Here is a 72,089-nt window from a genome sequence, read left to right as displayed (position 1 = left end):
TGTACAGATGCCTGGGTTTTGGCCAAAGGATTGGCTGAATAAGCAGGGACTTGGGAAAAGAAAATAGAAACTTTGTAAAAGAACATGTGAGGAAGAAACATGTTTTCATAGCTTTCTGAATAAATAAAAACACGCAAGTATCTTTGTCTCCTGTGAATGCTCACCAAGGACTGACCTTCAGAAGACAATTCTAATATACAAGTGGGTAGGATAACCCATTGTGTGCATACCAGTTGCCTCTTTCACTATCCACTCCCTTCATAGCTCAATGGGTGCATGTACATAGTGGTCATGGTGGCAGAGATGGAGGATGTACATGACATCTACAGCATGAACTTCCAACCACCAAAGTTACCCTGGGCATGACCATGCCTGAGTGTCAAATCTTACAGCAGCAGAAGCAACCTGAAGTTCCATATGGCATCATTCCTTGGCACAATCAGCCTGGGTGCAGGTTGATTACACTGGATTCCTTCCATCATTGGAGGATGGTGATTTGTTCTTACTGCCGTATAGACACATCCTTTGGATATGGATTTGCATTCCCTGCATGTAATGTTTCTGCCAAAACTATGATTAAGACCTTAGAGAATTTTTTAACCACATTCATAGCATTTCACACAGCATTGCTTCTGATCACCAAAATTACTTCATACCAAATCAAGTGCCATAAAGGGCTCAAGCTCATGGAATTTACTGGTCTTACCATATTTCCCACCCCTTTGAAGCAATTAGTCTCCTAAATGGTGGAATGACCTTCTGCAGGATTAGTTATAGTACAACACAGGTAGCAATACTCCCAGAATTGAAACAAAGGGCCTCACTTCTCAGGAAGGCCCTAGATGCTCTGAATCAGCATCCATGATATGTTGTTGAACTCCCATACCTAGGCTTCTAATCAAAGGGTAGAAATGGGTGAAGCACCACACATTTTTTCAAAATATTTTATTTATTTATTTGACAGATAGAGATCACAAGTAGGCAGAGAGGCAGGCAGAGAGAGAGAGAGGAGGAGGCAGGTTCCCTGCTGAGCAGAGAGCCCATGTGGGGCTCGATCCCAGGACACTGGGACCATGACCTCAGCTGAAGGCAGAGGCTTTAACCCATTGAGCCACCCAGGCGCCCCTGCACCACACATTCTTAACCCTAGGGACCCACTATCAAGTTTTTTGCTTCCTATTCCCTTTTACTTATGCTCTTCTTGTTTCAAAGTCTTCATTCCAATGCGAGAAATGTTTCCAGCAGGAGACACAACAATTCTATTGAACAGAGTGTTAAGACTGCCGCCTGACCACTTTGGATAGCTCATGTCTTTGAATCTAAAGGCAAAGGAGTAAGTTGTACTGGCTGGGGTGACTGATCCTGGCAACCAAGGGGAAATTGGACTACTACTGCATAATGGAAATAAGGAAGAGTACATCTAAAATACAGGAGATCCATACGACTACATTTAGTATCACCATACTCTGGGATCAATGTCAAAGGAAAACTAAAACAACGCAATCCAGGCATTACTACTAATGACCCAGACATTTGAGGAATGAAGGTTTGTGTCACCCCATCAGCTAAAGAAACACAACCAGCTCTCCTGCTTACTGAAGGCACATTGAATACAGAATGAATAATAGAAGAAAGTAATTATAAATTAATCATGGGACTGTTACAAAAATGAAGATGGTAATTATTTTATTTACTCTTTATATTATGAATATGTTTATGTTTGTGCATATATATATATAAGAAAATTTTTTTTTCTCTTTCTTATTACCTTAGCATGAAACTGAAGATATATTGAATTTGTGCCATAGCTTTTTTGTATTTTTATTTTCCATCATTGTTTTTAGCTAACTAAACATCAAGGGGAAAGTACAAATCACCCAGAAGTTTTTCCTTGCCTTCTTGTGGAGGTTTTAGTGCATTTTCATTTGCATGCAGGACAGTCGTACGATGTTAGGTGGAATTATAACCATTTATAGTCTTTATTTGGAGATTAGGTATGATTTTTGTATATTACACACACACAGACACAGACGCACATACTGTGTGGATAACCAATGGACTGGTTAATTTTATCTGTTAACTTCTCTAGAGGACAGGACGCTCAGATATTGGTTTGACTATTGCTTTTGGTGATGACAAAGATTTTTCTGGATGATATTAACTTTTGTATTGGGAGAGTGAATAAAGTAGATTGCTCTTACTAAAGTGGTTCCTCATTCAACCAAATGAAGGCCTGAAAATTATAAAAGACTAACCTTCCATGAGTCTGAGGGGATTCTCCTGCCTGAGAGCCTGCAAACTGAACCATTAGCTCTTCCTGTCCGATGGCTTCCAGTCTGACACAGTAACTCTTCCTGATGCGCAGAGCTCCTGCCATGGACCTGAACTGGGACATCCGCTCTTACAGGCTTTTAACAGTTTCTGGTGTTTAGACTCAAAATGGGACATTTACTCTGCAGATTTTGCACTCTTCAGCTTCCATCTAAACAAAACCAAATTCTTTGTAACAGATCATTGTGTGTATGTGTCTCTGTGTGTGTGTGTGGGTGGGTGTGTGTGTGTGTGTATTCTGAAAGATGTCACATCTTCATGGATCAGGAGACTCAATATTGTTTAGAAGTCAGTAATAGATGAAACAATACAGTTTTAATGCAACCCATATCAAAACTCCAATGGCAATTTTTGAGCATATAAAAAAATCAGCTGACAGTTTCATATGGAATCTCAAGAGATCTTTAGTCAAATGGGAAAAAAAATTGAAAAGAAAATGTTGTGGGTCACACATCTCCTGATTTTAAAGCTTATCATAATGTTATAGTAATGATAACAGTATGGTAATGGCATTAAGCCAGGCACCCAGAAAAATGGAATAGATTGGCGATCCCAGAAACAAAACATCACTTGTATGGTCACCTGACTTTCTACAAGGGTGTCAACATCGTCTAATAGGAAAAGGATGTTTTTTTCAACAAATAGTTTGGAAAAACTAGAGATTCATATGCAAAAGAATAAAGGTAGGGCTTAACTTACACCATATACAAAATAAACTCAAAATGGACCAAAATCTAAGTGTAAGAGCTAAAACTGTAAAATATTTGGAAGAAAATATAAATGAATAAAACCTTAAAGACATTATGTTAGGAAATAATTTCTTGCATATGACACAAAATAAAAAGCTTACAGAAGAAACAAATGAATTGAATAAGCTCAAAGTTAAAAGCTTCTATGAATCAAAGGCCATAATCCATAGAATCACAAGTCAATTCATGGAATTCCTAAACCTCAATAACAACAAAACTCTTGAATAAAGATTTATAAAAAATATGTATATACAAATGGGCAATGAGCAGATGAGAAAGTACCCAACATCACTAAAGATGTATGTGTATACTGCTTATAAGAATGTAAAAATAGTGCGGCCACTGTGTAAGATAGTATGACATTCCAGAAAGTTAACAATACAATGATTGAGTGATCTCTAATTTCCACCTCCAGGTATATAACAAAAGCATTGGAAGTGAGGATTGGAAGAAATATGTGCACCCTCATGTCCCTATCAGCAATAGTCATATTAGCAAAAATAGGTAAGCCACCCAAGTGTCCATCAACATATAAACAAACAAAATGTGGTACACATACAGTGAAATATTATTCAGCATAGAAAAGGAAGGTTCCTGAGTCATGCTACAACAGAAATACACTTTGGTGACATATTAGGTGAAATAAGCCATTTATGTTTAAAAAACTTCATATTTTATAACAGGTTTATATTAACAGGGAAATGGTGAAAAAGAGATTTCCCACATGCTCTGTGCTCAGTTTCCATCTTACATAGAAGAATACATTAGTTCACAAGCAATTAACTTCATGGGAACACATTATTTTTAACTAACAACCATATTTTATTCAGATTACTTTCACTAATGGCATTTTTCTTCTCCAGAATCCCATCCAGCATACCACATTAAATTCAGTTGACAGATCTTCTTTGGCACCTCCAGACAGTGAGTTTCTCTAGATATTCTCTTATTTATTTCAAGTACAATTAACATACAGCATTTTAATACTTTGATGTATGTACAATAATGATGTGACATTGCTATAGCTAATGCAGTGCACATCACAAGAATTCTGCTCCACTGTTCTTGTTTTTGATGAACTTGACTGTTTTGAGCAGAACTAGTGAGACATTTTATATAAAAGTTTTCACTTGGGATTTGTTTGATATTTTACTCAAGATCAGACAGGGTTATGGGTTATTAGGAGAAAGATCACAGAGGCCAAGTTCCATTTGCATCAGATCATGCCAGTGGGTACATACTTTCAATGTGACTCATCATTGTTGATGTTAACCTTGATCTCTAACATGACTCCTTCCATCCCACTCTACAGTGAGCCTTTTGGAAGGAACTCATTTGTGTGCACTCTACAAATAAGAAACAGAATTAGCCTATATTCCTTTGAGAGCAGAGTAACACCAGTATCATTAGGGAATCTTTTATTATGGGAGATTTGTCTAGTTTCCCCTATTGATTACTTACTTACTTAAGCTTTTAATATCATTATGAACTTGTGGATTATTTAAACTATGAGTTACATTTCAATTCAGTGTCATTTATTTTGTTCCTCAATTTTTTCCAGCTTTTGTCACCAGGGGTTCTTCCCATTGTTCTTGTGTCCCTTTGCCATATTCTCATCGCAGTGTGTGTGTGTGTGTGTGTGTGTGTGTGTGCGCGTTATCACTTCCTTACCTTCCATCACTCCAAGATGCTCCAGTTCATCTTGTACATTCCCTGCCCCAGACCTAGAATCAGCCATTTACTTAAGAAATTCTGTTCATTTTCTTGGATAATGGCATCAAGAACCATGTCTTGGCCACTAGGTCACTAGATAATCACTGTTTTTTTATTATTATTATTTTTTATTCTAGCCAAAAGACGTCCTTTATGGCCCAAATATTCACCTTTAATTTCAAGAAGAGATCACCTTTTTCCCATAACCTGTTAATACATATTTAGGATTGAGTTCTTTACTACTTTTAGTTCAGGATTCTTAATTAAAAAGGAAGGGTGAAAAAAAAAAAAGAAAAAAAAAAGAAGGGAGATTTCAGGGAATTACCTTCCCCAGACTCTGATATTTTGTACCATTCATATTTAAATACTACTGCAAGAAAGGCAAAAGGAAAGCATTTCTCAGTCAACATTGCATGTGAGATTTGATTTCAGAAAGTGTGGGATGCATCCACGACCAGCTTCTTCAGGCATGCAAGTTGAGAACCTGAGCTTCAGTGACATCAAATGAGATCAGACAGAATTTTAGAAACACTTTTCTTTTCTAATTCTCATTTGAGCATAGAGTAGCCAGATTTCCTTGAGAAGAAAGAAGGAGAACTGCACATCCTAACCTCATAAACTCTTACCAACGCTGCTAAGATTAGTGTTAGGAATTAACATAATTGTGTATCTAACTCACAGAAAATTAATCAGATCAATGCCACAGTGTGCAACTAACACAACAAAGACATTTGTGGGAGAATAGAAAGTTTAGGGGTTTTTCTAGACATAGATTGCAATGGAAACTGAGAAGACCGAATGATAGAAATGCCCAGCATCTCCTGGTGGAGAGATAAACAAATAGTAATAATATCTACTTCAGTGTCCAAGGAAGTGTTCCATGGAGATAATGATTTTACTTGGGATGGAGCAGGCTTCCCTTTTCAGTGGTAAGTGAGTATTGGATTGGACTGAAAACTGTTGGATGGTCTCAATAGGAAACTCTCATAAATATTTCTTGTGCTTTATTAATCCTTATTAATAAATATGTACTTTTTTCCTAGAAGATAAATGTAGCAGTAAACAGAATAAAACTGTCTCTCTTATGTTGCTCCCTTTGAATGTAATCCTTTCTTATATCTGTTATGTGAACTATACAAATGTCGCAGTCTGTATCTCTATTATATAGATAGATGAAAAGGTCTGGATGGATAGAGGATGATAGATAGATGGTTGATAGATGGATAGATAAATGATCAATACAGCATATATCAATAAGTAATTGGGTGGATAGAAAGATTTTTTTTTTATAATACTTAACTGTTAGTAACCACAGACAAAGTTTTATTCCTGTTTGCCAAAGAGTTGGACAAAGAGCATATCTGGCAAACTCCTAAGAGTGCAGGGAAATCATACTGATTGGCAGTGTGGTTGGGACATGATATGGTTAAGAGCCATGAGTCCAGAACTGTCTCTACAGTGACTCACATCCTGACATCGACATTTAAATCTTATGCTGGTCCTAGGAATATTGCTGTCCCTGAAGCCTATGTCAGAAGACAGTTGTTACAAACCACTAATATACCAAGATGATTAATAAGCCATCTACTAAGAGAAGGTATTTAAAGGCTTCATTTTTAATGCTGCATCATTATGATGTATTTTCAACAACCATAGAGGATATTTTTAAAATGGTAAATTATCCTTTATATAGTATAATATAAAAAATGTAAAATGTTTATGATAGAAACTGAATTTAAAACTCTAAACAACTAGAAATTATTGTGAGTTAAAGTACAGGAAATAAACAGATAACAGATAACAGATAAAAATAAATTTCATAATGGACTGGACCAAATGACTGAATGTTCACAGCTAAAATATATTTGTTTCTCTCTTGTTCTCTCTCTCTCTCTCATCTCTCTCTCTCTTTTAGGTGTCATTATGGAAAACACTATCAAAAGTTTCTACATCATTTCTTGATTGTTCAGAATACTTACTGGAAGATACTTCATAACTGAACTACAAGGCTCCAATAGTGTGAAAGAGCATTATGTAAATCATGTAGGAGTTTTCTCTATTTGGCAACATCCTGTCCTAATAGATCCTTGCTGTAAACTAAAGGGAGACCTTCACTTCAGAATGATACCATCTCATACCAATTCCCCAGATTAATGTTTATTATGCCTGAAGAATCACATATATTTTTTATTATTGACATATTTCATTCTTTCTGTAAGCACTCAGGTGAATAGATTGTGAGTAAATAGTATGATTCCCACCTTATTCAGAAGAAAACAACACAGAAGGTAAGGGATTCAATACTGGAATTTGACACATCCATGATCATATGGTTTGATCTCCAAATGGAGTAGTCATTTCGTAATATTTTTTTATCTGTAGATTATTTCTAACCTTCCATTTCTCTGCTTTGCCTGAAATCATGCAACAAAATAGCAGCGTAACTGAGTTCATACTGTTAGGATTGACCCAAAATCCCATGAGACAGAAAATGGTATTTGTAATCTTCTTCATTTTTTATGTGGGAACCGTGGTAGGGAATTTCCTGATTATTGTCACCATCAAGTATAGCCCTACACTTGGGAACCCTATGTACTTTTTCCTATTTTACTTGTCCCTTGCTGATTCCTGTTTCTCAACATCCATAGCCCCCAGACTACTTGTGGATTCACTCTCCGCAAAAAAAGTCATAACGTACAATAAGTGCATGACTCAAGTCTTTGCCCTACATTTATTTGGCTGTATGGATATCTTTGTGCTCATCCTCATGGCTGCTGATCGTTATGTGGCCATCTGCAAGCCCTTACATTACCCAACCATCATGAGACGACAGGTCTGCACCATCCTTATTATTCTTGCATGGATAGGGTCTTTTATCCATTCTATAGCCCAGATTATCCTGGCCTTGAGACTGCCTTTCTGTGGACCCAATCTGATTGATCATTACTGCTGTGATTTGCAACCCTTGCTGAAACTTGCTTGCATGGACACCTATAGGATCAACCTACTGTTGGTGTCTAACAGTGGAGCCATTTGCTCCAGTAGTTTTGTGATTCTGATGATCTCATACATTGTCATCTTACATTCCTTGAGAAATCACAGTGCAGAAGGGAGGAAAAAAGCTCTCTCAACTTGCACTTCTCACATCACAGTAGTAATCTTAACCTTTGGTCCATGTATATTCATATATACACGCCCCCCAACCACTTTCCCCATGGACAAGATGGTGGCTGTATTTTACACTATTGGGACCCCTTTTCTCAACCCAATCATCTACACACTGAGGAATGCAGAAATTAAAAATGCCATGAGAAAGCTCTGGCATATCAAAATTGCCTCAGAAAGCAAAAGATGAATTGAGGACTTTGGTTGATTACACATATCAAATATAATAGTGTATATCTTGACTTGCTGGATGCACTCTAAAAAAGGCAGCTGATTTCCTTACTTTTCTCTGTACTTCTGTCCTCACACTTCCTCATAATGGCAGCCTGGTTCTTACTTTACCTGAGAGCTCAACTCTGACACTATGGATTATGAAATACTTCTCACATCTTAGTCTACACTCTGGTTTGGTAGAGAGAAATATATTTAAGCAATCACAACTGTTCAAACAATAAACAGCTGGAAAGAAAAAGGAAGAAAGAAAGAAAGAAAGAAAGAAAGAAAGAAAGAAAGAAAAAAGAAAGAAAGAACGAACGGACTTGTTTTCTATGGCTTTTAATTTTCATAAAGCACATATCAATTAAGGAATCCTTCTTTCCTTTGATCACATTCAGAGCAAAGGAACTAACTGTGAGTCAAGAAGTTCTTTTCATTATATCATTAGTTCATCTTGAAAAAAGTTTCATCCTAATGAACCAAAGGCCAAAAGGCAATATATATATATGTAATTTTTTCTTACATAATTACTTTAATGTTTAAAGTATTTAGTATATTAGTATAACATACTAATGTTATACTATTAGTATAACAGAGGCATTATGAATAGGATTTTCTAAATGTAGTATTACAAAGGAATTATGATATTCAGATAATTTCTATGAATGTTAAATAGGGGCTACAGCAAGAGACTTCTACAACTCTAAGAGGGAAAGAAGTAAAACTGTTTATGCTGTTCCAGACTAAATAAGAATTTACAATAGACCATAGATACAACATATTTTCCAAGACTGAAGTACAGAAAGGTAGAAATGACCTTGAAGGAAAATAATGTATATAATTCTATCTAAAATTGGGTTGCATCAATGGAATAAAAGAACGTGTGGGAGGCATTCAGAAATACTCAGTATCCTTGTATCTAGTTAATGGAGTGTGAGAGAACTTACTTTTGCAGCAAGAAGCCATTTTCTTTCTCTGTTGGTGCTTTATTAATGAAGGGGTAGTGTGTATTGTCAAGTTAGAATTGCTAATAGAATTTGATGCTCATAGTGAGCAGAGCAGATTCACAGCCATGCCTTGAATAGATGCATACCAGGGGTTGTATCATGAATTTCTAAAATTCATTCATTTCAGAGAATACAAAAAACTAACTCAAAGGGTTACATGAATGCCAAAAGTTACAGCAGCATCATCTCCAATAACCAAATTGTGGAAATAGCTACAGTGTCCATCAAATGATTAATTGGAAAATATATGCTATATTTAGGTATATGGTGAGTTTTTATATATATCTATATATAAATAGATGATAGATAGATAGATATAATGGGATGTGACTTAATTATCAACAAGAATGGGAAGTGAGATCTTGTCATTTCCTGTGAAAAGGATGGAGCTAGAAAGTAGTATGCAAAGTGAAAGCAGTCAGTCAGAGAAAGATAAATACCATATGATTTCACTCATCTGAAAATTAAGAAACAAAACAAATGAGTATAGGAGAAAACAGAATGAGGGTGTCAAATCAACAAACAGATTCTTAAATATAGAGAACAAACTGATGGTTATGAGGGTAGGTGGGTAGAGGACAGGTTAGAGATGTGATGGGAATATAATCGTACACTCACTGAATTGTACACTTGTAATACCTGTTACAGTGTATATTAGGAAACTGACATTTAAACAAAAACTTAAATACATGTATCATACATATATACATACATAATAAATAAATAAAATTCATTTATATCAGTGTATTCAAGTGTACCAGATCCTTAGTAACTGCTTTAAGATTCCATTTCAGTTTTAATGCCGTTCCCCATTATTTACTTGGAAAACCTTTTCAATACCCATAGTTTCCTCCTGTCAAAGATTGTTTTAAAATAAATACATTAAAATATGTTTTCAGTGTTCTCCGTACTTTTTGCATTTGGGAATATTACCAAGCTTACTGACTGCACTAGTGTCCTAAAGTTGACATGTTAACATACAAAAATTATATACAAATTTCAATTTTACAACTGGTTTTTTCATATATATACAATGTGTAAAGATCACCACAACCTAATTAGCACATCTGACTTTTTTATATAGTTACCAGTGTGTGTGTGTGTGTGTGTGTGTGTGTGTAAAAAGATTTCATTTAACATCAATCCTTTCTGCAATTTCAAGTATGCATTATGATGTTGTTAGAAATAATGACCATGCTATATATTAGATGTCTGGAACTTATTTGTTCTATGTAGCTGAGTCCTTGCACTCTTGGGCCAATATCTCTCCATTTCCCCCAATCCTTGTCCCCTGATAACCACTGTTATACTCTCTGCCTCTGTGAATTCAACTATATCATTTCCACATTTAAGTGAGTTCATGTAGTATTTCTCTTTCTGTGTCCCATTGTTTCACGTAACAGCAAGTCATTCAGCTCCATCTAGGTTATGGCAAACGACAGAATTTTCCTCTATTTAAAGTCTGAATAATATATGTCTCACATTTCCTATATTGATTCATCAGACAGGGCTAAATATATAAATAACAATTTGTTATTGGCTATGGGAGTATATACATTTATTAAAATGTCAAACCATATACTTATCAGTCAGTCAGGGTTGTACCCTCATCTTGGCTACTGTGAATAATGTTGCAATGAAACTGGGAACACAGATCACCCTTCACATTCATGACTTCTGATTCTTTGGATATCTACCCAATGGAGGGATTGAAGGATGGTCGTTCTCCTTTTACTTCTTGGAGGAAACTTTATATTCTTTTCCATAATGACTGTATAAATTTACACAACATTCAATAATATACACAGGATCCCTTTACTCTACATCCTCATTAACATTTCATATCTCTTGTGTTCTCGATAATAGTCAGTATAACAGATGTGAAGTGATATGTCATTATGATTTTGATGTGCATTTTCCTGAGAATAAGTGTTGTTGAGCACCTTTTGTTGTACTTGTTGGCCATTTGTGTATCTTTGGGAAAAGGTCTATTCAGTCCCTCTGCCTATTTGGTAATCAGAAGAGATGAAGGAGATCTCCATTGCTTCTGCTCAGTTTTCCTATGAACCTGAAACTGCTCTAAAAACAGTCAACTATTAAAAAGACACTAAGAAGAAGACAAAAATTTAGTATTAGGCAAACTCCATCTATTCCGTTAGCTCAGAAAAATATAGAAAAGAAATAAAACAAGTTATAAAGGGGAAAGAAAAATAAACTAGAATTATATGAACTTATTCCACCAAATTGAATAATCACATTAAAGGCAAATACACTGCACTAGAAAGAAAGAAGTTGACAGAATAGACAGAATAATATTCAGCTAAGAAATGTAAAGGAATAATGATATACACGTCAGCATGATAAATCCTTTAAGAAAGAGACCATACTCTATGAGTGATAGATGTGTAGTTGAATTTGCATAAAGCTATAGAATAGCCAATACTAAGACAGAGTGACATAAATAAGGACAATAGTTGCATCTGAGGGACTTAACTGGAAAGGAGCATGACAGAATTTTCAGAGTTAATGAAAGTATTCTAGATCTTGAATTTGTTATTGGCTATGGGAGTATATACATTTATTAAAATGTCAAACCATATACTCAAAAGGTCTGCAATTCATTATATGTATTATTTGTCTCAGAGAAAAAAAAATTATTACTAAAAAACACAAACAAAAATTAAACAAAAGCTTTCCAATATATGTAAAAAAAAATTCCATATCAAGTCTAGTGCAAAAAGGCAGAGCAGTGCCTTAGATTTCACCAAAATGAAAAACTTATGTACTGAAAAATATATCATCAATGATGTATTAAGCCAACCCATATATTGGGAGAAAATACTCACAAATCATGTATCCGAAAAGGAACTTGTTTTCAGATATATTAAGTTGTATAAAGAACTTAATAATACCAATTAATTATTTTTTAAAAATCTTATAAACTGGTAATATATGACAAAAACCATATCTCCACAAAAATATACAAATAGCTAAAGAGCATGAAAAGATGTTTAATACTTTTAGACAACAGGAAACACAAACCTCACCCATAATGAGATAAACTTTCCACCCACTAGGATGTCTAGAATAAAAAAAGCATCAAGACAAAAATAAAACAAAAAACAGTATCTAGTTTTAGTGAGGTAGTAGAGAAACTGGGGTTCTCATAAGTTGTTGGTGATAATGTTAAATGGTGCAACCACCTTGGAAAACAGTGTGACAGCTCCTAAAAGGGTTAAGAAAGAAAACATATTGTATAATTATTTTTTACGAAATATTAGAGAAGCTAATCTATAGTGAAAGGAAGTAGATTTGGGGGCCCGTTGGTGGCTCAGACTGTTCAGTCTTGGACCGTTGATTTCAACTCAGATCATGATCTCAATGTCCTGGATTGAGCCTTACATTGGGCTCTGCATTCAACATAGAATATGCTTAAGAGACTCACATTTTCCTGCTCCCTGCTGCTGATGTTCTGGAATTCAATCTCTAATTCTCTTAAAAACAAAACAAAACAAAAACAGAGTGAGTGAGAGAGAGAGATAAAGAGAAAAAGAAAGAAAAAGGAAAAGGAAAAGAAAAAAAAACAAAAACAAAAACAAAAAAACCCAGAAAGTAGGTTACACTTGACTGGGACTGCTGGTGAATAAGTGACTAAATCAGGTATAAAGTTTCTTTTTTTAATTATATTTAATTTATTTTACTTTTTTATATTTTTATTATGTTAGTCACCATATAGTGTATCATTAGATTTTGATGTAGGGTTCCATGATTCATTGAGTTAACACGCAGGGAAATTTGTTTTTAGACTGTCAAAGATGTTGCAAAATCAGATAATGATGATTCACAGCCTTCTATACCAAAAAATATTACATTATGTATTTTAAATAAGGGAATTGTATTGTATGAGGAGTATATATCAATAAAGTTGTTAAAATCAACAATCAATGTACACATCTGATCACCCACATCTTGGCTACTGTGGGTAGCAAATCAATAAAGTTGTTAAAATCAGATAAATGTTTAATCTAACAGTCATTTGTACAGAATAAAAGTCCATACAGCAAAAATTATTAAAAATCTATTTCCCATGAACAGAAAATAAGTAAGTATTCTATTGAAATTACTCTATCAGAGGAGTCAAAATGGTGGAGAAGGAGCAGGCTAAGATGACATCAGGTAGCAGATCAGCAAGATAGTTTATGAAACCATTCCAAGCACTTACAATTCCAACAGGAGACCAAAGAAAAGAAGAGCAGCAATTCTAGAAACAGAAAACTGAACAATTTCTAAAAGGTAGGACCTGCAGAGAAGTGAATCCAAAGCGACGGAAGATAGACCACAGCAGAAGGGGCAGGCTCCCAGCAAGTGGTGGAGCAACGGAGAACAAAATCAAAAGTCTGCTCCACTGAGGGACATTGCTCCAGAGGCTAAGCCAGGGTGAAGCCCATTCGGGGTCAGCATGGTCTCAGGTCCCATGGGGTTACAGAAGGATCGGGGTGTCTGAGTGTCACAGAGCTCCCAGGTATTAGAGTGGGGAAGCCAGCTACAGAGACGGAGCCGATGAGTGAGCTATCAACTCGGGGTTACCTTAAACTGTGATCTGTGGCACTGTCAGGCCACTGCTCTGTGAGCAGAGACCTCACAAGATCTGGGGATGACCCCCTGGAAGAGCACAGGGATCTAATGGGTTTGGAGATTCTAGGAGAGTCTGTATGCCAGAGACAGAGAACTTGATCACAGGCTGGGTGAGCTGGGAGTGTGGCCAGAGGCCAGGGAGACAGGAGTGATTGAGCACTTTTCTCCCAGGGTGCACTGCGGAGTGGGGCCCGAACTCTCAGCTCCTCCAGGCCAGAGACTGGGAGGCCACCATTTTCATTTTCATTCCTGTACTCCAGAGCTTTACAGAAAGCGTTCAGGGAACAAAAGCTCCCGAAAGCGAACCTGAGCAGATTACTTAGCCAGGCCCCAGGCAAGGGCAGTGCAATTCTGCCTTAGGCAAAGGCACTTGAGAACCACTACAGCAGGCCCCTCCCCCAGAAGATCAGTTGCAAGAAATCCAGTAAGACCAAGTTCACTTACTAAGGAGAACAGTGGAATTCCAGAGGAGGAGAAAGCAAAGCATGGAAATCATGGCTTTCTTCCCATGATTCTTTAGTCTTGCAGAGTTAATTATTTTTTTTAAAGATTTTATTTATTTATTTGACAGACAGAGATCACAAGTAGGCAGAGAGACAGGCAGAGAGAGAGCGGGGGAAGCAGGCTCCCTGCCAAGCAGAGAGCCTGATGTTGGGCTCAATCCCAGGACCTTGGGATCATGACCTGAGCCAAAGGCAGAGGCTTTAACCCGCTGAGCCACCCAGGCACCCCTAATTAATTATTTTTAACTTTATTTTTTTCTTATGCTAATTTTTAAACTTTTACTCTTTCCTCTTTTAATGATTTTTAACTAGTTGATCTTAACAATACATTTCATTTAAAAAAATCTTTTTGAACCTTCATTATTATAGACATATTTTATCCATCATTGTATCTAAGTTTATTTTTTATATACACAGAGTTTTTTTTTCTTCTACAAAAATCTGGCATACAACTTCTTCTAATACATCAAAATATACCCTAAATCTAGCACAAGGCTTGGTCCTAGTCTCCATCCTGAGCAAATTCTCTCCAATTTCTTTTTCTTTATTCTCCCAACCAACTTATCAACTCCTTCTTTAGAAATTAAAAAAAAAAATCATTTTTATGCTCATATCCCATCCCTTCATCATGTTTACCCTTATTTTGTGTGTATATATGAATATATATATTTTTTTTTTCCATTCTTTAAAATTTTGGGAGGTACATTCTTCTAACACACCAAAATGCTCCCAAAATTAAGTGGACAACTGTATTCTATTCACCAGTCTAATATTTATATTTTCTTTTTTATATTTTTCTTTAATTTTCATTTTGTTTTATTTTATTTTTTTCTGAACTTCCTTTTACCCTTTCTTCTCCCCACAATTTGGGGTCTCTTCTGATTTGGTTAAAGCACATTTTCATGGGGTCTTTTAGTATTTTATTTGCTCCTTCATATATTCTTATCTGGATAAAATGACAAGGTGGAAAAACTCACCACAAAAAAAGTAAAAAAAAAAAAAAAAAGAAAAAGAGGCAGTATTGAAGGCTAGGACTTAATCAATAGAACATTGGCAATATGTCAGATCTAGAATTCAGAATGACAATTCTCAAGTTGCTAGCTGGGCTCAAAAAAGGCATGGAAGATATTGGAGAAATCCTGTTTGGAGAAATAAAAACCCTTTCTGGAGAAATAAAAGAACAAAAATCTAAGCAAGTTGAAATTTTTAAAAAAAGCTATTAATGAGGTGCAATAAAAAATGGAGGCTCTCACTGCTAGGATAAATGAGGCAGAAGAAAGAATTAGTGATATATAAGAACAAATGACAGAGAATAAAGAAGCAGAGCAAAAGAGAGACAACCAACTACTGGACCACGTGGGGAAAATTTGAGAGATAATTGATACCATAAGATGAAACAACATTAGAATAACTGGGATTCCAGAAGAAGAAGAAAGAGAGAGGGGAGCAGAAGGTATATTGGAGAGAATTATTGTAGAGAATTTCCTTAATATGGCAAAGGAAACAAGCATCGACATCCAGGAGGCACAAAGAAGCCCCTCAAAATCAATAAGAATAGGTCCATACCCTGTCATCTAACAGTAAAATGTACAAGTCTTAGTGACAAAGAGAAAATTCTGAAAGCAGCCCAGGACAAGAAGTCTATAACACACAATGGTAAAAATATTAGACTGGCAGCAGACTTATCCACAGATACCTGGCAGGCCAGAAAGAACTGGCATCATATATTCAGAGCACTAAACGAGAAAAACATGCAGCCAAGAATACTATATCCAGCTAGGCTATCATTGAAAATAGAAGGAAAGGTAAAAAGCTTCCAGGACAAACAAAAACTGAAAGAATTTGTAAACACCAAATCAACTCTACAGGAAATATTGAAAGGGGTCCTCTAAGCAAAGAGAGAGCCTAAAAGTAGTAGATCAGAAAGGAACAGAGACAATATACAGTAATAGTCACCTTAGTCAATACATTGGTATCAAATTCATATCTCTCAATAGTTACCCTAAGAGTAAATGGGCTAAACGTCCCAATCAAAAGACACAGGGTATCAGAATGCATAAAAAAACGAAACCCATAAATATGCTGTCTACAAGAAACTCATTTTAGACCCAAAGACACCTCCAGATTTAAAGTGAGAGAGTGGAAAACAATTTACCTTTGCTAATGGACATCAGAAGAAAGCTGGTGTGGCAATCCTTATATCAGATCAATTAGATTTTAAGGGAAAGACTATAATAAGAGATAAGGAAGGACACTATATCATACTCAAAGGGTCTGTCCAGCAAGAAGATCTAACAATTTTAAATATCTATGGCCCTAACATGGGAGCAGCTAACTATATAAACCAATTAATAATAAAATCAAAGAAACACATCAACAATAATACAATAATAATATTTAACACTCGCCTCACTGAAATGGACAGATCATCCAAGCAATACAATAATAGTATTATTTAACACTCTCCTCACTGAAATGGACAAATCATCCAAGCAAAAGATAAATAAGGAAATAAAGGCCTTAAAGGATATGCTGGACCAGACGGACATCACAGATATGTTCAGAACATTCCATCTCAAAGCAACAGAATACACAGTCTTCTCTAGTGCCCATGGAACATTCTCCAGAATAGATCACATTCTGGGTCATAAATCAGGTCTCAAGAAGTTTCAAAAGATTGGGATCATTTTCTGCATATTTTCAGACCACAATGCTCTGAAGCAAGAACCAAACACAAGAGGAAATTTGGAAAGAACCCAAATACATGGAGACTAAACAGCATCCTTCTAAAGAATGAATGGGTCAACAAGGAAATTAGAGAAGAATTGAAAAAATAATGGAAACAAACGATACTGAAAACATAATTGTTCAAATCTGTGGGACACAACAAAGGCAGTCCTGAGATGAAAATATACAGCAATACAAGCCTTTCTCAAGAAACAAGAAAGGTCTTAAATACACAACCTAACCCTACACCTAAAGGAGCTGGAGAAAAAACAACAAAAAAAAAAAGCCTAAACCCAGCAGGAGAAGAAAAATCATAAAGATCAAAGCAGAAACCAGTGAAATAGAAACCAAAAAACAATAAAACAAATCAATGCAACTAGGAGCTGGTTCTTTGAAAGAATTAATGAGATTGATAAGCCCCTGGGCAGACTTATCAAAAAGAAAAAAGAAAGGGCCTAAATAAATAAAATTATGAATGAAAGGGGAGAGATCACAACCAACGCCAAAGAAATGCAAACAATTATAAGAACATATTATGAGCAACTATATGCCAGCAAATTTGACAATCTGGAAGAAATGCATGCATTCCTAGAGACATATAAACTACCAAAACTGAACAGGAAGAAATAGAAAACCTGAACAGACCCATGACCAGTAAGTAGTTTGAAACAGTCATCAAAAATCTCAAAATAAACAAGAGGCCAGGGCTAGATGGCTTCCCAGGGGAATTCTACAATTAAAGAAGAAATAATTCCTATTCTCCTGAAACTGTTCCAAAAAATAGAAATGGAAGGAAAACTTCCAAACTCACTTTATGAGGCCAACATCACCTTGATCCACAAACCAGACAAGGGTCCCATCAAAAAAGAGAATTACAGACCAATATCCTTGATGAACACAGATACGAAAATTCTCGCAAAAGTACTAGCCAATAGGATTCAACAGTACATTAAAAGGATTATTCACTACTACCAAGTGGGATTTATTCCAGAGCTGCAAGGTTGGTTCAACATCCACAAATCAATCAATGTGATACAAAACAATAATAAAAGAAAGAAAAGAACCACAAGATACTCTCCATAGATGCTGAAAAAGCATTTGACAAAGTATAGCATCCCTTCCTGATCAAAACTCTTCAAAGTGTAGGGATAGAGGGCACATACCTCAATATTATCAAAGCCATCTGTGAAAAACCCACCGCAAATATCATTCTCAATGGAGAAAAACTGAAAGCTTTTCTGCTAAGGTCCGGAACATGGCAGGGATGTCCGTTATCACCACTGCTATTCAACATAGTACTAGAAGTCCTAGCCTCAGCAATCAGACAACAAAAGGAAATTAAAGGCATCCAAATCGGCAAAGAAGAAGTCAAACTATCACTCTTCTCAGATGATATGATACTATATGTGGAAAACCCAAAAGACTCCACTCCAAAACTGCTAGAAATAGTACAGGAATTCAGTAAAGTGTCAGGATATAAAATCAATGCACAGAAATCAGTCGCATTTCTCTACACCAACAACAAGTCAGAAGAAAGAGAAATTAAGGAGTCCATCCCATTTACAATTGCACCCAAAACTATAAGATACCTAGGAATAAACCTAACCAAAGAGACTAAGAATCTATACACAGAAAACTATAAAGTACTCATGAAAGAAATTGAGGAAGACACAAAGAAATGGAAAAATGTTCCATGCTCCTGGATTGGAAGAATAAATATTGTGAAAATGTCTTTGCTACCTAAAGCAATCTACACATGTAATGCAATTCCTATCAAAGTACCATCCATTTTTTTCAAAGAAATGGAACAAATAATCCTAAAATTTATATGGAACTAGAAAAGACCTCGAATAGCCAAAGGAATATTGAAAAAGAAAGCCAAAGTTGGTGGCATTCACAATTGCGGACTTCAAGCTCTATTACAAAGCTGTCATCATCAAGACAGCATGGTACTGGCACAAAAGCAGACACATAGATCAATGGAACAGATTAGAGAGCCCAGAAATAGACCCTCAACTCTATGGTCAACTAATCTTCGACAAAGCAGGAAAGAACGTCCAATGGAAAAAAGACAGCCTCTTCAATAAATGGTGTTGGGAAAATTGGACAGCCACATGCAGAAAAATGAAATTGGATCATTTCCTTACACCACACACGAAAATAGACTCAAAATGGATGAAGGACCTCAATGTGAGAAAGGAATCCATCAAAACCCTTGAGGAGAACACAGGCAAAAACCTCTTCGACCTCAGCCGCAGCAACATCTTCCTAGGAACATCGCCCAAGGCAAGGGAAGCAAGGGCAAAAATGAACTATTGGGATTTTATCAAGACCAAAAGCTTTTGCACAGCAAAGGAAACAGTTCACAAAACCAAAAGACAACTGACAGAATGGGAGAAGATATTTGCAAACGACATATCAGATAAAGGGCTAGCGTCCAGAATCTATAAAGAACTTAGCAAACTCAATACCCAAAGAACAAATAATCCAATCAAGAAATGGGCAGAAGACATGAACAGACATTTCTGCAAAGAAGACATCCAGATGGCCAACAGACACATGAAAAAGTGCTCCATATCACTCGGCATCCGGGAAATACAGATCAAAACCACAATGAGATACCACCTCACACCAGTCAGAATGGCTAAAATTAACAAGTCAGGAAATGACCGATGCTGGCGAGGATGCAGAGAAAGGGGAACCCTCCTACACTGTTGGCGGGAATGCAAGCTGGTGCAACCACTCTGGAAAACAGCATGGAGGTTCCTCAAAATGTTGAAAATAGGACTACCCATGACACAGGGATTGCACTACTGGGAATTTACCCTAAAGATACAAATGTAGTGATCCGAAGGGGCACATGCACCCAAATGTTTACAGCAGCAAATGTCCACAATAGCCAAACAATGGAAAGAACCTAGATGTCCATCAACAGATGAATGGATGATGAAAATGTGGTCTATATATATAATGGAATACTATGCACCCATCAAAAGAAATGAAATCTTGCCATTTGCGATGACATGGTTGGAACTAGAGGGTATTACGCTTAGTGAAATAAGTCAATCAGAGAAAGACAATTATCATATGATCTCCCTGATATGAAGAAGTTGAGGGACAACATGGAGCATATTGGGGGTAGGAAAAGAAAAAATGAAACAAGATGGGATTGGGAGGGAGACGAAGCATGAGACTCTTAATCTCACAAAACAAAATGATAGTTGCCAGGGGGAAGGGGGTAGGGAGAGGGTTGGTGTTTATGGACATTTGGGAAGGTATGTGATGTGAAGTGTGTAAACCTGGCGATTCACAGACCTGTACACCTGGGGCTAATAATACATCATATATTAATTTAAAAATAAAAATAAATAAATTACTGTATCACAGTGACTTGGAACTCTATCTTGATTAAAATTGTAAATGATCAAGATCATATTTGAAAATTTAGTTTGTATCATTCATACAGAATGGCTCATAGAAATTTTATTATTGGGAAATAAATAGTATGTGACATATGAAAAGGCCATCAGTTTCTAATCTGCAAAATGGTGCCATATAAACGACACCCAGGACATCTGCTTCAGCATCCAAGTGCAGAGCACAGTGCTGTCCCATAAAGGCAAAATTTTTATGTGTTGTTAGAGTAGTCCATGTTCCGGGTATTGGGGAGCATAGGACGAAGCCCCCACTAGAGCTGAGAGGTGTGAGTGAGGAACAAATTTTTGAGTCAGGAGAGCCTGACTGGTCCAGCTCCAACTAAACAGCCCCAAAGGTCTGCCTTCATAAAAATTAGGTATTGTTCGCCTTTTGAGCATTGCCATTTATTACCACATGGATGGATCATTATGGGAATTACGCTAAATAAGTCAAATAGGAAGACAAATACTATATGATCTGATTAGCATGGGGGATCTTAAATAATAATTGTTTTTTAAAATGAAATTATAAATAGACCATATTGGTAGTTGCCACAGTGGAGGATAGGAAGGGTGGATGAGATAGGTGAAGGTGGTCAAAGGAAGAAATTTCCAGTTATAAAGTAAACAAATATTACTTGATGGGAAAGTAATAATGTACTGGAGACTGTAGTTAATAATACTATATTCTTTATCTCAAAATTACAGAGTAGCTCTTGAAAATTTTCATCATAAGAAAAACATGTAACTATGTGTTGTGATGGGTGCTAACTAGATTTATTGTGGTGATCATTTTGAAATATATTCCTTATCAATTTTTAGGTTGTACACCTAAATCCTCCAATACTGTTATATGATGATTATATATTACCAAAAAAAGTGGAGTCTATCTCTTTATGCTTTTATCTGGGTTAAACTCGTGACACAACTCACATGTAACCTTTAGCCACAAGAACAGAAGATGGTAAAGGTGATGTTGTGTAATCCCTAAAGACTGGCTTGAGAGGTCTTGAAACTTTTGTTTTGTGAAACAACCACTGCCCTGAAACAACAGTGGTGTGGTAGTGCCCAATCTACACTCCCGAAGAAACTGTGAGAACCAGCATACCTGAGCCAATTACCAGATGTATATACAAGGCCATCTTGGACCATGCACTTCATTCAGATTCCATTCATAACACTGAGCATGTTCCCAGGTGAAAGCAGAAAGAACACCCAGCTGAATCCAACCTACATTGCAGAAGCATAATCAAATAAATTGCTTTTACTTTAAGATTTAAGGTTTTGGTTTGCAATTTAAAACTAGTAATTGGGGGTCAGTTTGGGGTGGCAATTGGGTATCTCAGTCAGATAAGCATCTGCCTTAGGCTCAGGTCATGATCTCGGGGTCCCAGAATCAAGCTCCTTCTAGGGCTCTCCACTTTGCAGGGAGTCTGCTTCTCCCTTTCATACTCACTCTGCACACAAACGCACACACTCTCTCTGTCAAATAAATAAATAACAATCTTAAAAAAAAAGAAAAAGAAAACAAAACTGTTAATTTGGAAATTCAATTTTGTGGTTCTAAGCCACTTATTTTTTGCTTAGTGTTATTTCCTGGTATATAACTGTAGGTAATTAACACACATACTACGTTCACACAAAGATGAAAGTAGAAGATAAACATTGTGAAGTTTCAGGGAACAGTCACATGATCAGACAGTTATTAGGCCTGGGGATGCAGAGATTCCCTCAATAAAAAAAAAAAAAAAAGTAGTGTTTTCAATTCATATCTCCTACCAGTAGGAAAGAAACACAGAATTTCATGAGCCTCTAAATTTGGGAAGTAACATATACTATATCTGAGAGCACTGTTTAAAATCTTTTTCTTTTTTTTATGTTAACTGTAAAGATGACTAGTTTTCAGGAGGATCCATTGACAAAGGCAAAGAAGGAAAGGGTCAAATCCCTTTGCTGTGAAGGTGAACATCACTTGACCAATCAAGCAAATGAGAGCTAACATCTAAGTGTGAGACAGATCAAGCATGACACTTAGATTTTTTTTTTTTAATGTCACCCATATTCCTCCACTTCTCTTGCTTATAGCAAGAGAAGATTTAGCAATGTCCTGCATTTCATCATGATACTCTTCTCCATCTTTGGTCATTCATGGGCCTGACTTGACAAGACTTTGGCTCATATTCATGGGGGCACTTCTGAAATCCTACCAAGAATTATTCCCTATTGCTGCTGAGGTAGTAGACGCTGTGTGACATGACTGGGACCTAATATGCACGAGGCTTTCCCATCAAGTTTGCTTCCTGCTTGGAATGCCCCTGCTGCTAATTTGGACTCTATATTTTTCTACAACTCTAGAGAGTCCAGTGACATGGCGACATGACAGTGCAAATGGCCCACTTTGGGACTGAACTTTGGCCAGTGGGAAAGAAACTCAATGGCTAATTTTCCCCTTTTGTGGCTTTTTACAGATTGGAAAAGGAATGTATAGTCTCTCATAAAAGTTCTGGTGAGATCAAGAAGTCAGCTGTGTAAGTGGTGAAACTAGTCCAGGCATAGGCAGTTTATAGGCTCCTTCCAGGAATAGAAAGAGGTAAGAGTCTGGCATTTTGGGCATTGTATGAAAAAGGAAGAAATATGTTTGATGAGAATACAAAGGGAATAGAAAGAAAAGAAAGAATGGGAAGAATGAAAGAAATGAGTAAGAATAGGAGAGGTATGAGAAAGGATATTAGTGGTCAAGAGTCAAGTTAATGGCTTACACTCAAAAAGTAGAAGTATGGAAGCCCTGCATTACAGTTTCTCCCAGGTATAAACTAGAAATCAATTTCCCAGCAATTTCCCCAGAAATCAGCAAAGAGTCAGTCAAAAAGAAAAGCATTTTCTTGATTAGATGTGTGATGTAGAGAATTTATTTTCTGTCTCTGGACTTTGTTTCCTCATTTAATGTGAATGAATTGACTAAAAATGGAGGTAACATGATCAAAATATGTATACCTCAATTTATTTTTTTTTAAGATTTTTTAATTTATTTGACAGAGATCACAAGTAGGCAGAGGCAGGCAGAGAGAGAGGAAGGGAAGCAGGCTCCCTGTTGAGCAGAGAGCCAGATGTGGGGCTTGATCCCATGACCCCTGGGATCACGACCTGAGCCGAAGGCAGAGGCTTTAACCCACTGAGCCACTCAGGAGGCCCCATACCTCAATTTCTCTAAATATTTATGCCAAACAGTAGTAAGTACCCATTTTTATTTTCCAACTACTGGGATTCTTTCTTTATTTTGAATCATAAATAAATGTTGTTCCTTGATATGTTTGTCTTTCAGATAATTTCATTGTCTCTTCAAAACTGGGTGTGCTAGAATTATTCCGTGGAAAAAATTAATAATGTAACAATTCGTATTCTGGGGTCTTTTTCATTACCTAGCTGTAAGAAGTTTGTTTCTTGGTGGTTTCTTTCTTTTACAAGGTCATTCTCTAGGAAACCTCATCATGATGAGTGTTTACATGAGAAAATTTTTCAAGGTTCTCATGTATTTCTTCCTCAAACTCTTGTCTTTTGGGTATATTTGTTACTCTTCAGTTACAGCTCCCAATAATTTTGTTGACCTATTAGCCAAGAGTAAAACTATCTCCTATGTGGGGTGGATGCTGAAACTCTTTGCGGTTCATTTCTTTGGTTGCATGGAGATCCTCATCCTTACTGTAATGACCTATGATTGTTATGTGGCTATATGTAAACCCTAAATATGTATACGATCATCATGGACTGGGACAATGCAATAAAACATTGTTGGGGACCTGGATAGGTGGGTTCTTACACTCCATTATTCAAGTGGCTCTGGTAGTGCAGTTACCCTTTTATGGACCCAATGAGATCAATCACTATTTTTGTGATGTCCACCCTGTGCTGAAACTTGCCTGCACAGACAGATATGTTGTCAGTGTTGTGGTGACAGCCAACAGTGGTATCATTGCACTGGGGAGCTTTGTAATCTTGATAATTTCCTATACCATCCTCCTGGTGTCCCTGAGAAAACATTCAGCAGAAGGCAGGCACAAAGCAGTCTCCACTTGTGGCTCCCACATTACTGTGGTCATCATCTTTCTTGGCCACTGTGCTATCCTGTATATGCATTGATATTACCTTTTCAGAGGATAAGATGGTGGCTGTATTTTACACCATTTTTACCCCCATATTAAATTCCCTGATATATGTTGCTGAGAAAAGAAGTCAAGAATGTGCTGAAAAGACTGTGACACAAGGTTTTCTCAGAAGCTAATGCTAAATAGTTGGAGTAACAATTTAACCAGGATGATCCTAAATTTTCTCCTCTGCTCAACAAAGTCAGTAATAACAACTTCACAAGGTTATTAGAGAACAAAAGAAAGACTAGCACTTTCTACCCACCTGAGGTATTATTTATCATTATTATTATATTTCTCTAATATTTCATAAGTAGATAAATTTTCTGAATGATCTAGGCCAGAGGTATCTTTTAAACACAGAAGCTCAGGACAATGCTACTGAGCACACTTATTTTCTCCTCACCATTTTGTTCTTTCTGTCATTTTTCTTAAATTGAGTTTACTATGAAGTATTTAAGGCAGTTTTCTAGTTTTAGAACTCTGATAGAAACATACTGAACACTCTAATGTATATGTTGCATTCAGAAAAGGATACAGGAAAAATAACAGAGATCTAACTATAGTACTCTGATCTAAGTCCTCCAGAACACAGTGGAAACTAAACCTAGCAAGGCTGGAAAGGGAGAGGAGGTGTGTGCAGCATGTGAAAGAGAGAAAATAGGTTTAAAATACAAAAGACCTGTTCTCTTCCTCTATTCTTGGGAGAAAGCTAAGATCCCCATTGTGATGCTAACACCCCATTCATATACTTCTGCTAACTGACTAATCTTGCTTTCTCTATAGCCAGGGGTCCCCAATTAACATAAAATGACTAAAAGGAAAAACTAAAGAAACTGAATGAAAACAAAGACAACTGTGATGAGTAGGCCACTTGATTCAATCAATAGGGCAAACAAAATGGTGAAATGCACAGCTGGGAAACTGTATTTCCTCCAGTGTTTGAACCAAGCAGCTTTACTGAATACAGTGAGCCATTTGTCACACCTTTCTTTCACTTCACACACTCCGAGTTTGTTTTCTTTCTTTCTTTCTATCTTTCTTTCTTTCTTTCTTTCTTTCTTTTTTCTTTTCTTTTCTTTTCTTTTCTTTCTTTCTTTCTTTCTTTCTTTCTTTCTTCTTTTCTTTCTTTCTTTCTTTCTTTGTTTTTAAAGATTTTATTTATTTATTTGAGAGAGAGAATGCACTGAGGAGGGGCAGAAGGAGAGAGAGAGACTGAGAACTAGACTCCCCACTGAACAGGAAGCTTGATGCAGGGCTGGATCCCAGGACCTGGAGATCATGACCCTAGCTGAAGGCAGATGCTTAACCAACTGAACCACCCAGGTACCCCTGAGCTTTATTTTTCTATAACAAATGAACACACCTCGGATTATCTCTCACATCATTTCATTGTCTTTTGCACAAATCTGATTATTCAAGACTGCTTATATCTAAGTAAGTGTTTATGGTAGAGGGTGTGTGTTTGTGTGTATATATGTGTGTGTATAGATTACATTAAGAACTGCATATAGTGCTTTAAAAATTATCTCAGATGTTGCATTCACAGAGTTAAAGATAAGAAAGACCAAAGGCACCACCATATCTGGATTAGAAGTTATAATTAAGAAACACTGGCCCCAGGATGCCTGGGTGGTTCAGTCCATTAAGCATCTGCCTTCAGCTCAGATCATCATACCAGGGTCCAGGGATCAATCCCTGCACCAGCCTCCCAGATAGGTGGGAAGCCTGCTTCTCCTTCTCCTCTCTGCTCTTGCTCTCTCTTGCTCTCTCTGTCTCTCCTTCTCTCAAATAAATAAAATATTGAAAGAAGGAAGGGAAAGAAGGAAGAAAGACAGACACTGGCCGTGGATCCACACCACAGATCATGTTTATTTTCCCAGCTTGGAATCTCAGTGGACTTCCATTTGCTCATTTTTTAGTGATGACTAGATCAGTGTCTCTCCAACTTGTTAGATCATGGGAGTCCTTGGGAGAGACAATTGAACAGATAACAATATATGTGCTGAAAGTGTTTAATCTGTTAGGCCATGGTTAAGGGGTATTCAAAAATCTATATTTTTAACAAGATCATCTCGTAATTGTTATATACTCAATGGCACATCTGAGCACTTAGTTTGGAAACAGCAGGACTGAATGATACTTGATGTTCTTAAAGCACAAGAGGCCTATAACTCAATGAAATCCTAGGAGCCATACCTTTGAATATATGTCCTTGTCTGTTCTACAAACTTGTGCAAAGGGAGTTAAATTTAAATAAGTTTAAAAAACATTGAAATACATGAATATTATCCATTTGTAACTTTCCTCCACAACACTCTTTCATTCATGTTTTTGTGTTAATGGCTTGAATACCATGGACTGTTAGTTTCATTAAAGGTCTGAGGTCCCTAAAAAGGTAAAAGTCAATGAATTTATTGTGCTCAAAGACCAAGAAGTGGAGCATATGAAATAGTATTGAAGTTTCTATGAATGACATTATACATTTATTTTTGTTCACAAAAGGTCCTTAGTGTCAATCTCAGTCAGAGATGTTCAGAGAGTTTACTCTTAGATCTTTAGAAAGAAACAACCAATAATCATTAGATCCAGACTTTCCCCAGTTTCAATAGGGTTCAGTCTGGCTTATACCATTCTATTTCATTGACATATGGTGACAACATTACCCACCAACCACTGAAGTTTTATAGTTTTTGTAGTGTTACAACCTTGCTGTTACAAGATGACAGATAGGACTTTCATTAGAGCCTTCACTGATGATAAAAAATGGCAATCATTTCCATTTCTAGATGAATAAATTAGTTTCTTTCATAGTGGAAAACAATAAAAATAAGTCTCTATGTCTTCCTATCAGTTATTATACTTCTGGGGAGTAGCAAAAACATTTTTAAGCATGTTTTCTTATACTGATCAATTTAATATGTAAAAAAGTCATATGTCATTCCTAATATAAGAGACAGTTTGATAACCGCACATAGCAACAATCCACAAAATATTTCCTCCATAATGTCAGAACAATACTAGGATGTTCAATCTCACTATTTATATTCAACATTTTGATACAGGTTTCTGCCAGATAAATTAAGTTAAAAAATAAATAAAGGCATCATTTTAAGAACGGAAGAATTAAAACTATATTCACAAAAGACTTGACCTCATATATAGAAAATCCTAAAGAATATCTATCTATATAGATATATATCTATATCTATATAGATATAGATATATATCTATATATATCTATATCTATATAGATATATCTATATATATCTATATAGATATATATCTATATAGATATCCCCGCATTGGGCTTTCTGCTCAGCAGGGAGTCTGCTTCCCCCTCTCTCTGCCTACTTGTGATCTCTCTCTCTCTGTCAAATAAATAGATAAAATCTTAAAAAAAAAGAAGACACATAAACCATCAAAGAATATATGAAAAGATGCTCAACATCATTTGCTGTACCTGAAATATAAATCAAAACCACAACTAAGTATCACCTCACTCATGTGCAAACTGTTATCATAAAACAAAAACAAGAGATAACAAATGTTAGCAAGAATATGGACAAAATGAAACATTTATACACTGTTGGTGGGAATGTAAAATGACATGGGCATTATGGATAACAATGTGCTAAGACTTCAAAAAATAAAATGAACTAGCATATCTATAAGATCTAGGAATTCTACTTCTGGGTATATTTGGAAGACTTAAAATCAGTATCTTGGGAGCACTTGACTGCCTCATCAGTAGAACATGTTGCTCTTGCTCTCAGGGCCATGAGCTAAAGCCATGCATTGGGCATGGAGTCTACCTAAAAATAATAATAATAATAATAATAATAAAGTTTTAAAATCAGTATCTTGAAGAGACATCTGCACACCCATGGTTATTTCTAGTATTTTTTATGACAGCCAATATATGAGGAAAAATTAATGTGCTCAACAGATAAATGAATAAAGAAGATAAATATTATTTAGCCTTAAAAAGAAGGAAATCCTGCCATTTGCAGTAGCATGGTAAATCTGGAAAGCATTATGCTAAGTAAAATAATCCAGAAAGCGAAACACAAATACTGTATGTTATGACTTTTATGTAAAATTGGGGAGCGGGGAAAGAACAGTTAGAGAACTTATTCTAGCTAAGTAAAAGATTTATATTAAGTTCCCAGTAATAACACCGTGTGGTATTGCTGTAAGGTTAAAATACAGATCATTGAAACAATAGATGTCCATAAATAGACCTAAATGTGTGTTTGCTTAACAAAAATGTCAAGATAATTCAATGGGGTAAAGAATAGACTTTTTTTCAACTAAGTGTGCTGAGTCAACTGGATATCCATTTGAGAAGTAAATGAACCTCAACTTCTATCTAACACATACACAAAAATTAACTCAAAATGGGTCAGAGACCAAGTTGTTAAACCTATAAAAATACTAGAAAGAGTATTTTTAACCTTGGGGTAGGTCAATATTTATTATATATCACATGATAAGCATAAACTAGGAGAAAATCTGAAAATTGAAACTTCTTAATATTTTACTCTTTTGCTCATTGGATATCATCTTTATTTCTTTAAGATCTTATTTATTTATTTGACAGAAAGAGACAGATAGAGAGGGAACACAAGTAGAGGGAGTGGGAGAGGGAGAAGAGGGAGAAGTAGGCTCCCGCTGAGCAGGGAGCCAGACTTGGGGCTTGATTCCAAGACCCTGAGATCAGGACCTGACCTAAAGTCAGACACTTAACAACTGAAACAACCAGGCATGTCAGAAGTCATCATTTAATGACATATATATATATGTATATATAATTTTTTACACATAATATTTTATAAATATAATATATTATATATTTTAAATATATATATTTAAATATATAATTTTATATATAATATTATATATAATATATAATTAAATATATACATATATGTATATATATTTTATATAATTTTATATATATAAAATATTATATGTAATATATTATATATATAATTAAATATATATATATATGTATATATATAATTTTTTTCCTCCTGGCTCATGCATTGTCTTTTTATTTAAAAATGATGACTTCTGGAGTGCCTGGGTGTCTCAGTTGTTAAGTGAGATATAAGTATGTATAACACACACACACACGTGTGTATGTATGTATATGTGTGTGTATACACATACGTATTTCATTGTCCAAGGATTTGAAAAGAAATTTCTAAAAACAGATATACAAATGCTGGATCATAGGGTGTTTCTATTTTTTCACATTTTGAGGAACCTTCCTACTGTTTTCTAGAGTGGCTATATCACTTCACATTCTCACCAACAGTGCAACAGGGTTCCCCTTCTCCACATGTTCACCAACATCTCCTGCTTTTTGTATCTTTGATGTTAGCCATTCTGGAAAGTTTTTACTATAGTTTTTATTTGTATTTCCCTGATGATCAGTGATGTTGAACATCTTTTCATGTGTCTGTTAGCCATCTATATGTCTTCTTTGGAAAAGTGTCTATTCAAGTCTTCTGTCCCTTTTTTAATTGGATTATCTGTTATCCAGTGTTGAGTTCCATAAGGTATATGTGTGTGTGTGTGTGTGTGTGTGTGTGTGTGTGTGTATAAAGGATGCTACCCAACATTCCAGAAATTTCACTATTAAGTATTTGCTCAAAGAACACAAAAATACAAAAAATTCATCTACCTTAAAGTTTATAGCAGCCAAAAAACAATAGCCGAATTGGAATCAGCTGAAGTGTCCATGAACTGAAGAGTGGATAAAGAAGATGTGATATATATACATATACATATACATATACATATATGTATATGTATGTGTGTGTATATATATACACACACACACCACACACTGGAATAGTATTCAGCCATCAAAGAGAATGGAATCTTGCTATTTGCAACAATATGGATGGGGCTAGAGAGTTAACTGAAATGCTAACTGAAATAAGTCAGTCATGGTCCTCTCAATTGATGCAGAAAAAGCATTTGACAAAATCCAGCATCCATTCCTGATTAAAACGCTTCAAAGTATAGGGATAGCGGGAACATTCCTGAACTTCATAAAATCTAACTATGAAAGACCCACAGCAAATATCATCCTCAATGGGAAAAAGCTTGCAGCCTTCCCGTTGAGATCAGGAACACGACAAGGATGCCCACTCTCACCACTCTTGTTCAACATAGTATTAGAAGTCCTAGCAACAGCAATCAGACAACAAAGAGAAATAAAAGGTATCCAAATTGGCAATGAAGAAGTCAAACTCTCTCTCTTTGCAGATGACATGATTCTTTATATGGAAAACCCAAAAGACTCCACCCCCAAACTACTAGAACTCATACAGCAATTCAGTAATGTGGCAGGATACAAAGTCAATGTACAGAAATTAGTGGCTTTCTTATACACTAACAATGAAAATACAGAAAGGGAAATTAGAGAATCAATTCCATTTACACTAGCACCAAGAACCATAAGATACCTGGGAATAAACCTAACCAAAGAGGTAAAGGAACTGTACTCAAGGAACTACAGAACACTCATGAAAGAAATTGAAGAAGACACAAAATGATGGAAGACCATTTCATGCTCTTGGATTGAAAGAATACATTGTTAAAATGTCTATACTGTCTAGAGCAATCTATACTTTTAATGCCATTCTGATCAAAATTCCACTGGTATTTTTCAAAGAGCTGGATCAATAATCCAAAAATTTGTATGGAATCAGAAGAAACCCAGAATCGCTAAGGAAATGTTGAAAAACAAAAATAAAACTGGGGGCATCACGTTACCTGATTTCAAGCTTTACTACAAAGCCGTGATCACGAAGACAGCATGGTACTGGCATAAAAACAGACACATAGACCAGTGGAACCGAGTAGAGAGCCCAGATATGGACCCTCAACTCTATGGTCAATTAATCTTTGACAAAACAGGAAAAAATATACAGTGGAAAAAAGTCTCTTCAATAAATGGTGCTGGGAAAACTGGACAGCTATATGTAGAAGAATGAAACTCGACCATTCTCTTACACCGTACACAAAGATAAACTCAAAATGGATAAAAGATCTCAACGTGAGACAGGAATCCATCAGAATCCTAGAGGAGAACATAGGCAGTAACCTCTTCAATATCAGCCACAGCAACTTCTTTCAAGATATGTTTCCAAAGGCAAAAGAAACAAAAGCCAAAATAAACTTTTGGGACTTCATCAAGATCAAAAGCCTCTGCACAGCAAAGGAAACAGTCAAAAAAACAAAGAGGCAACACACGGAATGGGAGAAGATATTTGCAAATGACAGTACAGACAAAAGATTGATATCCAGGATCTATAAAGAACTCCTGAAACTCAACACACACAAAACAGACAATCATATAAAAAAATGGGCAGAAGATATGAACAGACACTTCTCTAATGAAGACATCCAAATGGCTATCAGACACATGAAAAAATGTTCATCATCACCAGCCATCAGGGAGATTCAAATTAAAACCACATTGAGATACCACCTTACACCACTTAAAATGGCCAAAATTAGCAAGACAGGAAACGACATGTGTTGGAGAGGATCTGGAGAAAGGGGTACCCTCTTACACTGTTGGTGGGAATGCAAGTTGGTGCAGCCACTTTGGAGAACAGTGTGGAGATTCCTCAAGAAATTAAACATAGAGCTTCCATATGACCCTGCAGTTGCACTACTGGGTATTTACCCCAAATATACAGATGTAGTGAAAAGAAGGGCCATCTGTACCCCAATGTTTATAGCAGCAATGGCCACAGTCACCAAACTGTGGAAAGAACCAAGATGCCTTTCAACAGATGACTGAATAAGGAAGATGTGGTCCATATACACTATGGAGTAATATGCCTCCATCAGAAAGGATGAATACCCAACTTTTGTAGCAACATGGACAGGACTGGAAGAGATTATGCTGAGTGAAATAAATCTAGCAGAGAAAATCAATTATCATATGGTTTCACTTATTTGTGGAGCATAACAAATAGCATGGAGGACAAGGGGAGATGGAAAGGAGAAGGGAGTTGAGGGAAATTGGAAGGGGACGTGAACCATGATAGACTATGGACTCTGAAAAACAATCTGAGGGTTTAGAAGGGGTGAGGGGTGGGAGGTTGGGGGATCCAGGTGGTGGGTATTGGAGAGGGCACGGATTGCATGGAGCACTGGGTGTGGTGCAAAAATAATGAATACTGTTACACTAAAAAAATTAAAAATTAAAAAAATAAAATAAAAAAATAAAACTGGGGAAAAAAAAGAAATAAGTCAGTCACAGAGAGACAAATAACATATGATATCCTTCATATGTGGAATTTAAGAAATAAAACAAGCCATTATGGTGGGGGGGTTGGGAATAGAGAGAGTGATAGAGAGGCAAACCAAGAAACAGACTCTTAACTGTAGAGAACAAGGTGTTGCTTACTGGAAGGGAGATGAGTGGGTGGATGGGTTTTATAAGTGATGAGGATTATGGAGACCACTTGTGATGAGCACCGGATGTTATAAAGAAGTGTTCAATCACCATATTATATGCCTGAAACTAATATTACCCTGTATGTTAACTAACTGGAATTTAAATAAAAATTCTAAAAATATATACAAATGGCAAACAATAACTAGAAAAAATGCTCAATACCCTTAATCATCAGGGAGAGCAAATTAAAACCACAATAATTTATTACCACATAATGCCATGAATGACTAAAAGAAAAATAACAATACCAAGTGACAAGAGTGTGGAACAACTTCTGTGGTTAAAATTACATATTTCTGCTTGCATTTTGATATCTCCCCAATTTTAATGTTGCCTAGTATTCCTTGCTGACCAGACCATGAGATCCAGAGATTACTAATTGGGAGTCTATTAGAGTTACTGATAGAACCTGATAAACAGTTTTTGGAGTCAAGAACTTTAATGGCTGCCATTCCATTGATTTTAAGCCCTCAGTGCTCTAGCTCTGATGCAATCAATAGCAGGCTTCCAGAAAAGTTTTAATATTGTTAAGGAGGTAGAAGTTCTCTCTAGGACCTAAGTCAACAACTTAAGTACATTATAGGTTCCCACATTGAAATTATGCCATTTTCCTATTCACATGATGTTTAACTTCCTTTGGAACCAATGTTCGCAAAAAGAAAGGGGATTTTTGCATATTTCAGTTCCAAGTACAGGGAAAAAAAAAAAAAACTCCCTATTCAAAATTGGATGTTTCTCAAACATGTCTCTTCAGAATACTTGCTTCTAAAACAAAACCTTTCCACCAAAGAAGATAATTCCAGAGAGAAAAAGCAGCAGCTATAAGCCTAGGTCCTTGAACCTTTTTGGAAACCTCTTTAAATACCTATGCAGTACCAGGTTAAAAATGATGTGGGGTGTTTACATTTCCAGAGCAAGATTCATTATGCTAGAAATGACCCATTTGAAAGCATTTCCTCCACATTTCTTGTCTCTTGCCTATGGGACCAGAGATATCTGGAGATCACTTCTCCATAGTGTATTAGAAGAATTCATTCTAAATTCAAATACCAGGTTTTCTATGAAGAATTTTGAGGCTTTAGGCTAGAAGGAAAGTTTTAGACTGATAGAAACACTTTCTCAAGAACTGCTGATTGATTATTGAATTACGGAAATAGTCTGAGTGTGTTATATATTTCATATTGAACATTTCCTACCCAAGAAGAGTTCAGTTTGCAGATGGAATTATTTCTGAAAACCCATAGACATCGTTTAGATCATCTAAGTCTATAAGGTAAGTTTTTCAGTAGCATTGAAGCATTTTAAAGATTGGTATGTTCTATATGTAGTAATTGATATGTTTCAACATTTTTCAAATACAGTACTATTTTATCCACACACCAGTTCTTAAAAAGATAATTGGTAAATGTCATTAACCTAATTTGGAAGATGAATATGTTGAGGCTCATAGAGATAACACAATTTGTAGGACCCAGCTCTGACAGCACATGCTTTCTTTTGGCATGAAACAACTCCTTTCACATTCAAAACTTATCATGAGTCTGAAAATCCAATGTAAATACACTTCACACATAGAAAAGACATAAATATCAGTAATAAATAACATAAATCATCAGTCATAAATCATCTAACAATGACCAGGGACAGTCCTTCCTGAGGTTAACTGCTATGGTTAATGTCTCTGTGGCTTCTTGAAAAGTAAAATTGGGGAGATGACTCTTCCTCACCTTAACACATGATTTAATGTTTTTCTGTATTTCACTCAAAATACCAATTCTTCCTACATCCTAGGTTCATACACAGTCACAGAAATAGGTGAAAGTTCTTATGTGCCCACAATAATGTGGTGGGTATGTGAATATATGTTTCCTCAATCGATTCTCATAACACTTAGGATATGGATATGATCATTCTCCCTTTATAGAGAGGCAGCAAAGATTTAAGTTGCCAAGAACTATAACATGGATAAAATAAGTGGCAAGTTCAATAGCAAGATTCCAATCTAGTCCCTCTGAGTTTTAAACCAATACACTACACTTAACCACTGTGGTAGTCATTTGCAACATTGTGTAGAAAAATCTGGGGACCCATTGTTTATAAAGGGGTTGGGAAGGGAGAAAATGGAACTGTGTTAGAAGTCAAGGTAAAAGTTCAATTCAATGAAACTAGCACCGATTTTTATTAATATTTAGGGATTCCAGTGTGTCTGTATGTTCATGAAATTTCCTCATCTATAATTTTCTGAAATCACATTAAAGTCATTATAATTATGATGGCCATGTCAAAAGCAGATTACTGGTTTAACATTGCTTATTATTACATAATAATGTAGGGCAAGGATTAAAAATTGGGGGGAAAATTTAACAAATACAATGTGATCTAATATTGGATCTGTCTTTTATTATCTGCTTAATCTTGGGCAGGCTCCTTAACTTCTTCTCTATGTTTGTATTTTCTCTTATGTAAAGAAGAACAAAATAATAGTGGTAATTATTTCACAGGTTTGTACAGAGGATTAAATAGCCATATTTCTGTAAAAACAGAACATAACAAGTAACTAGTAAATTTTAGTTGATACTATCGTTATTATTACTATTAACACCAATCTCTGCAATTATTACTTCATTTGCAAAATGGGTGAAATAATACTAACTACACAGGTAACTCTCATGCCATACACATAACAATCAATCATTAAAGACATATTTATCAGCTATTAAAATGTTATTAGATTTGACAACATGTATTACTAATTATTTTATAGTAGCTCCTGGAGACTTTTATTACATTCTCGTAAGAAACTATGTGTTATACTTTTTGTCAACTATTATAAATAATCTGATACTGGGCTTTCTGTCACTGGCTTGCATTCCCTTGCTGAACCTTAGGTGACTTCATCAAGGCACACAAAGTTCTTCACCAAACTTGCATGCAAGAAGAGTCATGTTTCATCCAACTCCTGTTCATCCTTCCATTAATATTCTCAATTACCTTCTATGGGTCCCTATTTCTAAGGATAAAGGAACAATTCCTAGCTGTATACGCATAGCCTTGACATCCATTTCCACACACTCTTTTCAAACTTAGCTACCAGTATCACCACTTAAAGATAAAAGATAGTTATCAGAAAATGATGTGTGCACAGAGGATCTTCAAGAATTCAGAACTCCTTTCTATCTCAAAAACCTTATGAGAATCCACACCTCCATAGAATCTAGATATTTACTATTTATGAGATGAAAAAAATTCAATAAAGTCAAGGTTACCTTAATCAAAAGGGATTTCTTTTTCAGATAATGTAATTAATCATAATATGAAATGATGGAGAATAAGAACAATGTGACAGAATTTGTTCTACTGGGGCTCACAGAGAATCCAAAGATTCAGAAAATCATATTTGCTGTGGTTTTGGTTATCTACATCATCTCTTTGTTAGGAAATGTGCTCACCGTGGTCACTATCACTGCCAGCCCATTATCAGGGTCCCCCATGTACTTTTTCCTGGCCTATCTCTCCTTCATTGATGCCTGCTACTCTTCTGTCAATACCCCTACACTGATCATAGAATCACTCCGTGAAAAGAAGACCATCCCATTCAACGAATGTATTATCCAAATATTTGGAGAACACTTTTTTGGAGGTGCTGATGTCATCCTACTTACTGTGATGGCCTATGACTGCTATATGGCCATCTGCAAGCCATTGCATTACATGACCATCATGAATCGGCGGGTGTGTGGCCTGCTAATAGTAGTGGTGTGGGTGGGAGGCTTTCTACATGCAACCATACAAATCTTCTTTATCATCCCTTTACCCTTCTGTGGCCCTAACATCATAGATCACTTTATGTGTGATCTGAACCCTTTGCTCAATCTTGCCTGCACTGATACCCACACTCTAGGGCTCTTCGTTGCTGCCAACAGTGGTTTCATCTGTCTGTTAAACTTTCTCCTCTTGATGGTCTCCTATGTGGTCATTCTGCGCTCCCTAAGGAACCACAGCTTGGAGGCGAGGCGCAAAGCCCTCTCCACCTGTGTCTCCCATATCACAGTAGTTATCATATTCTTTGTGCCCTGCATATTTGTGTACATGAGACCTGCAGCTACTTTATCTATTGATAAAGCAGTTGCTTTGTTCTATACTACAATAACGCCCATGTTAAATCCTTTAATCTATACCTTGAGAAATGACCAGATGAAAAATGCCATTAGGAAATTGTGTAGTAAGAAATCTATTTTAGGTAACAAATAAATGTGCCTGTACCTCCATATTGATTCAACTCAAGCAAAGATCAGAAGGACATTTTGGATGATCTTGACAAGGGATACCCATAAAATGGAAGAAAAAAAAAAAAAAGCAACTGCTATGGATCAAAGATTTTGCATTGAAAAGAACAGAAATGAGTTCAAGAAAAGGAAAAATAACACTGACCCAGGATCGCTCTTTGCATATTTGGACAATTCTATGAAATTGGGGCTTTGTTTTACTAGCTTCATGTATATGTATAGATTCCTAAGCTGTCATCATAATTTAATAATTCAAAATATATTGGTATTGAGCAGCAATCTCTATAACAATCAAAAGAGGGAGGTACTACCATTATCCTCATTTTTATAGGTGAGGAAACAGAAAGGGGAAAATATCAAATTAAGTAGACTGAAGAGTTAGTAATCAAAATCTACCTGATTTCTCAAGACATGCTCTTAAATGCTGTGGTACGGTGCCAGATAATGATGATACAAAGATGATTATAATAGATGTCATTTATTGAACTAAGGATTTGTCTGATACCACATATGTATAATATAAAATATAAGATATTATATTATGTCCATATTATATATAGCATACATACAAATGTTATATTCATGTATTATATATCAGAATTATATGTAGTTATATATACTTATATATTATATGTATATTAATTAATTTCCTATAACTAAATTCTATGGCCATTTTATTAACAACTTGCTCAATTTTATTTATCCTAGTTGATAATATGTCCACTATAATATTGTGGTATATAATTACTTTAAGAATATAAAAGCAATGGCCCACTGAACCCTTAAGGGGTAGGTGAAGAATATTATACCATGTTTCTAAATTTCTTTGTAGGCTTCAGAGTCATTTTGTATTTTTTATGTCACCTACATGCAACCATACAAAACTTCTTTATCATCCCTTTACCCTTCTATGGCCCTAATGTCATAGATCACTTTAAGTGTGATCTGAACCCTTTTCTCAATCTTGCCTGCACTGATACCCACACTCTAGGGCTCTTCGTTGCTGCCAACAGTGGTTTCATCTGTCTGTTAAACTTTCTACTGTTAAACAGTCTGCTAATAAGCCATTAAAAAATACAATGCCTCAAATGAAAGATTATTTCAATGTCAGATAGTAATTTCTATTTTAATTTCTATTTTTTAATATACATTTATAGTCCATAAACTTCTTGCCTGACAATTAACAATAGTTTCTACAAGCAGTACAATGTCTGGTGCATGATAAATGTTGGATAAAAAATAAAAGTATAAAGGAAGATGGACAAAGTCAATAAATTGTAGAGAAAAAAAAATACTGGGGTGTAGTTATGTTTGTTTTTCATATTTTAGCTGATTCACACTCTGAGAATTCTCTATGAGAAACCACAATATGCTTTAACTGCTGCTTAAAATGTGTGATGAGAAAGAATTGAAGCTGAGATTCTCTGTGAAGGAGCAAATAGCTTATTTTGATACTCTTCCTCCTCTCAGCAAGATTTCATCATATGATGGGAGCTGTTCATAATCTCTCTTAATTAGTTTAGTTTTTGGTAACATTTCGTTATTAAAAAGTATTTTTAAAAATATGAAGATTCATCTACACACAAAACAACTTCAGGTTAAATATATTTCATTTATTCCTTCCATCCCTCACTCATTAATCAACAGAAATTTTGTGACCCCAAAGAGTCTATCAGACACATGGATGGTGGCTGGGGCTTTGAAAGTGAATAGAGAGGAACCTGGGTCTTGCCTTCACAGAGCATTGGATATACTGAGAGATACCCAGAGGAGAATAGAAAATGACAACACCATGTTATAAATGTTAACATAGTGGCTTCACTGGGTGCTATGAAAGCATGTTTGAGGGATACACAACAAAGAACAAGGGTCAGGAAATGTTCCAAGTCCCAGAACCTGGAACTTGAATACGTTCACATCAGTTAGAGTAGGAGCATTCCTACATGAAAGAATATATAACAAAGGCCAGGGTGTGAAAATCAGTATGCAGGAAACCTCATGAAATCAGTGTGACTATGGTTGTTAATCCATCTATTCAATCAACAAGTATTTACTGAAGTCTCACCATAAGCCAGGCAGTGTACTACACAATGAATTTATAAAAGGTACATAGCAGGATATGAACCTGGAACGAAAGGAACATGGGTCTCATAATCATGTTAAAGTTTAATGCTAAATGGGACAAACATTGCGAGGACCTTTGACCCAGTGAATGATGCAGTATGATTTGAGTTTGAGATGATAACTGGATGGGTTATCAGGGTGGGAAGTGGTCTGAAGGGAGCAAGAGTGGTATCAGGATGTTACTGAAATGATTTGGATGTGAAAGGACGGAGGCCTGAAGAATGGTGATGCCAGAGAGGATACAGAACATGGTGGGCATTGCTGTGTCCAGTTCAGTTTCCCTTCAATCCTCCAATGCCCAAGCTGCTGTAGGTCTGCACTACTAACAGCTCAGAACTCAGAGCCCTGTATCTTTCCTCCAGAATGAAATTATAGGCTATGCCCATCATCCCAGGAACCAGCAGGAGCCAATTAAAAAAAAACAAAACAAAACAGGTTATTTATTTATTTAACAGAAAGAGACACAGCAAGAGCAGGAACACAAGCAGGGGGAGTGGGAGAGGAAGAAACAGGTTCCCCACTGAACAGGGAGCCCAAAGCAGGGCTAGATCCCAGGACCCTGGGATCATGACCTGAGCCAAAGGCAAACAATGATTGGGCCACCCAGGTACCCCAGAGTATGATTTTAATATCAAGTGGATAGGATGATCCATTTTAGGCATACAGTCAGCCTCTTTCCCCAACCACTCCCATCATTGTACAATGGGCCCATGAACAAAGTGGTCATGGTGGCAGGGAGGAGGTTGTCCATGAGCTCAACAACATGGACTTTCACCCACCAAAGCTAGCCTGGCCATGACCACTGCTACATGCCAAATCTTCCAGTAGGAAATGCAACATGAAGTCTGTAATATGGCAGCATTCCCTGGTATGATCAACCTGCTTGCAGATTGAATTCATTGGACTGCTTCCATTATGGAAGGGCAGTGTTTTATTCTTACTGCCTAAACACATCTTTTGGATACGGATTGCATGCAATGCTTCTGCCAAAGCTACCACTCATAGATTTAGAAATTTTTTTTACCCACATTCATGGCATTTTACACAGCATTGCTTGTGATCAAACAATCTCACTTCACAACAAATAAAGTGCTAGAATGGATCCATGCTCATGGAATTCACTGGTCTTACTACATTTCTCACCCCGTTGAAGAATTGTCCTGATAAAATGGTGGAAAAATCCTTTGCAGAATTAGTTATAGTACATGCCAGGTAACAATACCTTCTAGGGTTAGAGCAAGAGTCTTCAGTTCTCTGGAAAGACATAGGCTCTGAATAAACATCCATGACATGCTATTCCTCCCATTGCCAGGTCTTGTAATCAAAGGATAGAAATGGGTGAGGCATTACACATTTTTACCCTTAGTGACCCCCTAGCAAATTTTTTGCTTCCTGTTCCTTCTTACTTATGCTCTTCTTGCTTTGAGGTCTTTAATCCAAAGGGAGAAGTGCCTCCAGCAAGAGACACAACAAGATTCTATTTACCAGTGTTAAGACTGCTGCCTGTCCACTTTTGGTAGCTCATGCTCATGCCTTTGAATCTATAGGCAAAGATGTAAGTTACTGTTCTGTTTGGGGTGATTGATCCTGGCAACAAAGGGGAAATTGGACAACTACTCCAGAATGGAGATAAGAAATAGTATATCTAGAATACAGAAGATCCCATAGGATCACTCTTAGTATCATCATAGTCTGTGAGTATGGTCAATGGAAAACCACAACAACCCAATCCAGGCAGAACTACTAAGGACCCAGATGCTTCAGTAATGAAGGTTTGTGTCACCCCACCAGCTTGAAAACCATGAGCAGCATCTGTGCTTGCTGAAGACACATTGAGTATAGAATGAGTAACAGAGAAATTATAAATTAAGCATGTGGCTGTTATAAAATGAAGACTGTAATTATTGTATTTATTCCTTATATTATGAATGTGTTTCTTTGCTTGAATATATATAAAGCAAATATCTTTGTTTTCTTCCCTTTCTTATTACCTTACTATGAAACTAAATATATATTGAATTTCTACCATGGCATTTTAGCATTTTTGTTTTCCACCATAATATTGAAGTTACTGAATATTAAGGGGAAAATAAAAATCACCCTCCAAAATTTACCTCCCCTTACTTTGAAGGTTCTAGGTCATTTTCAGTTCTAAATAGGGTAGTTGTGTGATGTTAGGTGGTATTATGACCTTGTGGGGTTTTTTGTTTGTTTTGTTTTGTTGTTTTTTTTTTTTTTTTGGAGAGCAAGTATGGATTTAGGAGATATGTATAGGTACTAGTGGATAAACAATGGATTTGCACTTGTTGGTTTTATATGTTAACTTGCCTGGGCCACAGGGTACTCAAATATTTGTTCAACTATTGTTTTGGTTTGTGATTATGATATTTTTCTGGATGATATTAACTTTTGAATGGGTAGACTGAATAAAGTAGATTAATCTCACTAAAGTAGGGTTCTCATCTAACTAAATGAAGGCCTGAAAATTACAAAAGGCTAATGTCCCCTCAGTAAGAGGGAATTCACCTGCCTGATAGCCTTTAAACTGAACCATCAGCTCTTCCTGTCTGATAATTTTCACTCTGACACATTAACTCTTCCTGATGTAAGAAGCCTCCTCTCTATGGGCCTGAACCGGGACATTAGCTATTTCTGGTCTTTAGACTCAAAATGGGACATAGACTGTGCAGGTTTTGCACTTGCCAGCTCCATATACATGAAAGTCAATTCTTTTCAATAAATCTCTTTGTGTGTGTGTATCTGTCTGTGTGTGTGTGTATCTGTGTGTGTGTGGGGGGGGGTGGGTGGGTGTTAGCACTTCCTTACCTTTTAACATTACAAGATGCTCCAGTTCATCTTGTATATTTCATGCCCCCAAACTAGAGTCAGCTATTTAAGAAGTCCTAATTCATTTTTGGATAATGGTGTCTGGAACCATGTCCTGGGCATAGATCACTAGATAATCACTGATTTTTGTTTTTATTTTTTGTTTTTGTTTTTTATTCTAGCCAAAAGTCATCATTTATGGTCCAAATAAGCCCCTTTAATTGCAAGAAGAGATCACATTTTCCCCATAATCTAAAAATAAATATTGAAAATTATCTTCTTCATTACATCTAGATCATGCTTCTTAACTAAAAGGGAAGGGAGACCTCAGGGAATGACCTTCCCCAGACTCCTATATTTTGCATCATTCATGTTTAAATACTAGTGCAGGAAAGGCAAAAAAGGAGCATTTCCCAGTCAAAATTACATGTGAGAGTGGATTTCAGAAAGTGTCGGATGAATCCAGGACAGACTTTGTCTTCTGGTATGCAGGCAATAACCCTCAGTGACATATAAAGAGATCAGACAGGATTTTAGAAACATTTATTTTTTTTTCTCATTTGAACAAATAGTGGCCAAATTACCTTGAGAAGAAAAGATTACTCTAAATCCTAATGTTTGTATGAGTTCTTAAAACTGATAAGATTTGTGTTGGGGATTAACGTGACTTTATTTAATACTCAGAAAAACTATCTGATCAATGTCACAGTGTTTATCTAGCCCATAGAAGGCATTTGTGGAAGGATAGAAAGTTTTGGGGATTTTCTAGAAGTAGATTATAATAGAAACTGAGAAGGCAGAATAAGAGAAATGCACAACAGCTCCTGGGGGAGAGATAAGCAAATAGAAATAATATCTGAGTGTTCCAGGAAATGCTCCATGGAGATGATGATTTTTATTTTGGATGGAGTAGGCTTCCCTTTTCAGTGGTAACTGAGTATTGAATAGGACCAAACAATATTGGATCCTAATAATAGGAAATTCTCTTAATTCTTTAATTTACTTTATGAATACTTATTATTAAATATGTATTTTCTCTAGATGTTTAAATTCAGAAGTGAACAAACGTGAATAAAATCTGCCTTCCTTATTTTGCTTCATTAATGTATGCCATGCTTATATCTATTATTATGTTAACTATACAAATAGTTCAGTCTATAACTCTATCAGATATATAGATAGATAATCGATGATAATAGATCAATAGGTGGATGGATTGGATAGATATTAGATATCTTTTTATAGTAACTGACTGTTAAAAACCACAAACAAATTTTCATTCCCATTTGCCAAGTTTTCATTCCCATTTGCTAAAGATTTGGACAAAAAGCATATCTGGCAAACCCCTAAGAATGCAAGGGAACCTGTAGTGAATGGCAGTGTGGTTGGGATACGATGTGGTTAAGAGCTGTGAGTCCAGAACTGACTCTACAGCTGACTCACCCTGTGACAAAGACATTTAAATCTTACTCTGGCCCTGGGAATCTTGCTGTCCCTGCAGCCTTTGTCCAAAGACAGTTGTTATAAACCAGTAATATGCCAATGTGTTTAGCAAACCATCTACTAAGAGGTTTCTAAAAGCTTTATTTTTAATGCAGCATCATTATGATATATTTTCAGTGACCAAAGGAAATGTTTTAAAAGGTAAGTCCTCCTCCTAATTGTGAATTGAGGAATCAATTCCCCCACACCAAGTCACAAATATTATGCTATTTTGTTACTATCTTAAATAACAATTAATTGAAATGAGTCCATGTGTGTGTGATATACATTATTATGATGTGAAAGAAAATATTACCATCCTCCATATACAGTCCTGAACTCTATCATTATCCAACGTATATTAAAAACCGTGTATATAGCTATTTCATTTTTATTGATAATTACATAAAATACCATCCCTCATTCATTCAGCTTCCTTTTTGATGGGCTTGAAGTTGTTTCGTAATTTTTGCCTACTTGGAAAGGGCTGTTGTGATTGTCTTTATGCCTGTGACTGAAATTACTTGCAGCAAATGGAAACACCAGTCCTGTGTCTATGTGCTGTTGAAATATCATCATGCCGAATATCACTCCCTGAGAGATCGCATCCCTTTAAAACCCTACGAAGGATGTGTAGCATCAGTTGTTTCCCACATCAGTTTCAGCAGTGTTTGTTAATAGACATTTATCAAAAAGGCCACTGTTAATCTGATAGGTGAAAAGATATTTAACTGGAATTTAAATCTGAATGTATTTTTCTGCAAATGAATATGATTATACTGTCAAATAATGTTTAATAAGAAGAGTTGCTCTTGAAGTCAGTTCTTTCCCCCATTTTTGCTTGCACTTTAAAAAAAAAAAAAGATTTTGTTTATTTATTTATAGAGAGAGGAGAGCCTGAGCAGGGAAAGGGGAAGAGAGGGAGATGGAGAGATAGAATTTTAAGCAGGCTCCATGACCAATGTGGAGCCTGGAATGGGACTCAATCCCACAAACCTGAGATCATAACCTGAGTGGGAATCAAGAATGAGATGCTTAACTGATTGAGCCACGCGGACACCCTATGCACTCTGTTCTTAAAGAGTGATCTCTGAAAGTCATTTGCATTTGAGAAAATTGTGCTTCTGCATGGAATACATGTTGCATATCTCCTTAAATGATTTGGCATTTTTTGGTATTGTGCTACAATGTGGTAAATACATATGATGAGGACAGATAAAGATTTTTCCACTGTTTGCTATATATAAATAAATATTAATTCTCTTCCTCTATCTATCTTCAGGTATGGGTCACTCAAAACATAGATTTCAAGAATTCTAAGTCCCTGGTGCTTAAAATAACACGAAATTTGAAAGAACACTTTGATTTATGTCGTATGTTCTGTATTTATCCTATATTGCAATCTCAGTCGATCCTTGTGCTTTAACAAAATATGCTGAAAAAAACAAATAAAATAGTGAATGAGGTGAAGAATTTAACTTTGGACAACACAGTATAATTTCAAAAGTACAAAATATTATGATAGAAGCTGAATTTAGAACTCTAAGCAACTAGAAATTATTGAGAGTTAAAAGAACAGGAAATAAAGACTTAAGCTACCAGACCAAGTTTCACAATGGACTTTACCAATTGACTGAAAGTTTACTGTTAAAATATTGTTTGTTTTTCTCTTGTTCTCTCTCTCTCTTTTTTATGTTAAATTAAAGAAAGACATTCACTTCAGAAAGATACCCTCTCACACAAAATCCCCTAGGTTAATATTTATTGTGCCTGAAGAATCAGGTACTCTTTCATTATTGATATTTTTCATTACTTCCATTAGCAATCAGCTGAATAGATTGTGAAGAGATAATGTGATTTCCTCTTTATTCAGAAGAAAATGACACAGAAGGTAAAGGATTACACACTGGTAAGTGGTGTATCCATGATCAAGCATATGGATTTGATCTCCAAATTAAGTAATCATTTCATAATATTTCTTTCTTTGCAGATTAATTATTTCTAACCAATGTTTTCTCCACGTTGCCTGAAATTATGCAGCAAAATAAGAGTGTAACTGAATTCATACTATTAGGATTGACTGAAGATCCTATGAGACAGGAAATGGTATTTGTAATCATCTTCATTTTTTATCTGGGAACCATGGTAAGGAATTTGCTTATTATTGTGACCATCAAGTCCAGCCGGACACTTAGGAGCCCCATGTACTACTTCCTATTTTATTTGTCCTTTGCTGATGCCTGCTTTTCAACCTCCATAGCTCCTAGACTAATTGCGGATTCACTCTCTGCAAAAAGAATCATAACTTACAATGAGTGCATGACTCAAGTCTTTGCACTACATTTCTTTGGTGGTGTGGAGATCTTTGTGCTCATCCTCATGGCTGCTGATCACTATGTGGCCATTTGCAAGCCCTTACATTATCCAACCATAATGAGCCAGCAAGTCTACAACATCTTGATTATTATTGCATGGATTGGGCTTTCATCCATTCTATAACCCAGATTATCCTGGCCTTGAGAATGCCTTTCTGTGGACCAATTTCATTGATCATTATTGCTGTGATTTGCAGCCCTTGATGGGACTTGCTTGCATGTATACATATGAGATCAACCTGTTGATGGTGTCTAACAGTGGGGCCATTACCACAAGTGGTTTTGTGATTCTGATAATCTCATACGTTATCATCTTGCATTCACTACAAAACCACAGAGCAGAAGGAAGGGAAAAGGCTCTCTCTACTTGCACTTCTCATATCATAGTAGTAGTGTTATTCTTTGTTCCATGTATATTCATATATACATGCCCCCCAACCACTTTCCCCATGGACAAGATGGTGACTGTATTTTATACTATTGGGACACCTTTTCTCAACCCATTCATCTACACATTGAAGAATGCAGAAGTGAAAAATGCCATGAGAATGATATGGCATATCAAAATTATGTCTGAATGCAAAAGATGAATTGAGGGCTTTGGTTGATTACTTATTCTGTGCAGATATCACATAGGGTAGTGTATATATTGACTTGCCCAATGTAGTGTAATGTAGTGCACCTAATTTCCTTACTTTTCTCTGTACTTCTGCCCTCAAATTAGTGGTTTCCTTCATAATGCTAGCCTGGTTCTTACCTTTCCTGAGAGCTCAATTCTGACATTGGTGATAAAGACACACTATCATGAATAATTGGTGATAATGAAATACTTCTCACATCTAAGTCTACCTTCTAGTTTGATAAGGAGAAAGATATTTTTGCAATCACAACTGTTCAAACTCTGAGCATCCATAAATAATAGTCTGTTCACTATGACTTGTAATTGTCTCTATAGCACATTTCAAATAAGGTGTCTTGCTTTGTCTTGAACACATTCAGATAAAATGAATTAACATTGTGTGGTAGAATTCTTTTCACTGTATCGTTAGTTTATCTTTAAAAAGTTGCATTCTAGTGAATCAAAGGCCAAAAGACCATATACATATGTTTGTGTGTGTGTGTGTATACACACACACACACACACATATAACTATATGTATTTTTTCTTAAATAATTTTTTCCTCATTGTTTTCTTTGACCATTGAGATAACTGAGGCATTGTATATGAGATTTTTATTTTATTTATTTATTTAGATTTTGTTCATTTATTTGACAGACAGATATCATAAGTAGGCAGAGAGGCAGGCAGGGAGAGAGGGGGAAGCAGGGTCCCCACCAAGCAGAGAGCCTGATGCAGGGCTTGATCCCAGGATCCTGGGATCATGACCTGAGCCAAAGGCAGAGGATTTAACCCACTGAGCCACGCAGGTGCCCCTGAGATTTTTAAATGTAGTATTACAAAGTCCTAGAGATATTCAGCTAATCTACATAATTGGTAAATAGGAGCTAAAACAAGAGACTTCTACAGATCTAAGAGGGAAAAAACAAAACAATATATGCTGTCAAGACTAAATAAGACTTGCAATACAGCATAGATAAAACATAAACTGAGATTGAAGTACCAGAAGGTAAAACTTATTTTAAAGGGAAAAAAAGTGTATATTATTTCATTTAAATGTGGGTGGTATCAGTGAAATAAAAGAAAGTAGAAGAGGCATTCAGAACTACTCACTATACTTGTCTCTAGTTAATGGAGTTAGAGAGACCCTACTTTTGCAGCAGGAAGCTGCTTTCTTTTTCTGTTCTTTTCTAGTCAAAGTGTAGTGTGTATTGTGATGTTAGAATTGGCAATAAAATTTTGATGGTCGTAGCAAGCAGAGCAGATTAGCAGTTATACTTTGAATTAGGGCAGGCCAAAGGTTAGATTCACTGATTTCAGAGAGTAAAAAAATACAAACTCAAGGTTATACGTGCAACCCAATGTTTATAACAGCATTATCTACTGTAGCCAAATTATGGAAATAGCCCAAGTATCCATAGAATGATGAATTGGATAAAGATAGCTTATGTATTTGTGTATGTGTGTGTATCTATCTATCTATCATCTATCTATCTATAGATAGATACACACACACATACATAATGTAATATTATTCATAAACAAGAATGAGAAATGAGATCTTGCATTTTCCATGACAAGAATGGAGCCAGAGAGTATTATGCTAAGTGAAACAATTCAGTCAGAGAAAGACAAATACCATATGATTTCACTCATGTGAAAATAAAAATAAAAAACCAAAATAAATCAGTACAGGGAAAAACAGAGAGGGGGGACAAATCAAGAAAGATATTCTTAACTATAGAAAACAAACTGATGGTTACCAGAGAGGGGGTGGGTAGGACAATGAGTTAAATACAAAATAGGGCTGGAGGAGTACAATTGTGATGAGCATTGGGTGTGGTATGTATTGAATGACTCATTTGTACACCTGTAATTATTATCACAATGTATGTAACTAACAGAAATTTAAATAAAAACAAACAAACAAACAAACAAATAAATAAATACAATCATTGATATCAGTGTATTCAAGTTCACCACATCCTTAGTAACTGAGACAAGATTCCATTTCATTTTAATGCTTTTCTTCATTGTTTACCTGAAAAACATTTTCAATACCAATAGCTTCATCCAGTCAAAGATTATTTTAAAATAAATTCATTAAGATATCATGTTGGTGAGAATACAAGTTGGTGCAGCCACTTTGGAGAACAGTGTGGAGATTCCTTAAGAAATTAAAAATAGAGCTTCCCTATGACCCTGCAATTGCACTACTGGGTATTTACCCCAAAGATACAGATGTAGTGAAAAGAAGGGCCATCTGTACCCCAATGTTTATAGCAGCAATGACCATGGTCGCCAAACTGTGGCAGGAACCAAGATGCCCTTCAATGGACAAATGGGTAAGGAAGATGTGGTCCATAGACACTATGGAGTCTTATGCCTCCATCAGAAAGGAGGAATATCCAACTTTTGTAGCAACATGGACGGGACTAGAAGAGGTTATGCTGAGTGAAATAAGTCAAGCAGAGAGAGTCAATTATCATATGGTTTTACTTATTTGTGGAGCATAACAAATAGCATGGAGGACAAGGGGAGATGGAGAGGAGAAGGGAGTTGAGGGAAATTGGAAGGGGAGGTGAACCATGAGAGACTATGGACTCTGAAAGACAACCTGAGGGTTTTGAAGGTGGTGGGTATTGGAGAGGGCACGGATTGCATGGAGCACTGGGTGTGGTGCAAAAACAATGAATACTGTTACATTGAAAATAAATTTAAAAATTAAAAAAAAACAAAAACGATATCATGTTTTCAGTGTTCTCATTACTTTTTGCTTTTGGGATGTTGTGAAGTTTAGTGACTGCACTAGTGTCCCAAAGTTGTCATGTTGATATACAAAAATTATGTGTGTGTGTATGTATGTGTGTATGTGTGTGTTTGTAAGAAGTTTTAATTTAGATCTCTCCTTTTTTGCAATTTTAAGTATAGGTTATGGTATTAAGTATAGTGGCCATGCTATATATTAAATGTCTAGAACTTCTTCATTCTGCATAACTGAAACCATGCACCCTTGGGCCAACATCTCTCCATTTCCTCCAATACCTAGCCCCTGGTAACCACTATTCTATTCTCTACTTCTGTGAATTGAACTATATCATTTCCACATATAAGTGAGATCATGCAATATTTCTCTTTCTATTCCTGCTTGTTTCACTTAACATCAATTCCTCCAGCTCCATCTATGTTATTGTCAATGGAAGAATTTTCCTCTATTTAAAGTCTGAATAATATATGTCCCATATTTCCTATATTGATTCATCAGTCAAGGATGAGGTTATATCCACTCCTTGACTACTATAAATATGATGCAATGAAACTGAGAATTCAGAAAGCTCTACACAATCATGATTTGAGATCCTTTAGATTATACCCAAGAGTAAGACTAATGGAATGTAGTACTATTTTAATATTTTTGAAGAAACTTTGTACTTTTCTCCATAATGACTATACCAATTCACATACCCGTCAATAGTATACATGGGATCCTTTTTCTTCACATCTTCACCAACATTCCTTATCTCTTGTCTTAATACTGGTCATTCTAACGGAAGTGAAGTGATATCTCATTATGATTTTGATTTACATTTCTCTCATGACAAGTGATGTTGAGCTTCTTTTGACATGCTGTTGGCAATTTATATGTATTTGGAAAATGTCTATCCTGTCCCTCTGCCTATTTTGTAATCAGAGGAGATGAAGGAAATATCCATAGCTTCTGCCAACTTCCAGATGAACCTGAAACTGCTGAAGAAAATATAATCTATTATTTAAAAAGCTGTTAAGAAGAAGAGAATATTGAATAAGAGAAAAAAAAAGAAATCTACTTCATTAGTTCAAAAGTATATGGAACAAAAAAATAGAAGTTAAGAAGGAGACAGAAAAGTAAACTACAATAAGATGAACTTATTCCCCCAAATTAAACAATCACATTAAAGGAAAATACACTGCACTTGAATGGCAGAAGTTGGTGAGAGAGAAAATAATCTTCAGCAAAGAAAAGTAATGGACTAATGATACATACATCAATATGTTAAATTCTGGAACAAAGAGACCATGCACTGCTAGTAAATGATATGATTCAATTTATATGAAGTTAAAGAAAAGCAACACTAAAACAGAGTGGTGCCAATTAGGACAGTAGTTGAATCTGAGAGAATTAACTGAAATGAAGCATGACAGATCTTTCTGGGTTAATGAAAGTATTCTAGATCTTGAATTTTTTAATTGCTATGTGAATATATAAATTTATCAAAACTCATCAAACCACATACTTACAAGGTTGCATTTGATTACATGTAAAATAAAATAAAATAATAAAATAATCTCAAAAAAATAATTATATTGCCAAAAAAACTTACCAGTATATCTAACTCCCTCCAAAAAAAAAAAAAAAAATCCCATTCAAATCTAGTGATCAATTTCATAGAAAAAAAGTAGAACAATGACTGTCATTAAGAATCAGATATAGTGAAAAGAAGGAGCACATGCACCCCAATGTTTATAGCAACAACATCCAGAATACCCAAACTGTAGAAGTAACTGTGATGCCCTTCAACACATGAATGGATAAAGAAGATGCGGCCCATATATACAATGGAATATTACTCAGCCATCAGAAAGGATGAATACCAACCATTTGCACTGACATAGATGGAACTGGAGGGGATTAAGCTAAGTGAAATAAGTCAAACAGAGGAAGCCAATTATCATATGGATTACTTATATGTGGAACATGAGGGGTAGCATCGAGGACATTAGGAGAGGGAAGGGGAAAATGAAGGGGAAGAGATCAGAGAGGGAGATGAACCATGAGAGACTATAGACTCTGGGAAACAAAATGAGGATTTTAGAGGGGTGAGGTTGAGGGGAATGGGTTAACCCAGTGATGGATATCAAGGAGAGCATGTATTGCATGGAGAACTGGGTATTACATACAAACAATGAATCATGTAACACTACATCAAAAACTAATGATGTACTCTAAGGTGACTAACATAATAAAATAAATGAACAAACAAATAAATATTTTTAAAAGTTAAAGGCAATTGTTTTTGTTAATAAATACTATGAGCCTGATTAAAAAAAAAAAAAAAAAAACTCTTTAAGAAGTCCCTTCCAGGGACACCTGGGTGGCTCAGTTGGTTGGACGACTGCCTTCAGCTCAGGTCATGATCCTGGAGTCCCGGGATCGAGTCCCACATCGGGCTCCCGGCTCCGCGGGGAGTCTGCTTGTCTCTCTGACCTTCTCCTTGCTCATGCTCTCTCTCACTGTCTCTCTCTCAAATAAATAAATAAAATCTTTAAAAAAAAAAAAAAAGAAGTCCCTTCCACCGTTATCCAGATTCAACAATTATCAACATATTATTATTCCTATTTCATCTCATTGCACTTTCCCTCATTCCACATGGGCTTATTTATTTTTTGTTTGTTTTGTTGTTGTTGCTTTCTGAGAATTGTAAACCAAGTCCTTGATATTTTATCATTCCATTCCTAAGAATGCCAGTACTGATGTCACCCATACCATACCTACAATACGATTGCCATACCTTGATAATAAATACTCAACCTATGCAGGCATTCGTTTTCCAAAAAAAGAAAGAAAAAAAAAAAGAAAAAGAAAAAGAAAGGAAGGAAGGAAGAAAGAAAGAAAGAAAGGAACGAACGAAACCAAAGTTGTAAAGAGAAAGAGGATTTTTGCATGTGTGGGTCCCAAGTACAGGAAATGCAATTCCCTATTCAAAATTGGGTGTTTCTCTAACAAGACTCTTCAGAATATTTGCTTCTAAGTCAAAACATTTCCACCAAAGCAGATAATTATTCCAAAGGAAAAAAGCAGCAGCTATAAGCCAAGGTCCTTGAATATTTATGAAAACCTCTTAAAATATCCATGCAGTGCCAGATGAAAATCTTCCAGAGCAAGATTCATTAGGGTAGGAATGATCCATTTGAAAGTGTTTCCTCCACATTTATTGCCTCTTGCCTATGGGACCAGAAACATCTGCACGTCATTTCTCCATAGTGTTTCAAAATAATTCTTTCTAAATTCAAATCCCAGATTTTCTATGAAGAATTCTGAGGCTTTAGGCTAGAAGAAAAGTTTTAGACTAATAGAAACACTTTCTCAAAAACTGTTGATTGGTTATTGGATTATGGAAATAGTCCATGTCTGAGTGTTTCATATATTTCATACTGAACGTTTCCTAGAAGAGGTCAATTTGAAAATGGAATTATATCTCATAAACCTAAACATCATTAATATAATCTAAGACTATAAGGTAAGTTTTTCAGTAGCATTGAAGCATCTTAAAGATCGGTACTTTCTGATTGGGATATCATTGAAAGTATGGATTGCTCTGGGCAGTATAGACAGTTTAACAATGTTTATTCTTCCAGTCCATGAGCATGGAATGCTTTTCCATCTCTTTGTATCTTCTTCAATTTCTTTCATGAGTGTTCTGTAGTTCCTCGAGAACAGATCCTTTACCTCTTTGGTTAGATTTATTCCAAGGTATCTTACGGTTCTTGGTGGTATAGTAAATGGAATTGATTCTCTAATTTCCCTTTCTGTATTTTCATTGTTAGTGTATAAGAAAGCAACTGATTTCTGTGCATTGATTTTGTATCCTGCCACATTACTGAATTGCTGTATGAGTTCTAGTAATTTGCGGGGGTAGTCTTTTGGGTTTTCCATATAAAGTGCCGCGTCATCTGTGAAGACAATTTGATTACTTCTTTGTCAATCTGAATACCTTTTATTTATTTTTTTTATGTTGAGCATTTTTTAAATTTTATTTTTTTCAGTGTTCCAAGATTCAATGTTTGTGCACTGCACTCAGTGCTCCATGAATACCTTTTATTTATTTTTGTTGTCTCATTGCTGTTGCTAGGACTTCTAGTACTATGTTGAACAATAATGGCAAGAGTGGGCATCCCTGTCATGTTCCTGGGAAGGCTGTCAGCTTTTCCCCATTGAAAATGATATTTGGTGTGGGTTTTTCATAGAGAGATTTTATGAAGTTGAGGAATGTTCCCTTTATCCCTATACTTAAAAAAAAAAAAAAGAGAGAGAGAGAGATTGGAACTTTCTATATGTAATAATCATTATCTTTCAACACTAGTCAAATAAAGTAATATTTTATCCTCACACCAATTCTTCAAAAGATAGTTGGTAAATATCATTAGCCTAATTTGGCAAATGAAAAATTTGAGGCTCATAATGATTACACAATCTGCAAGAACCAGCTCTTTGACACCATCCACTTTCTTTTGCCATGAGAACATTAACATTAAAGACTAATCATGAGCATGAAAATCAAATGTAAATATACTCCACACACAAAAAAGACATAAATATCAATAATAAAGGACATAAATCATCAGTCATTTAATATAAGCATCACCAGAGATAGTCCTTCCTGAGGTTAATGGCCATGGATAATATGAGCCTCTGTGGCTTCTTGAAAATTAAAATTGGGGAGATGACTCTTCCTCGCCTTATTGCATGGTTTATTTTTTTCCCTGTATTTCACTCAAAATACCAATTCTTCCTATAACCTAGTTGCATACACAGTAACAAAACAAAAAAAAAAAGTAAAAATCTTTTGTGTTCCCACAATAATGTGGTGGGTATGTTCATATATGTTCCCTCAATCAATTCTCATAACACCTGGGATATTGATATGATAATTCTCATTTTATAAAAGAGGAAACAAGAATGTAAGTTGCCAAGAAATATACCCTGGAAAAAGAAAGTCACAAGTGCAAAAGGCAAGATTCCAATCTAGTTTCTCTGGTTTTCAAGCCAATACAAGACACTTAACCACTATGGTAGTCATTTTCAACATTGTTCAGAAAAATCTGGAGTCCCGCTCTTGAAAGGGGACGGGAAGGAAGGAAATAGGGCTCCATAAGAGGCCACGGTAAAGGTGTTGTTCATTGAAAAGACCACCACATTTGTATAAATATTTAGGGATTCCAATGCACGTGTGTGTGTGTGTGTGCGTGTGTGTGTGTGTGTCTGTGTCTGTTAATGATATTGCTTCATGTACACTTGCCTGTGAAGGACAATTAAAGTCATTATAATTATTATGCCATGCCAAAAGGAGATTCCTAGTTCAACATTGTTTATTATAACATAAAAATGTAAGGAAAGAATCAAAAAATTAGTAGAAAAAAGTTAACAAGTATAATTTGATCTAATTGTGGCTCTACATTTTATTATCTTCTTGATCTTCGACAGAATCCATAATTTCTCTATGTTTGCATATCTTTCTGTATAAAAGAAGTATAAAATAATAGTGGTAATTATCTCACTTTTGTAGTGAGTTTTGTTTTTATAACTTTTCATAATGAAATGTTACCTAAAAGTTTTTGTAGTGGGTGGCTCAGATGGTTAAGCTTCTGCCTTTGGCTTGGGTAATGATCCCAGGGGCCTGGGATGGAGCCAGGCATCAGGTTCCCTGCTCAATGGAAAACCTGCTTCTTCCTTTCCCTCTGCTATACCCTCTGCTTGTGTTCTCTTGCTCTATCTGTCAGATACATAAAATCTTAAAAATAAATAAATAAATAAGCATACTGCTAAACACCATGGGACAAATATTGGAAGACCTTTTGAAACAGTGAGGGATCAGGATTGATTTGAGTTTGCATGGTGAATATATGGGTTATCACTGTGGGAAATGTAATAAAGGGAAATAGAGTGGCAGCAGAATGTTACTGAAATGATTTGGGTGTGAAAGAATGGAGCCTGAAATCTAGTGATGCCTATGAGGATGAAGAATGTGGAGGCACTTCTGTGTCCATCTCCACTTCCCTTCAATCCTCCAATGTCCCAGCTGTTATTAGTCTGGGATATTAACAGCTCAGAACTCATTGCCCCATTTTCTCAGTATATTTGCCCCAGAACAAAATTAAGGTCTATGTCTGCTATCCTGGGACTGAATAGGAGCCAAAGAATGACAAACTGATGCTTTGACTCAAGGTGGACCCAGTCCTGTATTACAATATATACCCCAAAGTTCCTGTGGCTCCAGCCCCAGTTGGGACCATAACCTTCCTCCTGTAGTGTAGTCAGTTTCCCTCAACTTTTGTCCTGATAAATCACCTTCATGAAAATTCTCATCTCATAATCTGTATCTAGGGAAGGCAATCTAACACCAAGAGATAGAAGAGTTTAATAAATATTTAAGAGTATAAGCAGAAGAACTTGACATGGGCTAAATACTTGAGAAAGAAGTCATGGATGAAAACCAGATTCTTCCTTAGATTACTGGGAGAATGAGGAAACAATGATGACGATCCCTCTTTGACAGTTGATGTGACTTCTCCTTCTTAGTCTGAAGGATTAACTCGACATTACTTAGGGAAACTATAGAGCCCCCCCACCCAGGCAGTTGCCCTACAAAAAGGGGATGATTCTCCTCAGGACCACCCCCACTACCCTCTTTTCTCCAAGACCTATAATAGTACATGAGTCTCAGAAGACCCCTTAAAGGGTATTCACCCCAAAGATACAGATGTAGTGAAAAGAAGGGCCATCTGTACCCCAATGTTTATAGCAGCAATGGCCACGGTCGCCAAACTGTGGAAAGAACCAAGATGCCCTTCAACGGACAAATGGATAAGGAAGATGTGGTCCATAGACACTATGGAGTATTATGCCTCCATCAGAAAGGAGGAATATCCAACTTTTGTAGCAACATGGACGGGATTGGAAGAGATTATGCTGAGTGAAATAAGTCAAGCAGAGAGAGTCAATCATCATACGGTTTCACTTATTTGCAGAGCATAACAAATAACATGGAGGACATGGGGGGATGGAGAGGAGAAGGGAGTTGTGAGAAATTGGAAGGGGAGGTGAACCATGAGAGACTATGGACTCTGAAAAAAAAACCTGAGGGTTTTGAAGGGGTGAGGGGTGGGAGGTTGGGGGATCCAGGTGGTGGGTATTGGAGAGGTATTAAGGAGGGCATGTATTGCATGGAGCAATGGGTGTGGTGCAAAAACAATGAATACTGTTACGCTGAAAAGAAAAAAAAAGTCATATACTGAGTGTTACCCATGAGAATCACATTACACTCCAGAATAACTACCTGAGTTTCCTAATTTATAAAAATAGATGTAAAATAATGATGGAAGAAACATAAAATCAATCCAGCCAAATTTCTTGATATAGGTTCACTAAGAAGAGATTTTTGATTTAATGTTGCAGCTGGGAAATGAGGAAAAGCTAACCATTTTTCTACTTGGTGGCTAAAGTGTGAAACAAAAGGTGGTCCACAGTAATCAAATTAGAAATGCCAATCTCCTTGGTTTAACAGAAAGGGAGAGATTTAAAGGCATAGGAAGATTGGAATGTTAGAATGGATTTGTCATTTAAGATCTACTTAATCCCTCTTGGAGGATCCAGAAGACATACCTTCCATATGGCCCTGAGAAATAAATTTGTTAGACCAGTCCCAGCATCCTTGAAAACCTCTCTAATCACTACTTTCTGCAGACCAGATCTTTATTATACCTAAACTGCAAAATCCCAATGCAGTGAGAGGTATTTGATTCTAGATAATAGTGGCCAAGTGGTAGCACTCAACAACCTTAAAGGCAAGGTGAACAGGCTTCCCATAAAGGACAGAAGATTCAAACAGAAATCAGAATAATCCATATAAGCAGACTAACAGTGTTGGCTAGTTTATGAAGGTGTTCCTAGATGTCAAATAGAGAGGAAGCCTATTCAAGTCTTACTTGATCTGGGTTAGTTAGAAACACAATAGGATAAAAACAAAGGCAGACGAACTATAAGACATACCTAACTATAGTGAACAAAACAAAATTACTGGAAGGGAGGTAGGTAGGGTGATAGGGTAATTGGATAATGGACATTAAGGAGGATGCTTCATGTAATGAGAACTGGGCATTATATGTGACTGATGAATCATTAAATTCTACCCCCAAATTAATATACTCTATGTGAACTAACTTAAACTTAAATAAAACAAAACAAAATATATCCCTTTTAAGGTGAAGGAATAAATACATCCCTATCTTGGTCCATCTATCCTCTCCAACACCAAAAGATGCATAATGCCCAATAGGCTCCTTTGGATTGGGGAAGCAATGTGTTCTTCATTTGGGTGTTTTACTCTGGCCTATTTATCAAGTAACTCAAGAAGTTGCTAGTTTGCATGGAGCTCAGAAAAAGGAAAAGTTTCCGCCATAGGTCCAGACTGTGACCCAAGCTGCTAATCCACATGGATGTTAGGATTCTGCACGTCTTATAGTATTTCATGTATCAGTGGAAGAAAGGAATGTTGTTGGGGTGTTTGGCAGTTCTCCATATATGAATTGCAGTGCAGGCCCTCAGGATTTTGGAGCAAAGTGCTGCCATCCTCTACAGATAATTACTCTCTTTTTGAGAAATTACTCTTGCCCTGCAACCAGGCCTTAGCGGGGACTAAACACTTAAATGGGCCATTAAATTTCTGTGAAACAAGAATTGCTCATCATGAACTTGGTGTTTTCTGATTCATAGAGCCATAAAGTTGGGTGTGCAAAGCAGCACTCCTTTATCAGATAGAATAGTGTCCTAATATACAGTTTTCCCTTCCATGTTTTCAGAAGTTGATGATCCTCCTTCTGACATACTGCAGAAGATAAATAGTAGCCTAATGCTACAACACAATGCTTGTGTCATTTACCTCACTTCATCTCATCACAATGACATTTTATCATATCACATCATCACAGGAAAAAGGGTATATACAGTACAATCAGGTTTTTTGAGAGAGAGAGAGTATATTCAGATAACTTTTGTTACAGTTTGTTGTTATAATTTTTCTGTTTTATTATTATTGTTATTAATCCCTTACTGTGCCTAATTTATAATATAACTTTATCACAGATATGCAGGTATAGAAAAAACATACTATAATGGTGTTTGGCACTACCCATAGTTTCAGGAATCCATTGGGCATCATGAAAAACTTTACTCTCCCCACATAAGTAGGGATGTCTGCACAGAACTTCTGGCCCAAGAGGGAACTGAACAAATGGTTACATGAAGAAATACCCAAATGCTCATGGTCCTCACTTTTGATACCATGCCTTCTCTCCCTCAGCCTGAACCCAAGGCCTTATGGGCAGTTCACTATGATCAATTGACATAAGAAGAAAAGATTTGGGCCTGATGGACAGAAAATTCTGCAGTGATATATAGATACAGGTCAAAAGTGAATAGAAGCAGCAACACAGCCCCATTCTAAAAAAACCTTGAAGGTCAGTGGGGATGGGAAATTCCTTCAATGGGTAGAGATTTAAGCAATGCACCTGGTGTTCATTTTCTTGGAGAGAGCCAGAAGTACAATGTATACTAATTTATGGGTTCTGACCAATGGTTTGGCTGAATGGTCAGGAACATGAAAAATAAATCATTGAAAAATTAGTAATAAGACAATCTGAAGAAGAGCCATATTTCCATACTTTTCTGAATGAGTAAAAACACACAAAGTTATATTTGTCCCTTGTGAATGCTCACCAAGAGGTCACCAGCAGAGGAGGATTTTAATAATTAAGTGGATAAGATGAACCATTTTGTGCATTAAGTCAGTCTTATTCCTAGCCACTCCTACCTTCATTTGATGGACTCATGAGCTCATCATGAGAATAATTCATGAGAATTTGTTATCTACCATTATAGTATTACACAGTTTTTCCTCTAATCAATGGTCTCACTTCACAGCAAATGAAGTACCACAATGGTCCCATGCTCATGGAATTCGGTGTTGTTACCATATTTCCCCCTATCTTGAAACAACTGGCATGATAAAATGTTTGAATGACTTTTTCCAAATTAGTTATAGTATGAACTAGGTAGCAATACCTTCCAGGGTTGGAGCAAGAGTCTTCAGTTCTATGGAAGGTCATATATGCTCTGAATCAGCATCCAATACATGTTGCTGTTCCTCCAATAGCCAGGTCCTGTAATCAAAGGATAGAAATGGGAGAGCCACCACTCATAACGCCCTTAATGAATGACTAACAAAATGTTTCATTCCTGTTTCCATTAACTTATGTTTTTCTTGCTTCTAAGCCTTAATTCCAAAAGGATAAATTCTTCCAGCATGAGACACAACAAGATCCTACTAAACAGAGTCAATACTGCTGCCTGAATACTTTGGGCAGTTCGTGCCTTTGAATCAATAAATAGTATAAATAGTAAAGAAATAAGTTCCTGTACTGGCTGGAGTGATCTATCATGGCAACAAAGGGGAAATTGGACTACTATTCCGCAATGGAGATAAGAAAGAGTATATCTAAAATATAGGAGATCCCATAGGACTACTCTTAGTATCACCATGCTCTGTGTTAACTTCAACAGAAAACTACAACAAACCAATCAAGGCAGAACTACTAAGGACCCAGACCCTTCAGAAATGAAAGTTTGTGTCACCCCACTAACTAAAGAACCATGACCAGCCTTTGTGCTTGCTGAAGGCACATTGAATATAGAAGGAGTAACAGAAGAAATTATAAATTAACCATGTGACTGTTATAAAAATGAATACTGTAGTTATTATATTTACTCCTTATAGTATAAATATTTGTTTTATACACACACACACACACACACACACACATCTTAGTTTTCTTCCCTTTCTTGCTACCTCATTATGTAACAGAAAATATATTGACTTTCTGTCATAGCATTTTACTATTTTAATTTCATGTCATAGTATTTAACTTACTGAATATCAAGGAGAAAGTAAAAATCACTCCCCAAAAATTGCCTTTCTTTCTTGTAGAGGTTTTAGTGCATTTTCAGTTGTATGCAGGAGAGTTGTATGATATTAGGTGGAATTCTGACCTTGTGTTGTCTGTCTTTGTTTTTCTTTAAACATTTTATTTATTTATTTATTTGACAGAGGGACAGAGAGCTCAAGCAGGCAGAGAGGCAGGCAGAGAGAGAGAGAGAGAGAGAAGCAGGTTCCCCTCTGAGCAGAGAGCCCAACATGGGTCTAAATCCCAGGACTCTGAGCCAAAGGCAGACGCTTAACCAACTGAGCCACCCAGGCTCCACATGCTTTCTTTACTTGGAGATTAGGTATAGTTTAATGATATATGTGTATAAGAGCTAGATGGTTAAGAAATAAACTTGTACTGACTGATTTTATGTGTTAACTCACCTAGACCACAGGGTGCTCAAATATTTGTTTGACTATTATTTTAGGTTGTGACTATGAAATTTTTCCAGAAGATACTAATTTTTGAATTGCTAGACTGAGTAAATTAATTTGTTCTCACTAAAGTAGGGTCTTCATTCAACCAAAGAAAGGCCTGAAAATTTCAAAAAGCTAATGTCCCCTGAGTAAGAGGGAACTTTCCTGCCTAAGAGCCTTCAAACTGAACCCTTAGCTCTTCCTGTCTGATGACCTGCACACTGACACATTAACTCTTCCTGACCTAAGGAGCCTCCTGCCTATGGACCTGAACTGCGACATTAGCTTTTACTGGTTTATAGCAGTTTCTTTAGACTCAAAATGGGGCATAGACTGTGCAGATTTTGTGGTACATGTACAATGGAATATTATTCAGCATGGAAAAAGAAGAAATTTCTGACTCCTGCTACAAGATGGATAAACTTTAATGACATATTAAATGAAATAAGTTGTTATATCTAGTAAACTATATTTTATAACAAGTTTATATTTACAGGGAAATTGTAGAAATGATGCAGAGTTCCCATATGCTCTGCACTCAGTTTCCCCTGTTACCATCTTACATAGTATAGTACAATTGTCACAACTAATTCACTTTAGGCAAACACATTATTTTAAACTAATATCCATACTTTTATCAGGTCACTTTGATTTTAACAAATATTGTTTTTCTTCTCCAGAATCTTATCAAGATACCACAATGCAATCAGTTGTCATGTCTTCTTCAGGAGCTCCAGACAGTGACAATTTCTCCTAATGTTCTTGTATTTATTTATTTCAAGTATGATTAACATATTAGATTAGTTTCAGGTGGGCAAAATATGATTCAACAATTCTAAGGATGCCTTAGTAGGTTAAGTGTGTGCCTTCAGCTCAGATCATGATCCTAGGGTCCTGAAATAAGTCTAGCAATGGGCTTTCCAGTTAGTGGGGAGCTTGCTTCCTCCTGTGCCCATGCTCCCCTGGCTTGTCTCTTTCTCCCCATCTCTCTCTGACAAATAAATAAAGAAATAAAATATAAAAAAATAAAAATCTATAGTTTACTCAGTGCCCATCATAATATGTGTTTTCTTAACTTTTCTGTTTTTTTTTTCTTTATTTGAGAGAGAGAGAGAGAGCTCAAGCAGAAGGAAAGCAGAGGGTGAGAGAGGCAGAGAGGCAAACTCCCTGCTGACTTTGGAGCCCCATGAAGGGCTCAATCCCAGGACCCTGAGATCATAACCTGAGCCTAAAACAAGAGTCAGAGGCTTAATCAACTGAACAAATCAGGCACCTCTGAACTTTTCTTGTTTTTGATGAAATTGACAATTTTGAGCAGAACTAGACAAACATTTTATATAAAAACCTTCATTTAGGGTTTGTCTGTTATTTTACTCAAGACTGGACTGGACTTATGGGTTATTGGGAGAAAGGTCACAGAGGCAAAGTGCCATTTGCATCACATCCTGTTAAGGAATATGTACTTTCTTTTTTTTTTTTAAGATTTTATTTATTTATTTGACAGAGATCGCAAGTAGGCAGAGAGGCAGGCAGAGAGAGAGGAGGAAGTGGGCTCCCTGCTGAGCAGAGCGCCCGATGCGGGGCTTGATCCCCAGACCCTGGGATCATGACCTGAGCTGAAGGCAGAGGCTTTAACCCATTGAGCCACCCAGGCACCCCGGGAATATGTACTTTCAGTGTGACTCATCAACATTAATGTTAAACTTGATCACCTCATTGAGGTAGTGTCTTCCATATTTCTCCTCCATAAATTACTCCCTCTGTCCCATTCCACAGTGAGCCTGTTGGAAGACGCTCCCTTGTGTACAGCCCACAAATAAGAGATTGAGTGTCGTCTTACAATGTTTAAGAGCAGAGTACCTATAAAAAATCATTATGAATTATTTTTATGGGAACTTTATCTATCATCCCCTATTTCTTGTTTATATCATCATGAATTTACAGAGTTTTTAAACTATGAGTAATATTTCAATTCAGTGTCATTTATTTTTTTCCTCAAATCTTTTCCAAGTTTTAGCACTGGAGACTCTTTCTATTGGCTTTTGTGTTCCTTTGGCATATTCTCATCACAGTGTGAGCTTACTTTGTGTGTGTGTGTGTGTGTGTGTGTGTGTGTGTATTAACACTTCTTTACCTTCTAGAATTACAGGACATTCCAGTTCATCTCCTACATTCCCTGCCACAGGCTTAGAATCAGCCATTTCTTTAAGAAATCCTGATTCATTTCCTTTGATAATGGTATCAGAAACCATGTCCTGGCCACTAGATAACTAGATAATCACTGTTTTGTTTTGTTTTTATTATAGTCAAAATAGGTCATTTGTGGCCCAAATAAACCCCTTAAAAGAATTGATCACCCTTTTCCCCATAATCTAATAATACATATTGAAGATTAATTTTGTTCTCATATCTAGCTAATGCTTCTTAGTTAAAAGGGAAAGAACACTTTAGGGAATGACCTTCCCTAGACTCCTATATTTTGCATCATTCATGTTTGAATATTAGTGCAGGAAAGGCAGAAGGGAAGCCTTTGCCTGTCAAAATTACATGTGAGGGTGGGTTTCAGAAAGTGTGGGATGGATCGAGGACAAACTTTGTCTTCTGGCATGTGTGTGAGAACCTGAGCCACAGTGACATCAAAAGAGATGGGATGGAATTTTAAAAACACATTTTTTTTTAAAATTCTCATTTGAATGAAGTGTGGCCAAATTACCTTGAGACGAAAAGAGTATGCTATAACACCCTATCCTTTGCAAAAGCTTTTATCAAAACTGGTAAGATTTGTTTTAGGAAAAACTTAATTGTTTTTAATACTCTGAGAAAATTAATTTGATCAATGCTACAATGTGCATCTAATGCATAAAAGGTATCTGTGGAAGGATAGAAAATTTAGGGAATTTTCTAGAAGAGCTTTACAATTGAAACTGAGAAGATGGAATTAAAGAAATGCACAGAAGCTCCGGGTGGAGAGATAAGCAAATAGAAATAATATCTGAGTGTCCAGAAAATGCTCCATGGAGATTATGATTTTACTTTGGGATGGAGCAGGCTTCCTTTTTCTGTGGTAATCACATATTGAATAGGACCAAACGCTACTGGATTATATCAATAAGAAATTCTCTTAATTCTTTCATTCACTTTATGAAAATTCATTATTAAATATATACTTTCTTCTGGATGTCAAATTCATCAATGAACAGATGAAAATTCCCTTCCTTATGTTGCTTTGTTGAAATGTATGTCACTGGTATATTTATGATTGTGTGAACTATACAAACATCTGTCTATCTCTACCAAATAGATAGATGATAGACTGACAGATGGATCAATACATAGATAAATAGATGTATTTTTATTATACTTAACTGTTAGAAACAACAGACAATTTTCATTCCTGTTGCTGAAGAGCTGGACAAAGAACATATTTGGTAAACTCCAAAGAATGCAAGGGAACCTGTAGTGAATGGCAGTGTGGTTGGGGCATGATGTGGTTAAGAGCCGTGAGTCCAGAACTGCCTCTACAGTGACTCACTCTCTGACACATATTTAAATCTTACTCTGGCCCTGGGAATATTGCTGTCCCTGCAGCCTATGTCAGAAGGCAGTTGTTATGAACCGGTAATATAACCGGTAATATGAACCGGTGATTAGCAAACCATCTACTAAGAGAAGGTTTCTTTTTTTTTTAATTAGGTTATTTTTATTGTTGAGTATTATTTTTTTTAATTTTTATTTATTTTTTTTAATTTCTTTTAAGAGGTTTCTAAAAGCTTTATTTTTAATGCACCATGATTATGACATATTTTCAATACCAAAAGGGATATTTTAAAATGCAGGTCATCCTCCTAACTTTGAGTCCAAAAAAAAAAAAAAAAATTTTCCCCATCCTGAATCCAAAAATATTCTTTTAAAGATTTTATTTATTTATTTGACAGAGAGAGAGATCACAAGTAGGCAGAGGGACAGGCAGAAAGAGAGGGGGAAGCAGGCTCCCTGCTGAGCAGAGACACCCCCCCCCAATGTGGGGCTCAATCCCAGGACCCTGGGATCATGACCTGAGCTGAAAGCAGAGGCTTTAACCCACTGAGCCACCCAGGGGCCCCTGAATCCACAAATATTATGTAAGTTTGGTACTCTCTTAAATACAATGATATGATATGAGTCTGTGTTCGTGTGTGTGATATATTATTCTTCTGATAATGATTATACTACCATCCTCTGCATAGAGTACTGAACTCTATCACTTTTCAACATATTTTAGAAACCACTGCATATATCTCTCCACCTCCTTTTTATTGATGATTGCATAAAATAGCATCCCTGATTCATTTAGCTTCCTTTCTGATGGGCTTGAAGTTGTTTCTTCCCCTTTTCCAACTTGGAAAGGACTGCTGTGATTATCTTTGTGTCTGTGAGATTATTTGCAGCAAATGGAATCACTAGACCTGTGTCTAAGTGCCATTGAAATATCCTCAGCAATGAAAATCACTCCCCAAGAAATTGCACCCCCTTAAACTCCTACCAAAAATATGTGGGATCCATTGTTTCCCACATCATTTTCAGTAGTGTTTGTTAGGATACATTTATCAATGGGGCACTTGAGTGGTTCAGTAGGTTACACATCTGCCTTTCACTTAGGTCATGATATCAGGGTCATGGGATTGAGCCCAGCATCTGGCTCCCTGCCGAGCAGGGATTCTGCTTCTCCCTCTCCTCTGCTTGCTGCTCCCCGTGCTGTGTCCTCTCTCTATTAAATAAGTAAATAAAATCTTAAAAAAATAAAAATACATTTATCAAAAAGGTCAATTTATTAATCTAATAAGTGAAAAGATATATAGTTGGAATTTATATTTGAATGTATTTAGATATGAATGAAATTTATTATCTTTCCACATTTTTAATAAGAAGTTTCTTTTGAAATCAATTATTTGGCCCATTTTCATTTGCACAGTTTGGTTTTTTAAAAAGATTTTACTTATTTAGAGAGAGAGAGGGAGAGTGTGTGTGAGAGCAGGGGAAGGGGCAGAAGGCGAGGAAGAGAGAGAATCTTAAGCAGGGTCCACACAAGACACAGAACCTGGCGTGGGGCTCTATCTCACAACCCTGAAATCATGAGCTGAGTGGAAATCCAGAGTCAGACAATAACTGACTGAGCCATCCAGGTACCCTAAACACTGTGTTTTTAAAGATTGATCTTTGAAATCTATATTTGAGAAAATTTTGCTTTTGTCTGGAACACATGTTGTAAATATACTTAAATGCTTTGGCACTTGTGCTTGTAATTGTTTTAGTATGTGGAAAATATCTGTGATGAGGATGGAGAAGATTATTCCACCATTTGGCATCTATAAATAAATATTAGCTCCCTTCCTGTTTCTATCTTCTCTTACTAAAGTCAGGGTATGGGACACGCAAGGATATAGATTCCAAGAATTCTATTGAAAAGTTTCTGCTATGACTTGGAACTTCCTTAGTTCATCTTCTAAATCCCTGGTGCTTAAAGTAGCATGAACTTTGGAAAAAAAGAAGTATTTTGCTTTATGCCGAATGTTCTCTATTTATATTTTATTTAGTCTGAGTCTCTCTTTATGTCTTAAGAAAATTTTCTGAGAGACCCATTAATATACTGAACAAGGTGAAGAATAATTTCAAAAGAACAAAGTTTTATAGAAGCTGAATTTAAAACTACAAACAACTAGAAATTATTGAGAGTTAAAGTAACAGGAAATAAACTAACAGATTAAAATAAATTTCAATATGGACTGGACCAGTTGAAGGAATGTTCACTACTAAAATATTATTTCTTTCTCTCTCTCTTGCTCTTTTTCTCTCTTAGGTTTCATTAAGGGAAACACTATCAAAGTTTCTACATCATTCTTTGAATGTTCAGAATATTTATGATAAGATATTTTATAACCAAATTACCAGGTTCAAGTATTATAAAAGGCATTATGTAAATCATGAATGAGTTTTCTCCACTTGGCAACATTCCAACCTGATGGGTCTTTGGTATAAACTCAAGAAAGACATCCAATTCAGAAAGACACCGTCTCAATCCAAATCCCATAATTTAATATTTTTATGGCTGAAGAATTAGGTACTCTTTCATTAATGATATATTTCATCGTTTCCATAAGCAATCAGGTGAGTAGATTATAAGTAAATATTATGATTTGCACTTTATTCAGAAGAAAACATGGAAGGTAGGGATTACATGTGGGTAAGTAGCACATACATGATGAAGAATATGGATTTGACCTTCAAATGGAGTACTCATTTTATAATATTTCTTTCTTTGCAGATTAATTATTTCTAACCTGTGCTTTCTCCACTTTGCCTGAAATTATGCAACAAAATAACAGCATAACTAAGTTCATACTGTTAGGATTGACCCAAGATCCTATGAAAAAGAAAATGGTATTTGTAATCTTCTTCATTTTATATGTGGGAAACATGATAGGAATTTGCAGATTATTGTGACCATCAAGTCCAGCTGGACACGTGGGAGCCCCATGTACTTTTTCCCATTTTATTTGTCCCTTGCTGACTCCTGCTTCTCAACATCCACAGCCCCCAGACTAATTGTGGATTCACTCTTCGCAAAAAGAATCATAACTTACAATGAGTGCATGATTCAAGTCTTTGCCTTACATTTCTTTGGATGCATGGAGATCTTTGTCCTCATCCTCATGGCTGCTGATTGTTATGTGGCCATCTGCAAGCCATTACATTACCCAACCATTATGACATGGCAGGTCTGCATCATCTTGATTGTTATTGCATGGATACGGGCTTTTATCCATTCTATAGCTGAGATTGCCCTGGCCTTGAAATTGCCTTTCTGTGGACCCAATTTGATTGATCATTACTGCTGTGATTTGCAGCCCTTGCTAAAATTTGCTTGCATGCAAAACTACATGATCAACCTGGAATGGGTGTCTAATAGCAGGACCATTTGCACAAGCAGTTTTGTGTTTCTGATGATCTCATACATTGTCATCTTGCATTCATTGTGAAAGCACAGTGCAGAAGGGAGGAAGAAAGCTCTCTCGACTTGCACTTCTCACATCATCATAGTAGTCTTATTCTTTGGTCCATGTATATTCATATATGCACATCCCCCATCCACTTTCCCCATAGACAAGATGGTGTCCGTATTTTATACTATTGGGACCCCTTTTCTCAACCCACTCATCTACACACTGAGGAATGCAGAAGTGAAAAATTCCATGAGAAAGCTGTGACATATTACAACTACCTCAGAAAGCAAGAGATGAATTGAGGGTTTTGACTGATTTCTCAATCTGTACAGATATCAAATAAGATAGTGTATCCTGACTTCCCCAATGTTCTTTATTATAATACACCTTATTTCCTTACTTTTTTCTGTACTTCTGTGCTCAAACTAGTTTTGAGTACAGCCTGTTTTTTCCTTTTCCTGAGAGCTCAATTCTGACATTGTGGATTATGAAACATTCCTAACCATTTCACATCACACTTAGTTTGATAAGAAGAAAGGTCACAACTTGTCAAAAAGTGAATATCCATAAATAAAGAATAGCATGTAATCTATGACTTGTAATTCTCTCTATAGCTCTTTTCAAATAAGTTATCCTGCTTTCTCTTGAGCACATTCAGATCAAAGGAGCTAACTCTGTGTGTCAAGAAATTCTTTTCATTATATTACTAGTTCATCTTAAAAAAAAAAAAATGCCACACTAGTGAACTAAAGGCCAAATGCTGTATATATAAATACATGTAATTTTTTTCTTAAGTATTTTTTATGTTTCCCTGGACTATTAAGATAGCTTTGGCATTATGCATGAGATTTTTTAAATGTAACACTATGAAGTACCCTTGATATTCAGCTAATTTGTATGATTGGGATATAGGAGCTACAAGAGACCACTGCAAATGTAAGAGAGAAAGAAGTAAAATAATGTACAGGGTCAAGATTGAATAACAACTTAAAGGGGCACCTGAGTGGCTCAGTGGATTAAGCCTCTGCCTTTGGCTCAGGTCATGATCTCACACTCCTGGGAATATGCCCCACATCCAACTCTCTGCTCGGCAGGGAGCCTGTTTCCACCTCTCTCTCTGCCTGCCTCTCTGCCAACTTTTGATTACCGTATGTCAAAGAAATAAATAAAATATTTAAAAAAAGAATTTAAATACACCATAGGGATGCCTGGGCGGCTCAGTCAGTTAAGCATCAACCCTTGTCTCAACTTAATGATTGCAAGGTCCTGGGACTGAATCCCACATTGGGATCCTTGCTCAATGGGGGTTCTGCTTCTCCCCCCCAATGTTTATATCAGCACTACCTACAATAACCATACTGTAGAAACATTCCAAATGTCCATCAAATGATGAATGAATAAAGATGTGGAGGATATATATATATATATATATATATATATATATGAATATAATTCAGCCATCAAAAGGAATGAGATCATGTAATTTTCAAGAAGAAGATGGAGCTAGGTAGTCTTTTTCTAACCCAAACTAGTAAGTCAGAGAACAAAAACTACCATATGATTTCACTTATGTGAAATTTAAGAAACAAACAAACAAAAAAATGAGTATAGGGACAAAATGAAAGAGGGGACAAACTAAGAAACAGACTCTTAACCATAGAGAACAAAAAGTGGGGAGGGGGGTAGGAGGACAGGTTAATTAGGTGATGGGAGCATAAAAGTACTCTTGTGATGAGCACTGGCTGTGGTATGTAAGTGTTGAATCATTAAATTGTATACCTGGAAGTCCTATTACACTCTATATTAACTAACTGGAATTTGAACAGAAATTTAAAAAAAAAATAATTTTGGTGCATTCAGTTGTACCATATCCTTAGTAACTATGGGAAGATTCTATTTCATGTTTAACACTATTCTCATTATTTACCTGAAAAACCTTTTCAATGCCAATAGTTTCCTATCAAAGATTATTTTTAAAATAAATTCATTAAAATATCATGTTTTCAGTGTTCTCACTACTTTTTGCTTTTGAAGATATTATGAAGCTATTGACTTCACTAGTGTCCCAAAGTTGGCATGATGATGTACAAATTAATATATATATACATGTATGTGTATATATATATATATACACATACACACACACATATATATGTTGTGTATATGTGTGTGTATATATATAATTATTTGCATAACCAATTAGCACATCTATCTTCTCTATAGTTATCACTGTGTGTTTGTATGTGTGCATGTGCAAGAAGATTTCATTTAAGATCTATTCTTTTTTGCAATTTCAAGTATACACTATGATATTGTTAACTATAGTGACCATGTTATATATTAGATCTCTAGAACTTATTCATTTTACATAACTGAAACCTTGCATCCATTGACCAACATCTCTCCATTTTCCCCAATTCCTGAACCCTGGTAACCACCATTCTACTCTCTGCTTCTGTAAATTTAACTATACCATTTCCACATATAAGTGAAATCATGCAGTATTTCTCTTTGTGTCTTGCTTGTTCCACTTAAGACCAAGTCATCCAGCTCCATTGATGTTATTGCAAATGGGAGAATTTCCCTCTTTTTAAAATATGAATAAAATATAATCTCACATTTCCTAAATTGATTCATCAGTGAAGGATGGGGTTGTATCCACATCTTGGCTACTGTGAATGATGATGCAATAAACCTAAGAATTACAGATAGCCCTTCACAATCGTAATATCAGATGTTGACCACTTGTATGTATTTGGAAAATGTTTATTCCATCTTTTTGCCTATTTCATAATCAGAGATGAAGGAAATCTCAATAGCTTCTGCCCAACTTTCCTGTGAATCTGAAACTGCTCAAGAAAAATAGAATCTATTATTTAAAAAAGCCAAAAAGAAGAGAAAATTCAATAATAGACAAAAACCTTCCACTCATTTAGCTTAAAATAATATAGAAAAGAAGAAAAATAAGTTACAATGCAGCCAAAAATAAACTACAATAAGATGAAATTATCTCCCAAAATTCAATGTTTGCATTACATTAAATGCAAATATACAATACTTGAAAGACAGAAGTTGTCAGGATTGAGAGAATAATCTTCAGCAAAGAAAATTAATGGACTAATGCTACATTCATCAGTATGATAAATCCCAGAACAGATACCATGCACTATGAATAAATGCTATGATTCAATTTACATGAAGTTACACAACAGACAATGCTAAAACAGAGTGATAGAAATTGGACAATAATTGCATCTGATGGAGTTAACTGAAAAGGAGCATGACAGAACTTTCTGGGTTAATGAAAGTATTCTAGATCTTGACTTTTTAATGGATATGTGAGTGTACACATTAATCAAACTCATCAAACTATATACTAAAAAGTTCTGCATTTCATCATATGTAAAATTTATCTCAGAAAAAGAGTTCTGTTACAAAAAAAAACACACACACACACACACACACAAAAACAAAACAAACAAACAAAAAAAACTTGCCAGTATCTCCAAGCACCCACTCCCAAGAAAAAAGCTTATCAAATTTAGTGATCATTTCCAGAGGAAAAAAGCAGAACCTCGACTGTCATTAAAAATTTCAATCCTATGAATAGAAGATGTATAAATATTTTATTGGAAATAAGTATATTATGCTGACTATGAATAGTTGCCTTAGACTTCACCAAAATGAAAACTTTTACTGCAAATTATTTCATTCCAAAGTGAAAAGTCCACCCACAGATTGGGAGAAAATACTTGCAAATCATGTATCTGAAAAGTAACTTGACTTCAGACTCTATAAAGAACTCCTATCATTTAATAATAAAAAGACAATAACCCAATTTAAAATTTGGCAAAATATCTCAATAAACATATCTCCACAAAAATATGCAAATGGCCAAAAGAACATGAAAAGATGTTTAACACCTTTAGATAATAGGAAATGCACACGTTAGCCATAATGAGATACTGCTTTCCACGCATTAGGATGTCTAGTATCAAAAAAGACAGGCAATAATAAGTTTTAGTGAGGAGATGCAGAAATTGGAGTTCTCATAAATTACTGGTGATAATGTAGGATGGTGCAATGACT

General features: G+C 36.0%; 2 protein-coding genes and 3 pseudogenes across 2 annotated transcripts; all 5 read left to right on the top strand.

The window, feature by feature from the left end:
* The first annotated feature begins 7,215 nt into the window (after positions 1-7,215).
* LOC116859364 (olfactory receptor 4C11-like) lies at positions 7,216-8,148 on the top strand. Its single transcript, XM_032844596.1, has one exon. It carries the CDS (start codon positions 7,216-7,218, stop codon positions 8,146-8,148), a length of 933 nt encoding a protein of 310 aa, XP_032700487.1.
* Positions 8,149-23,426: 15,278 nt separating this feature from the next.
* LOC116859409 lies at positions 23,427-24,718 on the top strand (annotated as a pseudogene).
* An 11,695-nt stretch (positions 24,719-36,413) lies between these two features.
* LOC116859348 (olfactory receptor 4C46-like) lies at positions 36,414-37,403 on the top strand. Its single transcript, XM_032844579.1, has one exon. It carries the CDS (start codon positions 36,414-36,416, stop codon positions 37,344-37,346), a length of 933 nt encoding a protein of 310 aa, XP_032700470.1. The 3' UTR covers positions 37,347-37,403.
* Positions 37,404-45,847: 8,444 nt separating this feature from the next.
* Positions 45,848-46,778, top strand: LOC116859376 (annotated as a pseudogene).
* Positions 46,779-67,365: 20,587 nt separating this feature from the next.
* Positions 67,366-68,264, top strand: LOC116859375 (annotated as a pseudogene).
* The last annotated feature ends 3,825 nt before the right edge of the window (positions 68,265-72,089 follow it).

Source organism: Lontra canadensis, unplaced genomic scaffold, assembly GCF_010015895.1.
Source record: "Lontra canadensis isolate GAN:19392208 unplaced genomic scaffold, GSC_riverotter_1.0 scaffold154, whole genome shotgun sequence".
NCBI classification, from domain to species: Eukaryota; Metazoa; Chordata; class Mammalia; order Carnivora; family Mustelidae; genus Lontra; species Lontra canadensis.
This window is presented reverse-complemented; position numbering and strand designations above follow the sequence as displayed.

What these genes read in the sequence shown, in the direction of transcription:
- LOC116859348 (XM_032844579.1), top strand. Translation starts at nt 36,414, where the DNA reads ATGATGGAGAATAAGAACAATGTGACAGAATTTGTTCTACTGGGGCTC.
- LOC116859364 (XM_032844596.1), top strand. Translation starts at nt 7,216, where the DNA reads ATGCAACAAAATAGCAGCGTAACTGAGTTCATACTGTTAGGATTGACC.